Genomic DNA, 72,089 nt, shown 5'->3' with positions numbered 1-72,089 from the left:
AGACACCCTGGCATAAATAAATAGTGAGGTGGGGAAGGAACAGAACAATGGCTAAATTTTATGACATTTCTTGAAGCAACATCCCAAATCAATAATCTGTCCAGCAAGTAAGAACGAATGCCATAATCCTCCTGACAAAAAGAGAACTATTTCAATGGACATTACAAGAGGGGAAGGTAGGTGGTTCTATTAGTCAAGTGTTTTACCCCTCAGCTTTCAGCCACAAAACTATCAAAATACTAGGGAAGAAAGAAACACCTCAAGCAATTGTTTCCATACTAAAATCTCTAGGCCTTCTCTGTTTAATCGCTCAGTCACATCTGAGTCTTTTGCGATCCATAGACTGTAGCCCCCCAAGCTCCTCTATCCATGGAATTTTCCAGGCAAGAATACTGGAATGAGTTGCCATTTCTTTCTCTAGGGGACCTTCCCGACCCAGGGATGGAAACTGCATCTCCTGCACTGGCAGGCAGATTCTTTACCACTGAGCCGCCAGGGAAGCCCCCACATTTCTAGGCTAGATTTAGGGGGAAAAGGAGTAAGAATAAAATCAAGAAATAGTTTTGAAAGATGTGAAGAATTAGTTAGAGAAGGAAGGGCCTTAGAAAAGACAAAGATGACTAAGGAATGAAGTGGCAGTGGTCTCTCCTTGACCCTCTGAGAGGGTTACTTCTGTTCTAGTATTCAACCTGGGTGTGCTCTTAGTGAGCGTAACCTCAACATTGTAATGAAACTTCTCTTGAATCATTTTCTTATTTAGGTTCCGGTCACATGTTTGTAGAATAAAAGCATACACATATATTTTGAGGAATTCTATTGAATGAATATTTTAAGGTGACATCTAGACCCTTGCGTTATTTAGTAAGGGTCCAAATATACATACTGCAACTTTCATGTCCTCCCATCCCCTCTACATGTTTACTTCTTAGGTTTTTATACCAAGTAAAATAGAAGAATATTTTTCATGTAAAAGATTTCAAAACTCATTGCCATGGTGATCTTTTTTAAGTGTAAGCCAGATAATGGCAGTCTTTTTATCCCCGAAAAATGCCTTATGGTGGCCCATCTCATTCAGAATAAAACCCAGGGTCCTCGCGTGACTGCGCAAAAGCTGGCTACTACTTCTCCTAAGCCTTGTTGCCTCTTTCTCTACTCCACGCTCATGGAATTCTAGATGTACATTTTTTCTTGCTGTACCTCAAGGAGACACACATGACCCTATTTTAGAGATGTTACCATGACTGTTCTCTCAGCTTTACATCTTTCCCCCTCAGATACTCCCCTGTCTTACTCTCTCACCTCGTTTCTCTGTTCACATGTCGCCTTACCAGTGAACATGGTCCTGACCACCCTAATTGAATTAACATTCCTCATAACTCTCTATTTTTCCTTACGAGATACAGTAGAGTAGCTATTTTTCAATTATATTCGCTCCTCATTTTCCCATCCTCAGGGGTAAACTGAATTCTCCATTTCTGGCCTTTTTACTTATTTAGGCTGATTCAAGTAGAACTTTCAATGCTCTGCATGGTTGGGTTGAGTTCTTGTATGTCTGGCATTACCATGTGAAGGACACGCCCATAGCCTCTTGTTCCCAACAGGCGAGTGAGAGAATGCAGATAGAGGCATCCAAGCTCAACTGGCTTAGTTAAGCCCTCCCAGTTTGATCAGCCTCTAAACAGGAGATCTATGAGTGAGCCCAGTGAAGTTTTGGCAGCACTCAGATCAAACTTCAGCTGATGTCCAGATGACTCCAGACCTTTGGGTCAAATAAATGCTTATGGCTGCAGTGATGAGATTCTAGTGATTGATACACATCATTTTTTTGTGTGTGACAATGCCTGACTGATGCATTCTGACTTTTATAGTTCATTCATCAGCACACACATTTATTTATTTACTTGCTTATCAATATGTTCCTCTTCTCTAATATGCTCCATTGATAAAAGGAACTTTGTCATTGCTATTCTCTAACAACCTAGAATAGGGCTTGAATCTCAGTTGTCTCAATACATATTTGTGAAATAAATGGCTACTGTGATAGTTAACATATGTAGAAACTTAGATAACTGGACCAAACAAATGTTTCCTATGTCATAATTATATTATAGTGGAAATTATAAGTATTTTCATAAATGTTTTATGTTTTACTAGTATAAATATTTTTATATTTTACTAGTATAAAATATTATATCATTTAATCAGGATTAATTCAGGACCCCATAGGAATAGTTGATAACTTTCTTTCCAACAAAACTAAACTGCTGTTACAAGAAAGATATTTTCACTTACAGTATTTCTTATAAAATGACATGAAACTAATTCTCTTTATTTCCATCATTCTATTAAAATAATCTATAAAAAATAAAAATAAAGTAAAGTGAAGTCGCTCAGTTGTGTCCGACTCTGTGACCCCATGGCTCCTCCATTCATGGAATTTTCTAGGCAAGTGTACTGGAGTGGGATCCCTGGGGAAGGAAATGGCATCCCACTCCAGTACACTTGAACCCAGGTCTCCCGCATTGCGGGCAGACGCTTTACCCTCTGAGCCACCAGGGAATCCCATAAAATAACCAATACTTACACATAATTGGCCTTAATATAATACTATTTATAATTCAATCATCTCTTTGTTTATCCTTTCCAGAACTCTGCAGATCAACTAACTCAATAACCTTCTCCCTCTCTCCTCTCCTAGTCTTTCTTGTTCAACTCTATTTAATATTTAATATCTGCAAAGCACTACATATGAGGTGCTTAAAGTTAGTGAAAGATGTGAAAGAAGAACATGATAAAACTCCTTATGGTATAGAAAAATGATAATTCTCCTAGGAAGATGAGTTATCTGTTCCCCCAAACAGGCCTGGCATGTTAGCAAGTACATAAACCATCTTGTTCCAACATGTATCTGCAACCTACGTTCACACCACCCTCTTGCCTAATGAAAAATCTTAATGTTTCCTTGATGTCCCATTCTTTTTCACACTTCTTCTTCTTTTCACTTCTTCCTTTTGCCTGTGCTTTCTGTTATATTCCCCTAGATAACTCTTCAATACTTCCTCAGGTGGAAAAGAGTTTATTACTTTTACAAAACAGAATTAAAAATGTTACCTGGGGAGCATCCTTTGACTCTCCTTTCATGATCATAATGATTGCATCCTACAAATTTCTGTGCTAAATTTTATGTGAGTAAATTTTTCTGGGGAAAGTTGCAATTGTTCCAGTTATGCTCTCAAAGGGAATGCTGACTCCAAAACTTCTAAATCACTTGCTAGATGTAAATCTTCAGAAGGCAGGAATTCTCTCTTATTTGTTTATTACTGAGTCTAAAAGGTAGGCATTCAAAGAGTATTTATGGAAAGCTAAAAAATTAGATGAGCATTTAAGAGTGAAATGTAAATTAGATCACATTAAATAAGCATTTTATTGTGTCAAAAAGTGGTATTCCTATTGAGTAGAACACTAATGTAACACCTCAAAAGAGGCAGAGCTTGAACAAGACCTGGAGGGTGGGCAGAAGCAGGATATGAGGAGCTGACAAGAAGCTACATTACACAGAGAAGAAAATGACAACTTAGAAAGACTTGGGGCCCCGACTGACTTTGGATGCCTGTGGGAGTCAGTCCAAATGGATGTGGGGTGTCAGTGTGCACTCCTTCGTAACAAGATGCATTCATTTTGAAAGTTCTTCAGCTTTGCTCATTGTGAAGCCATAGGAAGCCTTCTTTTACATTTAATCACAGGAAAACTGCATTTTTAGATATGTAAACACCACTGATAGCCTTTGCAATGCTTTCCCTGACCTTTTTGAAATTTTTATTTTCAAGACTCTGACAGCATTGATCACCTGTGTCTGTTCAGCATTTTTTTTCATGAGACTGACATGCTGTCCCAGTGCTCACATCTATCAACATTGCTCTGATTTATCGGCTTAATAACAGGAAATCATTTGGTAGCCCAGTTCTATTTTGCTTGAACACTGACCTGTGACCTTAATCTGATGCCTTTCAAGGATTTTTGTTTTTCCATATAAGATCAATTAAATTGAAGCATTTTGAAGAGATCATATGATAAAAAGTTATAACTGAACATTTAAAGTTAATTTTTCCCTCAATTGAGAAAAATATTAAAAAATAATTTTATTCAAAATTTACTTTAATAATAGTTATTAAAGCAATTGACTCATGCTATTATTAAAATCAATCTAGTGGCTGCAGAAATGTCAAAGTCCATTTTTTATTTATTAATATGACATACAAATAGGATGAGATATATATCAGTTATTTTTTCTTATAATAAAGTTTATTTTAAAAATCTGCATATCTGTTTCTCAGATTATGATTATGTTTAAATCCACTATCTCATTCTGGAAGTGAAATTATACAAGAAACTTAAAATCTATTGAAAATAGAAAAATATAAATTGATGAAAATATTTATATCAATAGAGGATATTTTACCAATTGTCCTATTATAATAAAAATTAAATAGAAAGCAATCATTATCAAATCTGCTGAATATGTGACACATATATATATTCCCATAACTTAATTGACGGTGGGAAATGTGGCAGGGTTATGGAAGATGTAATACACACACACACACACACACACAATCATGGAAACCCAGACACACATACAAACACTGCATCAAATCACCAAAAAGCATTACACTTTCAGACATCTGATACTGTTAATTTTATGAGAGCTGTCATATGTAAATTAAAAAGAGATTTGTTTTAAGAATTTTTAAAATTACACAAAACTTCCATTTTTTATGTAAAAGCATAAAGTTCATAAAGTCATGAGAAGAACCAGTCTTTAGTTATGAGCACATTTATTGGAATCACATGGAATAATCTTCATGTTAGGCAACTAATGCAGTATATTACTGATAGTTATAAGGTTTCCTTTGCATTTTATGTACAATTCAAAGCCTATTATTGAGACACTTGAAAGAGAAATATTCTCACAGAATAAAGTGATGCATATACTGGGAAAGACTGAAAATTAAATTTAACATAAGTAGCCTAAGAAATGTGCACAGCCTAGGAGCAAAATAAATGCTTCTATTTATCCATTTTGCAAGAATTTATTGGTTGGCCGACTACCTGACATGACCTCTTCCTATAAAATCAGCTAATAGGTGATTTATGCCTGTAAGTAACTTTAACTGATTACAGTATATGAGGTACAAGAACTCAAGAGTTGCAATGAAAATATAAAACATCTGGAGGAGTGTTAGAGAGGCTTCTCATAAAGGGAAAGAACTTCTTTATTTGTATTCTAAAGAAGAACTTAGATAAAACTGGCAAATAAAAAACAAACATAAAGCATCTTGGAAAAGAGCATATAAGAAGGTTTGGTGGCATAAAATTCATGTTTACTGTATTCAGGGAACTAAATTCACTTTGTGAAGAGTAAGTATCAGCAAATGGGGGTGGAGTAAGGATAAGGCGAAGACTAGAGATGTAGGCAGGGTTGAGAGATTATGAAGTGCCATTGATGCTTGTTATGTGAAGCTGTGGAGATTGTAGCAGTCTCCAAACTTGGTCCTCAAAAGAACCATCTCTCCCAGTATTCATATTCCTTAACCAGCCTTCCTCTTTAATATGAACTGATGTGGTGACTCTCTCTTTTTTAATTGTTTGTGTGTGTTTTAATGTATAACAGTCAAAAGCCCAAGCTGAGCTCCCTGCCACAGAAGCAAGTCATAGAGTGAGGCACCTTGGGTTATTGAGCCCAGTGAAGACTTCAGATGACTAATCCTTACCAATATCTAAATGCAACCCCATAAGGAACCCCAAGAAGGAAATTTAATGAGAGATAATAATAAATATTAAGTTATTATGTTTGAGGGAGCTTTGTTATATAGCATTGTAAGATAACTGAAATAGGATCCACTTAGAGATTTTAAATTTGGACCAGGTTTTGGGAAAATCACAATTATGATAAGAACTGTAAAACAGAGGAAAACTTGAGAAGTGGTAATACCAGTTATCATAGAAATTCAGATGAATATGATGAAGGCTTGAAATTAAGACAATGGAATGGACTGGACATTACACCATGACATCTCACTGGATTTGGGTATGAAGAGAACGATAAGCAAAAGTGAAGAGCCCAATTTTACTAGCAAGAATATACATTTTTCTTCCTTCCTTTTTTATTCATTCATCCAGCAGATGTACACTGAATTCTGATAACTATGAAAAAGATGAACAGAAAAAGTCAAACTTCCTGGTTTCACGAATCTTACAGTCTAGTGGGGGAAGATTAAATTAATCACATATTTTCATTAAACCATTAGGTAACTAGTATAGAAGAAAGGAAACAAGTACATATATATGGGACCAGATCTAGTCACAAACAGTAGGAGCTGACAGAGGACTAATTAGACCTCAAATATGATTAGTAGTTAATTGAGTCAGTGGGAACAGCCATTCTATATTCGTGAAATGAACAATAAATTAAAGGATGAATTACACAGTCAAGGAATTAAAAGAATATAAGAGATGGAGCTTAATGGAAAGGGATGAGAAGGGGTGACATGAGTCAAGACTCAAGAAAAGTCAGTAAAGGTGAGATTGTATAAGCCTTGCCAGCCGTATAATAGACTTTGCATTTATTCAAATAGCATCTGGAACTCATTAGGTGGGTCTGAAAAGCAGCGTGATATCTCTATTTTCTCTTAATAATATTATTATTACACTAATGTGGAGAGTGAACTGAAGAATGGCTATACATCATGTGAGGATACCTGCTAGTAGGTTATCATAGGACATACCTCAAAATACCTGATATATATTTAGTACTCAATAAGTCAATAAATGTTAGCAGCCATTATTATCATTATCAGCTTCATCCTTGCCATTGCTGTTATCTTCAACGAAGTTGATGGAGACTAAGAGTAGACATATTAAGAAACATTTTGAGGTAATAGTTTTTTAAAAATTGATGGTTTGCTTGTGGGATATAGGGATAAGTGAAAAGTGAGTAAAAAATGAATCCTGGGTTTCCCATATGTGCAACAGAAGGAAAGGTGATAAGCCATTTGTGGAGGAATATAATGATGAGTGCAATTGTGTGGTAGTTTGAGCATTCTTTGCAATTGTCTTTCTTTGGGATTAGAATGAAAACTGACCTTTTCCAGTCTTGTGGCCACTGCTGAGTTTTTCAAATTTGCATGAACCATGAACTTCCAGATGTTCAAGCTGCTTATAGAAAAGGCAGAGGAACCAGAGATCAAATTGCCAACATCTGTTGGATCATCAAAAAATAAAAAGAGTTCCAGTAAAACACCTACTTCTGCTTTATTGACTATGCCAAAGCCTTTGACTGTGTGGATCACCGCAAACTGTGGAAAATTCTTAAAGAGGTGGGAATACCAGACGACCTGACCTGCCTTCTGAGAAACCTGTATGCAGGTCAAGAAGCAACAGTGAGTACTGGATATGGAACAGCAGACTGGTTCCAAATTGGGAAAGGAGTATATCAAGGCTGTATATTGTCACCCTGCTTATTTAACTTGGCTTCCCTGGTGGCTCAGACGGTAAAGCGTCTGCCTGCAATGCGGGAGACCTGGGTTTGATTCTTGGGTCGGGAAGATCCCCTGGAGAAGGAAATGGCAATCCACTCCAACATTCTTGCCTGGAAAATCCCATGGACGGAGGAGCCTGATAGGCTACAGTCCATGGGGTTGCAAAGAGTCAGACACAACTGAGCGACTTCACTTTCTTTCACTTCACTTTCTTTATTTAACTTATAAAGAGTTAAATCATAAGGGTACATCATAAGAAATGCTGGGCTGGATGAAGCACAAGCTGGAATCAAGATTGCTGGGAGAAATATCAATAACCTTAGATATGCAGATGACACCACCCTTATGGCAGAAAGTGAAGAAGAACTAAAGAGCCTCTTGATGAAAGTGAAAGAGGAGAGTAAAAAAGTTGGCTTAAAAACTCAACATTCAGAAAACTAAGATCACGGCATCTGGTTCCATCACTTCATGGCAAATAGATGAGGAAACAGTGGGTGACTTTATTTTTTGGGGCTCACAAATCAATGCAGATGGTGACTCCAGCCATGAAATTAAAAGACACTTACTCCTTGGAAGAAGAATTATGACCAACCTAGACAGCATATTAAAATGTAGAGACATTACTTTGCCAATGAAGGTCCAACTAGTTAAAGCTATGGTTTTTCCAGTAGTCATGTATGGATGTGAGAGTTGGACTATAAAGAAAGTTGAGAACTAAAGAACTCATGCTTTTGGACTGTGGTGTTGGAGAATACTCTTGAGAGTCTCTTGGACTGCAAGGAGATCCAACCAGTCCATCCTAAAGGAAATCAATCCTGAATATTCATTGGAAGGACTGATGCTGAAGCTGAGACTCCAATACTTTGGCCACCTGATACAAAGAGCTGACTCACTGGAAAAGTTCCTGATGCTGGGCAAGATTGAAGGCGAGAGGAGAAGGGGACGACAGAGGATGAGATGGTTGGATGGCATCACTGACTCAATGGACATGAATTTGAGTAAACTCTGGGAGTTGGTGATGGACAGGGAGGCCTGGCGTGCTGCAGTCCATGGGGTCACAAAGAGTCTGACATGACTGAGCAACTGAACTGAACTAAACTGATAACAATGAGTTCTCTTTGGGACAAGATGTGTCCAGATTTCCTTTAGATAGAAAGAGGAAATATTAAATAGAAATTTGAATAGTACAGAGAAGAGAATGTGGCTAAGACAGAAAGCTTTATGTGGTGACTGAAGCTGTAGGTATTGTAAGGAAGCTCAACTAGAGAGTGTACAGTGAGAAAAAAAGTCCCAGGAGAGAGTCTTAAGGAAATCCAGCACTTAGTGGCTAAATAGAATTCTGGTAAGTCACTTCAGTCATGTCCAACTCTGTGCGACCCCATAGATGGCAGCCTATTAGGCTCCTCTGTCCCTGGGATTCTCCAGGCAAGAATACTGGAGTGGGTTGCCATTTCCTTCTCCAGGGCTAAATAGAATAGCTTTAATCTATATAGTTGAAACAGAATAAAGGACAGGAAAACCCTGCACCTCAAGTGAAGGGCAGAGAAGCTTGGTATGCTGCAGTCCATGGGGTCGAAAGAGTGGGACATCACTAAGCGACTGAACAACAAGTGAAGGAAAGCCCTCACCACAAGGGAGAAGTGGGAGTATCAAGAGACATCTAGAATACTGGTGAAACCAACTGTCTCTGCCACATTTATTAATGTGTATTTCATTGCTTGGCATATTTATAAATGGTCAAGAAGAAACAGAAAAAATATTGATTTAATTTTTGGATAGGGCTTTCCTGTTAGTTCAGTTGGTAAAGAATCCAGCTGCAATGCAGGAGATCCTGGTTCAATTCCTGAGTTGGGAATATCCACTGGAAGAAGGATAGGCTACCTGCTCCAGTATTCTTGGGCTTCTTTTGTGGCTCCGCTGGTAAAGAATCTGCCTGCAGTGTGGGAGACCTGGATTCTATCCCTGGGTTGGGAAGATCCCCTGGAGAAGGGAAAGGCTACCCAAGTCCAGTATTCTGGCCTGGAGAATTCCATCTCTCAATCTTTGTATATTTTACTTCTAAAACTTTACTGGGCAGAGCACATTTTATACAAGCAGCATAAGGTAATTTCTTCTTAAATCATAATCACATATAGTTGTCAAATATAATTGGAAACCAATCAATAATGGCTGCTTGATTAAGTTACAAGTAAACAAGTCAATGGAGAAGGCAATGGCACCCCACTCCAGTACTCTTGCCTGGAAAATCCCATGGACGAAGGAGCCTGGTGGGCTGCAGTCCATGGGGTCGCACAGAGTCGGACACAACTGAGCGACTTAGAAGCAGCAGCAGCAAACACATCAAGTGCCTCTTCATTTCTGTCTACCACCCAATGGCCTAGTTAAGCAAATGGTTATGTAGGTTTTATACCTACTTTATAGGTATAAACTATATACCTAACAAAGTTCTCTCATGATTTTTATACATTGCTGAAGATAATAAAGAATATATTTCCCCATTTTGGTTCTTTTTATTATACATAGCTGTAGAGGATTTTATGTTATTTTTCTCCTAGCCTGAAATTTGCTCATAACTATTTTTCCTTTTATCTTTTAAAATGTTATCATGACATCTCAGCATAGTGGTTATTTGTTTTTTTAACAGAAACAAATTCATATCTCCACATATATAATGCCTAATATTAAAGCAAACTTTATTTCATGATAGTGAATGATGATAGGAGTGCAGTGCTGTGAATTGAATGACTGGTAGAGCAATGAAAAAGGTCCTTATGTATCTAAAGATCAGTTATGAGAGAGGGTCCCCAAAGCTCTGTGTACAAATTTCACTGTTGGTAAACAACCTGCATATCTAAGACACACATTTCAGAAATGGTGTATGTTGAAAGCCAACCTGAACTTTTCAATAGTAAACGGTGGGAGATCAAAAAGTAGTCTGTAGCAGCATATATTAAAAAAACACCATAAAGCGACAAAGGAGGCAAGAATATACAATGAATTAAAGACAATCTCTTTAACAAGTGGTGCTGGGAAAACTGGTCAGCCACTTGTAAAAGAATGAAACTAGACCACTTTCTAACACCATACACAAAAATAAACTCAAAATGGATTAAAGATCTAAACGTAAGACCAGAAACTATAAAACTCCTAGAGGAGAACATAGGCAAAACACTCTCTGACATACATCACAGCAGGATCCTTTATGACCCACCTCCCAGAATATTGGAAATAAAAGCAAAAATAAACAGATGGGACCTAATTAAACTTAAAAGCTTCTGCACAACAGAGGAAACTATAAGCAAGGTGAAAAGACAGCCTTCAGAATGGGAGAAAATAATAGCAAATGAAGCAACTGACAAACAACTAATCTCAAAAATATACACGCAACTCCTACAGCTCAATTCCAGAAAAATAAACGACCCAATCAAAAATGGGCCAAAGAACTAAATAGATATTTCTCCAAAGAAGACATACAGATGGCTAACAAACACATGAAAAGATGCTCAACATCACTCATTATCAGAGAAATGCAAATCAAAACCACTATGAGGTACCATTTCACGCCAGTCAGAATGGCTGCGATCCAAAAGTCTACAAGCAATAAATGTTGGAGAGGGTGTGGAGAAAAGGGAACCCTCTTACACTGTTGGTGGGAATGCAAACTAGTACAGCCACTATGGAGAACAGTGTGGAGATTCCTTAAAAAACTGGAAATAGAACTGCCTTATGATCCAGCAATCCCACTGCTGGGCATACACACTGAGGAAACCAGAAGGGAAAGAGACATGTGTACCCCAATGTTCATCGCAGCACTGTTTATAATAGCCAGGACATGGAAGCAACCTAGATGTCCATCAGCAGATGAATGGATAAGCAAGCTGTGGTACATATACACAGTGGAGTATTACTCAGCCATTAAAAAGAATACGTTTGAATCAGTTCTAACGAGGTGGATGAAACTGGAGCCTATTATACAGAGTGAAGTAAGCCAGAAAGGAAAACACCAATACAGTATACTAACACATATATATGGAATTTAGAAAGATGGTAACAATAACCCTGTATACGAGACAGCAAAAGAGACATTGATGTATAGAACAGTCTTTTGGACTCTGTGGGAGAGGGAGAGGGTGAGATGATTTGGGAGAATGGCATTGAAACATGTATAATATCATATATGAAACGAGTTGCCAGTCCAGGTTCGATGCACGATACTGGATGCTTGGGGCTGGTGCACTGGGACGACCCAGAGGGACAGTATGGGGAGGGAGGAGGGAGGAGGGTTCAGGATGGGGAACACGTGTATGCCTGTGGTGGATTCATTTTGATATATGGCAGAACCAATACAATATTGTAAAGTTTAAAAATAAAATAAAAAATAAAATAAAGTAAAAATAAAAATAATAAAAATACTACCAGAAGAAATCATTTAAGAGCAGTAAATGATATGTGCTCTATTTATGTGCATTATTTTTTCCTCTTTGAAAACAATTGCTGTGCAGCATTAAAAAATTCAGCATTGCATACAATTCTTCTACTGAATGAAATAATGAATAATATATCAGATCATAATGAAAATGTGTACTTTCTGATTGATAAGATATTTTATTCTGGAAGTGACATGTACCCTATGTGATAGAGTTAATACAGGTATTGTTTGCTGTTGTTACTGTTTAATCACTCAGTCATGTCCAACTCCTTTGCGACCCATGGACTGTAACCCACCAGGCTCCTCTGTTCGTGGAATTTTCCAGGCATGGATACTGAAGTGGGTTGCAATTTCCTTCTCTAGGGGATCTTCCCAACACAGGGATTGAACCTGTGTCTCCTGCATTGGCAGGCAGATTATTTACTGCTGAGCCACCAAGGAAGCCCTTAGCTATTGTTAGGGCTTAAATTAATAATTAATTTAGTATATAAAATGATGTGATCGATATGCCCTATCCTAGGCATTAGTACTTCATCCTGACAACAAATGTGAATTAATATTATAAATGCTAGGTGGGAATATAATTTGTTACCAGTCTAAGTATGATAAAGATGTCAGATGCCCTATGTAGTAATATAGCTTCATATTGTAAGAGCTATTCAATGGTTTATCAGTATTGTGCATATAAATTTTTTCCAAGAATTTTTTAGGGACTATTTTCTATAATTTAAAAAATCTAAGATATTTTAGCAATATAGAGGTGAGAAGAAAATTAAACAGGAAAAGGAGAAAATCTGTTCAGAAAAAAAGGCAAGTGGATTTTTTATTCTCTTTTCTTGTCAAACTAAAATCACCTCCCCTAACTCATACACCAAAAATAACAAAAATAATTAAATGTTTTGATTTCAATCTCCCTTAGTCTGGCAACAGTATTCATAATACTTGAAGATTAATCATGTGACAGTGATGTAGCAAGCCATGCAAACAATATATCTTTATAACAATGGATACTTTTCCTGTGAAATGGATTGGGATAATATGGTAGCATACAGGAATTGTATTAAAATGAAGGTCCTTCAACCTGATGAATATTATAAGTGCTACTTCCTCAAAGACATCATCAAAATTAGAAGCATTTATCTTCAGCCAACTCTCAATTATCTACATGTAGAATATTCCATTTGTGAATGATTTGCTGTAATTTAAAAATTTCTGCAATTTAAAATAATTCCTTCCTATCACCTAGCACTTTTATGAAATAATCATCCAATATCTCAGTGATAAATTAAGACCTTGATAAAGTAAAATACAGTGGTGTGTGAGGTAAGTTGGTATAAATATCTCACACCAGATCTTGTAATTGACTTCAAATTCCAATGTAAACTATTTTTATTTCTGGATATTTGATAATATTCATAGTATTTCTTCTATAGTTGGTCAACTAACCAAATGTGAAAATGTACTTTTTAATATAACTCTTGATATTTACATATGCATTGACATGTATCTTGAGTAACAAATTCTCCTATTAAGAATATATTTTAAGATATCTAGCTAGCAACTGATAAAAACAGGTACCAACCCTTTTAGGTGCCCTATATTTTCAATATCTTTTACTCTCATGTTCCAATAAAGACTATAAGAATAATGTCCCATGTATTAAATATTTAATGAGTTCTCCTGCATGCCAAAACAAGTCTAGGCACTAGAGATTCATGCACTGCATACCAACCTGATAAAACACATTTCTCTGATGAATTTATACTTTTTTGAGGAAGACTATAAACATATAATAAGTTTCCCAGTTGGTGTTAGTGGTAAAGAGCCTGCCTGCCAATGCAGGAGACATAAGAGATGCAGGTTCGATCCCTGGATTGGGAAGATCTCCTGGAGGAGAAAATGGCAACCCACTCCAGTATTCTTATCTGGGAAATCACATGGACAGAGGAGTCTGGAGGGCTATAGTCCATAGGATCATAAAGAGTCAACATGACAAAAGTGACTTTTAGCACATAAACATATAAACAAATGAGTAAATGAAGGGTTAGATACCTGTAAGGATTATAAAGTGGATAATACTTGAGAGAAGACTCGAGAGTCCCTTGGACTGCAAGGAGATCAAACCAGTCCATTCTGAAGGAGATCAGCCCTGGGATTTCTTTGGAGGGAATGATGCTGAAGCTGAAACTCCAGTACTTTGGCCACCTCATGCGAAGAGTTGACTCATTGGAAAAGACTCTGATGCTGGGAGGGATTGGGGGCAGGAGGAGAAGGGGATGACAGAGGATGAGATGGCTGGTTGGCATCAGTGACTCAATGGATGTGAGTCTGAGTGAACCCCGGGAGTTGGTGATGGACAGGGAGGCCTGGCATGCTGCGAGTCATGGGGTCGCAAAGAGTCAGACACGACTGAGCAACTGAACTGACTGAACTGAATACTTGAGATTGTATACAGATTGATGGAAGACATGATTTATTTAAGGTAGTCAAAGAATAATATCCTGAAGAGCAATGTTTGGAAAATCTAAAAAATTTAATGAACACAGTCATGAAAATGTCCTGTTGAGAATATTCCAAACAGAGAAATAGCAAGTGCAAATGCTCTGAAGCTGACTATAGAAAAATGTTGCAATATATACTGTATACATTTGTGTCTATTTGTGGTTCTATACTAATTTCCCTGCTTATACTAGGATACCTATTTAATTTATTCTCGGAAAATAAGTTTTTTCTCATTTCCAGGAGGTAATATCAGGCAATTGTGTTTTTAATGGTTATTTCATTTCCACCAGGGGAATGATTGCTGTCCTTTAGTCACTAAATCATATCTGACTCCTTGCAACCACATGGACCACAGCTTGCCAGGCTCCTCTGTCCATGGTGTTTCCCAGGTAAGAATATTGGAGTTGGTTGCCATTTCTTTCTCCAGGCGATATTCTGGACCCAGGGATCAAACCCACATCTCCTGCATTGGCAGCTGGATACTTTACCACTGAACCACCAGGGAGGCCCAAGGGGAAGGGTAAAGGAGTTCATTTTATTGTTATTTAGGATTCTTAAGTCCAAAATTCTTTTTTCTTTTTTTTAGTTTATTCTAATTAACCACTGATCCTCTACTGAGGTGGAGAAAAAGCTGAATGGGGGCATTTTTGAGGGTGTGTTGGGGACAGTTCTTAGAGTGGTTGTGATGCTTAGAGTAGAATTAAGAACAAGAAAATATTAAAAAAAAAGATAAATCTATTGATTTGGCAGTGTTGGCCTAGTTTTTGGAGTGTTGTTGTTTTGTTTTTTTAGAAATGCTGAAGATGGAAGATGGGAAATGTTTTCAGGTCAGCCACATTGCTTTGAGAGTAGACATATTCTTTTCTGATGTTTCTCAGGCTTCATGTATTATTGATCTAATATGTATATGAATGACATCAACAACCTCTAGATGCCAAAGAAATTTCAAATGTCAGAACCTTTCAGCCTTCCTTTAAGGAAGTATTCCTATTAGAATTCCTGTTAAAACTTGGGACAATCACAAATCTGAATCTGTACCTTGTAATTAGATAGGGACATGTGATAGGCCCAGACTATGAAATGCATTTAAAATATGAACAAGGCTCATTTGTGCTTATTCTGTCAATGCCAATTTCTCTTTCCAGCTCCTGTTTTTCTCTCTTCCTCTTCCTTTCTCTCTCCTTCAACTCCAGTCAAACATGTTTGCCCCACTTAACCGCTGTGAACATACTTAAAACAGCTATGATTTTTGGTGACTTAACCAACAGACGTAAGTTGGACAGACACTGGAGTGTTGCTTCCACTAAAGGTCATAGTAAAGTTCTGTGTGTGTGTGTGTGTGTGTGTGTGTGTGTGTATGAGTCACTCAGTTGTGTCTGACTCTTTGCAACCCTATGAACTGTAGCCTGCCAGGCTCCTCTGTCCATGGGATTCACTAGGCAAGAATATTGGAGTCAGTTGCCATGCCCTCCTCCAGGGGATCTTCCTGACCCAGGTATTGAAGCTGCATGTCTTACATCTGCATTGGCAGGCAGATTCTGTACTCACTAAGCCACCTGGAAAGTCCCAATGGAAATAATTGCAACTGCTACCTAGCACTTTGGGCTCTCATGTCAGTAGATCCACAGAGAAAGAAAATAGTAATTTATTTGAAAGTTCCTAAGAGAGTAGATTCTAAAGTTCTCATGATAAGAAAAAAAATTAACTATATGAAATGATGTATGTTAACTACACTTATTGTGGTAATCATTTTGCAATATATGGGGCTTCCTACGTGGTGCTAGTGGTAAAGAACCTGCCTGCCAATGCAGAAGATGTAAAGAAACATGAGCTTGATCCCTGGGTTGGAAACATCTCCTGGAGGAAGGCATGGCAACCCACTTATGTCATAATGATGACAGTGTTTTATGTTAAATATTTATGAAGAAAACTGAGAGAAAAAAAGAAAAGAGTTGCTATATTGAATGAGGATCATTGGTTGTGGTTTCACAATGTGGGTTTCGAGGAATGTGTCCCTGGTAACGCATCGGGGTATAAACCTTTGTGCTTTTGTGCCCAGCGGTCATTGTACATGAGCAAATGGAAGAACAAGAAAAGGTGACTAAGGACTCAGACTGCTCAGTAATAAGGTCTAGATCATGGGTATCCCTCCTTCCCGAGGCATGGGACCCAGATCACAAGAACTTCTAGCAAAAGATTTGGTGAATCTGGAATGGACTATGGAAGTAAGAGATGATGAATGTTAACTACAAACCTAGGATTAGCTTCAGAATGAAAAGAGTAGCTTGTTTTGCAAACCCTTTTTAAGTCTTTTTAAGAGATTACAAATGACCATTTCCTTTAGAGGCTGACACTGCCCTCTCCTTTCAGGGAAGAAGTGAAGATAACCTGCTCTCATAAAAAGTTTCCAATGTCGTGTAAGGATGCAAATAGTTCTGGGTGGACAGTAGTGAACCGTGTCCTAGTCAAATCAGGTATCACGCCCTGCCACTCAACCCTACCTATTCCCGTGGGCCTCATTTACTTTCTTTGATTTCCCAGCTGGAGCAGCCTTGATCATGCCTTTCCCATGGTAGTAAATCACTGGCTACTGCCTCAGCTTTCCTGCCATCATACATGGAGGTGACCTATTTGTAGCTCTGACTGGCAGGCTATTGTACATACACATGGGTGATATTGACATGCAGATGGTGAGCTTGAATAACAAACCTGTTGTTATTGTTCAGTTGTCAAGTGGTGTCTGACTCTTCACCCCATGGACTGCAGTGCACCAGGGTTCCCTGTCCTTCACTATCTCCTGGAGTTTGCCCAAGTTTGTGTCTACTGAATCTGTGACACCATCCAACCATCTCATCCTTTGTTGCCCTCTTCTCCAGTCTTCAGTCTTTACCAGCATCAGGGTATTTTCCAGTGAGTCAGCTCTTCACATCAGGTGGCCAAAGTATTAGAACTTCAGCTTCAGCATCAGTCCTTCCAATGCATATTCAGGGTTGATTTCCTTTAGGATTGACTGGTTGGATCACCTTGCTGTCCAAGGGACTCTCAAGAGTCTTCTCCAACACAACAGTTAAGCATCAATTCTTTGGTGTTCTGCCTTCTTTATTGTCCAGCTCTCATATCTGTACATGACTACTGGGAAGACCATAGACTTGACTACATGGTAATTAGCCTATTTATTGGGCTAAGTAATGCCAACTGTCCAAAGAGAGAAGAGGGGCAAATAATGGGACTATAGATAAACATTGTAGAAAAAAAAAAGAAGATATTTCTTTAGAGAGAATTGTATTAGTAGCTTTCAAACTTTTCTGACTATAACAGTCAATAGTCAATAGCTCAGTTGGTAAAGACTCTGCCTGCAGTGCAGGAGACCCTGGTTTGCATCCTGGGTTGGGAAGATCCCCTGGAGAAGAAAATGACAACCCACTCCAGTACTCCTGCCTGGAAAATCCCATGGACAGAGGAGCCTGGTGGGCTACAGTCCATGGGGTTGCAAGGGTCGGACATGACTTAGCGACTAAACCAGTATAAATATAGAACATTTCAGACACACATAGAAAATACAGCTGAAAAGAAAAAAACAAAAAATGTTTATTCTTACCACCTGTGATGCACTGTGGTACTTTCTTTTGTATTATATCTTATTCTATTTCATTTAAAATAAATTTGCTGATCTCTGTGATCCAAAATTGGATCATGAGAAATAAATATAGTAGATTTTGATATGCATTAAAAAATCTAAATGTGTTACTCATAATGGCCCAATATTATTTTGGAATTTTTTTTTAGTAGTACATACACATACATGTATATTTACGTGTATATATACATATCTTTATGTGTAAGTGTGTGTCCTGAGTTTTGATGTAGGGTAAAGATATCAGAAACTATATTGAGTGTCCCTGCTGTACACTGTTTCACATCAAATTATGAATTGAAAGGAAAAGACCTAGGTCAGTGTCTGAGGCCAGGACTACACAGGAGCCTAATATTTATCATGTTAGAAAGCAAAATAGATATTTTTCAAATATTTATTATTATGCTTTGGCAATGTACTTATTTATCTAGTCTTGATTTCCCCTAATATTGATTAAATATTGATAAATCACTTTAGGACATTCCAAGTGGCTTCAGCTAAACTAAGAAAACAAAGAGAGAGCTATTTGGGTCACATCTAGATGAATAAAAAAGGACAGATAAGATGTCTGTACTCAGGAGTCTAGATTTGATTGAAGTTGCTGGTGGCAGGGGAAGTGGAAGAGGATTAGATAAAGAAGTGAAAAATCTGAAGGGATTGAGTCTGGCTCTTTTCAATGCTTACTTAAGAGTTTTTGCTCTTATTCTCTTTGTTATTTTTAAACATGAAGGCTCTTGAGCAACTAGCAGTGGCATAAATACACCATAGGGCACAAGAAGAATCATTACACACAAAAACAAAAAGACTCGGGATATGGGAGAACAATTATACATTTATTCACTTTACAAATTCCACTTTATCTAGGCAAACCTTTTTTCTCTAAGAATAGCTGGTAAATTTTCATTATCTGGTTATAATACTCTATTAACTTTGTTTTACATAATTTGAAAATATATTCTTCTAAAACATTTTCAGATAATTTTAAAGCTCAAATAAACACTTTCAGAAATAGCATCTTGTTTAAGAATTTCTTCCTTATCCCCAGTAAGAAATTTTCTTACTTTTCCCTAAAATTTTAAAGCCTCATCTTTTTGACCTTTTAACCTTTAACCTACCAGATATTTTTATGTATGATGTAATGAAGAAACCCTGTATTTTTTCCACCAGATTTTCTGAATTCTTTCCTTACTTTTCTACAGTAGTGACGATTCTGCTGTATATCAAGTTTATATTGATATGTGAGTTTGTTTCTGGATTGTCTATTCTATTTCATAGTTCATTTTATTTATCAATATTCAGCTGTCAAAGATTAATCACTAGAGCCTAGTATGCTTTTATTTTTCTGTTGTTTTTATTTATCTATGGCTGCATTACAGATTACTCTAGAATTTAGTGGTTTAAAATAACAATAAGCATTTATTATCTCTCACATTTTGTGCAGATCAGGACCCTGGGAGTGACTTTGTTGTGTGTTTCTGGCTTTGGTCCTCGTTGAGCTCAAGCTGTTGGCTGAAGTTGTAGTCATCCACAGACTGGAGGATGTGCTTCCAAAGCACTTACATGCCTCACAAGTTCATACTCATTTCTGCTGGAAGGGCTCAGTTCTATTCATGGGTCACTCCTCATGAATTCTTCAATATCCTTGTTCTCATTTAGTAGCTCAGTCATGTCTGACTCTTTGCGACCCCATGGACTGCAGCACTCCGGGCTTCCCTGTCTTCACCATCTAACAGAATTTGCTCAAACTCATGTCCACTGAGTCAATGATGTCTGTTATCCCCGTCTCCTGCTGCCCTCAATCTTCCCCATCATCAGTGTCTCTTCCAATGAGTCAGCTCTTCGCATCAGGTGGCCAAAGTATTGCAGCTTCAGCTTCAGCATCAGTCCTTCCAATGAATATTCAGAGTTGATTTCCTTTAGGATGGACACTTGGATCTCTGTGCTGTCCAATGGACTCTCAAGAGAATTCTCTAGCACCACAGTTTGAAAGCATCAATTCTTTAGTGCTTAGCCTTCTTTATGATCCAGCTCTCAACATGCATACATGACTATTAGAAAAATCATAGGTTTGACTATAAGATCTTTGTCACCAAAGTGATGTTCTTGTAACAATAGCTTAGTTGTTCTACTATGAGCAATTTAATGGAGAAACAGGACCAGGAGGAAGTCATCCTTTTTAGCTTACCACTGGGAGTCACAAAGCATCACTTCTCCATATTCTATCCATCAGAAGAGATGGATAAGTCCAGCTTACATCCACAAGAATTTTTACTGAAAAACTTAACTACAAATTCATAGATTTGTATATGTTTTGACATGATAATATATTTAGTTTTCCTTTGGCAATATAAATACTTGACCTAAATTAATAGTTTTTTCAGATGTTTTACTATTTACAGATTTATTTGGGTTTCCTACTATATTTCCAATAGGTCTTGGTAAGTTAAATCTTAGGGAAAATGACCCCCTACATCACTGGCAAAAGGTCTTAATATTTTTCATAAATGTAAATGTTTTACTGCTTACAAAGTATTTTCACTCACCAAAAATAAGTTTGAACATTGGCCAACACATAACCTTTCTAAACTTTCTCTTTTTTAATGCAAAGTAGTATTTTAATATTTTTAATATTCTTGCATTTACAAAGCTCTTTGTAGGTGACAAAATAGTTTGATGCAACTTGTAGTATTTTGTTTGCTCACTAGCTAAACAAAACTATATATTGAAGCAGTTGTTAATGCTAAGTTATAGATAAGAAAACTGAATTTTTAATCCTTTGATAGGATTTTCAGTGATTTGCTGAAAGGCTTTCATAATAAAACTAGTAAGTGGCCATATGGTGGTGTTTTTCCTTATACTTTATTTAAAGTATCCTTCACTTATTAACCATAAGATGAATTCCGGTAATGTTGGCTGTTTGTAGATTCCCAAATTTGATCAATAGAGTATATGAAATTTTATTACCTTAGTGATCTTTTATATAAAATTTAGTACAAATTTGATTTTTTTGGTATAAATGACATTTATTTATTTATTTTTTTAAATTTTATTTTATTTTAAACTTTACATAATTGTATTAGTTTTGCCAAATATCAAAATAAATGACATTTAATACCAATGCATGCAGTACTAATTTGCTACTCAGTGCAATATAATGTGACTGTTAGGACTGATAAAGTCTATATAAGTTATTATAACTTGTATGGAAAAAAGATGCAAGTCACCATACCACAGCCTTCAAAAGGGTTGCATAAAAATCAGATACTTTTAAACAACACAACAATGGATGAATTGAATGACACATAAATAGAAAGATGTTTTTTAATATTTTTCTTTGTCCTAAATCTTCCTGCTTTCTGATAATGATTACACTGTTGAAATTTAAAATATATACACATCATAGGTAGCAGTGAGATAGACAGACTAGGTAAAATTGTGTTTCCATTATATTGAGTGATATACATATTTACAACATTTGTCTTCATATTGCATCATAACCTTGTATATCTGAAAAGTGAGAGTGTTAGTCACTCAGTTGTGTCCAACTCTTTGCCACCACATGGACTGTAGCCCACCAGGCTCCTCTGTCCATGGAATTCTCCAGACAAGCATACTGAAGTGGATAGCCATTCCCTTCTCCAAAAACATCTGAAAAGTGACCCAGACCACACAAACAAACAATGAAAACAAACTAGAACAACAAACATAAGAAATTGTTGATGCATGAATAATAATAACAGAGTTAGATAGAAATTTAGAAATATTTAGAAATGTTGAACTCTAATAGAAGATAAACTCATTTATTTCCAGTAAAAATGGTGTAGAGTCCCAATCCCATTTTAAGGTTATTCAGTTTGTTCAAAACTCAACAAAATTACAACCTTTTTTAAAGCCGTATGAAAATGTACTCAACTTGAAATACACTTAATGTGCCTTCATAATGTGATTCATAGGCCACTTGGTAACTGAAAACTGACTATTTTCATTAAAGACATTGTTTCAAGACATCTGGGGCTTCCCTTGTGGCTCCAAGAGAAAAGCATCTTCCTGCAATGCAGGAGACCTGGGTTTGATCCCTGGGTTAGGAAGATCCCCTGGAGAAGGAAATGGCAACCCACTCCAGTATTCTTGCCTGGAGAATTCCATGGATAGAGGAGATGGGTAGGCTGCAGTCCATGGTGTTGCAAAGAGTTGGACATGACTGAATGACTAATATAGTTCAAGACAGCTGGTCTATGGAACCGAGTCATTGAAGTCATGCACCTTCTGATACTTAAATCTCATCTTTAATGGACTGTTCCCTCCATTTGTTGATTAGCTGCTTCATGCAGTTTGCAGTATCTGATTTTTAAACCAGGGTTATAATTCAATACTGTATACAACTGGAACAGACCATGATTGGTGTAATTAGAACAATAAGAAACATGAACTGAGCAACAGAGTCTTAATAAATTTCTACCTTAGTTTACTAGAAGTAACCTGAACAACCACAAAACTCTAGTGTTTCTTTTATCTTTTTATCTTCTTTGCAGATGTAACATTGTTCCATCACTAGACTAATAGTGAAATAATTTTAACATTGCAATTTGCAAAGTTGGAATGCCTATTCCTAGGTACAAGGCTATTTTTCAAATCATACATTTTCTCACAGTTAAACTTCAAAAGAAAACATCACTAACTATCAGTATACTATGAATGCTTATAACTTGTATGTAGTTTAAACATGGTAATGCGACATTTATTGTCTGATTACTACCACAAAGAAATTCCAACCTTTTTGTATATTCATGGAGTCAAACTGAAAAAAAAATTATTTCTCTGGGACTTCATTTCTCACATGCATAATGAATGATGCTGCTGTCAGCAATCAATCCAAAATAGCATTGGCATAATGTACACCACAGCCAGACATGACATGCAGACAAATAGAAACCAATATTCACTCCTCTAATAAATTTATGTCGACATGGACAATAGCATATTAGAATCAGATCACTCCTGTCTATGTGTTTGCCATATGTGTATTTCTGGATTTTTTTCCTCCCTCTGAAAGTAATGTGAATGACAAGGAGAACTAGTCAGTAAAAGTACAAGCATTTAAAATCTTCTTTTAGGATTAGAGTAATGCATATTTACCAGGATTCCTGTAAGAGAAAGGTAACAAACTTTGTATAATTTGACCAATAGACAAATATATAGTGATAATTGTGTTTTAAATTACAAACTATATGTCAGGTCTCAAGAATTGGAATGAGGACTAAATAAAAATACACATTATTCTGCTTATTTGAGATGTAAGATAAAAAAATATAAAAATTATAAATTAAAATGAGTGTATGAAACTGACAACAAATGAAAAACAAATGAAAAGATTAAGAACCAAATATTTCTCTGGCCTAGAATGGTTGAATTTTTGCCCTCCCTACTGTTATATATGTGTTCGGATAAAATAAGATATGTAAAGTACCTGGCTCAGAAGTAGGCAAATTCTAGCTCCAATTTTGGAAAGGGACAAGCCTGGATAGAAATAAATGTCTAAAGCAAAAATTTTCAAAATATTAAGAAACAATAAGGATATGAGATATTCCATAATAAATATCTTCCGTGGTGAAATAAATTAGTGAAATATTATGTACTTTATCTCTTTCTTAAAGGCTGTAATAAATCATTCAGTCAAGAAAACTTTTAAATTTAGCTTACTCAGGTCAAAATCTGAGTAAATTAAATTTAAATTAATTGGACCATAAACTTTTTTTCACATGCAAATTATTAACATTCTACTATATATATATATTCTTTTAGGTATATTTTGTCTAAGATATATGGTAGACAGACTCTAAGACAATTTGTTTTTCAAGTTGGTGTTTGGAAGGAAGGCTATATTAAGATGGCTTATGGAATGTTGAATAATTTTTCCCTGTTAAATTATTTCAACAAATAAATATGTACTATTGGCATATGTATTTATATTCATAAAGCATATAGCCATGGTATCTATATATTCTGTGTAAATTGGTGATCATCTCAACATATCAACATAGTGGTTAAAAGGCTTTGGAAACCTTTAAAAACATTAGATGTTTATTTTTTATGTGTCACTGTGCTAAATGTTTTATATTTTATCTAAGTAAATATTAACAATGAATGATATCTATTGGGAAGGGAAGAATGATCCCATTCTACAAGGAATACATTGAAAGTCAGAGAAGTTAAGTAGTTGCTTAAATTCAGCAGTCAGTAAAGGATGAAACTAGTATTCCAATATTATTTCAACCAGAAGGTTTAACCACCTTTAAAGTCCCAGAGTTTACATTCAGTTCAAGTCCTATAGATGCCTCAGTCTCCCACATGTTCTGATCACAACACCTTCCACCTACCCTAATGATGCTTTTCTGGCAAGAGACAACTTTCCCTTCTTTCCAATTTGACAAACTATTTTTTTTTTTTTTGCTTAAAGCAAATCTTGGCCAAATAACTTTGTAAAAGTTACAAGTTATCCATATCATTTTCCACTTTGCAATTAGCACAACATAAATGTTGTTGTTTTCACCTCCTGTTAGTATGTGAGTTTTAAAAGCAATGACAATGAACTGAAAACATCTGAATCCCCAGAAATTGTTCCCTGAAAAATAATAAATGTTTTTTGAATGAATGGTTAGATGAAAAAATAAATTAATAATTGGAAAATGATAATCCAGTGTACTGAAAGACCTCTCTTCTGCACCACTTTTTAGCTTTGGAGAAACACACTTGTATATAAAATGAAGAGAAATGGGTGTGCGTTTTATAGGTGGAAAAGTAGTCAATGAGTTCTGAGACTTCACATGAAAGTCTTTATTTCTTTGCACCTCACTTTTCTTATTTGAAAATTAATAGAATCAATTCATATACTGAAATTTATTCATAATATATCCATTCTGTTCAGGCATCAAGTGTCAATGGATGAGTTACTGCCAACTAGCTACCACATTGAACGTGTGTGCGTGCATGCTCAGTCCCTCAGTTGTGCCCAACTATTTCTGACCTCAGGGACTGCAGCCCTCCAGGCTTCTCTGTCCATGGGATTTTCTAGGCAAGAAAACTGGGGTGGGTTGCCATTTTCCTCCTCTAGGGGATCCTCCTGATCCAGGGATCGAATCCTGTCTCCCCAATCTTTTACACTGGCAGGTGGATTCTTTACCACCACACCACTGGGGAATACTGACTACTAAAGCAAGTGTTAGAAAATACAAGTTTATTTTGTAGGGGACAATGATATGAACTTCTTTTGTACTTAATTGAATACCTACAAGTTGTTGACAGGTGGTTTACCAACTAAAAATATGTATTTAAATGTATGATATTTTTAAAAGAAGCAGGAAGAGAGAAACAGTAAAAAATAAAGGTTCCTTTAGTTTAATAGTATAATAGCAAAATATTTTTCTAACAGAGACTGGGAAATTGAGGTGACTGTCTAGCTGGATCGATTTTGTGATGTTTTGATTTATATTCTCAGTTGCATCAGAATTCAGTCACAAAATAAAAAGCAACAACTTCTTTTTTAAGTACCTTTGATCTTTAACATTTATAGATTAACTGTATCAACAGTTACAGTTAATCTATCAGAAAGAAGGAGGAATAATTTGAAGATGTGAGTTCACAAAGGAAACACTGAAATGGACTTCCTCTTTCTTACTGATCACATTACAAGCTTTTCTTGCAGCTGAAAGAGTTCTTTCTACCTTGTTCACCATCCTCTGGTCTTCTCTCTACTCACTCTCACACCTTATCGACTACAAGAAAGCATTTGCTGAGTCATAAATGGTTTTTCCTCTCTGCACTTATTATTTTGACTTTTAAGCAATGCAGATTGAGTCTAATGATTCAGACAGGTCAAAGGCTTATGGCATTATAGTAACTTATTGATTTATAAAGTGTCTTTTCCTGGCCTCTAAGTGCTTAAAAGAATCAGAAAACTCTTTACAGAGTGAGAGATTGCCCCGAGTATTCCCATTTACCTGGAGCCACTGCTGGCAGAGAAATAGCTCCTGGTTATGCCCAGAAAATTTCAAATTCATTCTAAGGATAATACCTTAGGTCACAGTTTGATGAAATCTTTCACTGTTATAAATTTCACACATGGCAAGTGTGGGATATTCTTGCAAAGCAATGAACAGCTATATAAGATTTTTCTAAGAAAGGGGCAAATGATGTCTTCCTTAGGTCATAGTATTTTATTCATGATTTTCTAATAAATAAATATTGCTAAGTTGATATAATTTACGAGAAATACATTATCCAGTTGTTGGACGAGTGGCATTTGGTGGGCGAGATGCTCAATATAGGTTTCTTTTTTTATAGACTATATTAAAATAAGTAGTATATTCCAGAAGTTAGAACATGTTTGCACGCATGTGAACAGACATTGCTAGTATTCATCAAAATTGTTTCCCTCTCCTTATGGGCAAAGAAAGACCTCATTTCTCCTCCCCTTGGCAACTCTATGAGGCCATATGATTAGTCCATGTGACCAATCCAATGGGTTGTATGAGAAGGTGACACATGAAAGTCTCTGGCTAAGGCACTGAAAAGCTTTGCTTTATTTTCCCATGCTTCCACCCTGTTTATAAGACCCACTGAAGCAGCCTGGAACCCTGAGTGACAATGTGGAGAATGATCTCACTGGAAAGGCATCTTTGGGGCCAGTGAGGACCTTGCATGACAGGTAAATTATCCTTTGCAGTTTTAAGCCACTCAAATTGTACATACAATTATGACACAATAATCTGGCACATTATGATATAACAGATATTTTAAAAATTCATAAAACTATTATTTCTAATGAAAATGTTGTGATATGTAATATTTTGTGATATGTCTTTATTTTTCAAACACTGAAAAATAAATACATTTCAAATACAAATATTTTTGAATGATTTAATTTTTCAGTGTTTAATGCTGGTTACACACGGCTCAGCTGGTAAAGAATCTGCCCACGATGCAGGAGACCTGGGTTCAGTCCCTGGGTTGGGAAGATCCCCTGGAGAAGGGAAAGGCTACCCACTCCAGTATTCTGGCCTGGAGAATTCCATGGACTGTATAGTCCATGGGGTCGCAAAGAGTCAGACACGACTGAGCGACTTTCACTTCCCTTCACTTCACACACATTAACTAATGGTGTAACTCAACAAAGAATGCATGAAGAATGACAGTCAAATTTTAGAAGCTTAAACTGTGTCATCATATAGCCATTTGCTCAAATTTTCATTATTTCTTTCTGTCAGGTTTAAAATTGCTCGCTGAAAAATTCAGGTAAGATAATAAGAATAAAAAAAATTCCAGTTAAAAGACTAGGCTAATTTTATTACCAGAAGTTAATTATAAGGCCTAAAATGCAAATACCACTTTTAAACATGTTACTAAACTATATTAAAACTGTGAATTGTTTGAAACATCAGTTTCCTGAAGTTTTTCAGTGTTTGAATCATTCATTTGAACTTCAGTTTGAATATCTAATTCAAAATGGAGACAAATTTTTAATTCTAAAACCTACTTCTGCTTGGTTGTCCAGTCTCTCACCTCTAGCAGCATTGAAAAACAAAAGCACAGAACTCTGAATATGTGAAAAGGGACTTATCTTTTCCCAAACAGTCTGCCACGTTGGTTGTCTTTGTTATCTGGCCATTATAATAGAAGCAATGTTTGTGATATCAAGGATTATTTCAATAAATGGCTCTTCCAATTACCAGACTTTTAACTTCCCTTTGGGATCTAATGCAGTGTAAAACTGTTTATAGCTTCTTTATTCCAGGATCAGAAACATTTTCCCATCTCTATGCCTGCAGCAAGTGCGAGCAGGTGGAACATTTACCATGTTGTGAATATCCAGCATATGCACTAAACTCAACCTTTCTAAAATGTTTAGTAGTGGCTCCTTTATGAACAATCGAATGATGCTGAACAGGTATTCAAAGACTCTCTTCATTATGAATAAGTACTATATCTGGTGCTCTCTATTTTAGTTTTGCTGATCCAGAGGTAAAATCTGAAGATTAAATCGCATGGTAATGCACAACAGTTAAACTCTATTTTCAGGAGAAAAAAAAAACAGAATTGACTTTTGTTATGTATACTATTCAACCTGCAGAGATTGTATATAGAGAGTTTCCAACTATCCAAGAACATTCAGAAGTTCTAGAAATACAGCAAATCAATTTAATTAAGTCTGGTTAAGAGAATTTATAAGATATACACATGTATAACCACCACCCTCCCCAGAGATTACTCTCTAGATTTACAAACACGGTGTAGCAAATTTCAAGAGTGAACTGTTTCTTTACATTTACCCACAATAAGTTTGTCTTTCTGTTTGGAAGGATTTTTGTGAATACATCCTAGAAGTTTGCAAAGTGGAGCATGAAAAATGATTTTTAGGAGAGAGGAAAATAAGCACTTCAAAATGATTCATACCTTTGATCCCTTTAATTTTGAATTTTTAGTTGTAATTTATAAAAACATAATTCAGTATAGCATGTATATAATTTTTTACAAATTTCTATATATATTTGGCAAGTTCAAAGCATTTTTACTGATAAGGGAACATGTTCAGTAAGTTTTGAGATCATTGTTCTATTATATGAATGGAAAAGTCAAATTATTCTTCTGTTTATGAAAAAAAAGCATTCAATGATGTACTTCAATGAAAAATTTTATCTCCATTGTTCTTTGCAAATTATAAAATGCTATTTTAAGAATAGATCCCTTTTATGCTATCTATTCTATCAAAGCTGCTGTTTGCTCTGGGAACTAGGTTGATAATAATGAATAGGAACACGGTGTAATTCATTTGTGATCCAATCACTTACTACCTGAAAATTTGGGGTATTTTAATTATGATGGTTAGAGGAATTTCTCATCTGCAAAATGAGATAATTAAGTTTACATTTTTAGGTTATTTTGAGGAATACATAAATGAACTGAACTCTAGCTCAGAGTAAGTGTTGAATAAGCTTCAGCTGCAAGACAGTTTTGGTTGGTTCCAATAATTCTAAGTATCTTGCCTTTAAAATATTTGGAGGGATTCTTTAAACTAGAATTTTATAAAGGTTATGAAGGGATTAACCATGGAATCATACTTTGTAAAAGTGATGTAAGTCATAAATAGACGAAGCAACTGGTAACATTTTGGTAAGCCAAAACCATGTATTTCTTTTCTTGGAGGGTTGCAGAGACTCTGAAGTCTTAGCTAGAGCAGTAATCATGCCCTTGGCAGACTGTTGCTCATTTCCTCAGACGTACAATCTTTTCACAAGAGACTGAGAACACACTGGTGGTGCTCTAGTGATTCCCTTGTATGAAAACTTACTGTCAGTTGCAAGATCTCAGGGTTCCACATTTGAAGAACAGAGATCTGCTCTCTCAACACAAACTCAGTGAGCATATTCACATCAGATGTTCCTATTAGCTTTAATTTGCTAGCACACTGTTCACACAGAAGAGAATTTTCTGGAAAATGTTTCACCTTGAAGGTTCCTTTCAAAATCCTTTAAGCTTGGGAAATCATTTTTAAAAAATAGCGGAAATGTTTGAAGATTGCTTTGACTTCAAACAAAATAAAAAATACATAATCTATCAGAGTAGTACTAAGTGCTTCATCTTCCTTTCCTTTCCTACTTTCACTAAAGGTAACTTTTTCTATGCTGTTTTTTCCTTCTCAGTTTCAAATGGCTACATCTGAAGTGAAAAATATTTTTTTTCCATTAAATTTTGACAACTGGAGTCTTTCATTTAGTTTTCATGTTCACTGCAATGAACAATTACACTTTCATAAAGTTAATTTTAAAATATATGCAATGTATTTGGACTATGAAATAAATTTATTCATTATAGTCATCAACTACTTAGAGAAAATTTTCACCTTATTTTGCTAGCAATCTGAAGTCTGCTATAATAATTGCAAATGGTGAAGAATATATTATCAGAATTATGAAGATTGTATCATGATATTTTCACAGTTGTAAAGTAAATGGATATGATCAGAGTGTTAATTCAGCATTTTAATATATCTAAAAAATCTCTATATAACTAAAATCTCCAACAGTATAATTGAGTTTAATCAATTAAAATTTTAATTATATGCCTGCATATAATTTTGATGAAATGACATAAAATTTTTAGAAATGACATAATTCTGGAAATATCTTTAATGACATTGAAAATATTCAATTAGAAAATATTTAATTTTAAGTAAAAAGGGAGGTTAAAACTTATAGGATAATTATGATTGTATGTCTGCATAAAAAGTGTGGATAAATCTTTAGGAAACTATAATGTCAAATTACCTTTGTGTCTTCACTTTAGCGATTTAGATTTTTCTAATTATTTATCAATACTAAAATATACATGTAATAACTGCGTAATAAAAATAATAATAAACAGAATAAAATATGTTTTGGAGAAATGTTTGGCCATATCTAGTGCTTCCCTGGTGGCTCAGCTGGTAAAGAACTTGCCTGCCAACGCAGAAGATGCAAGAGATGCGAAGTTGATCCCTGAGTCAGGAAGATCCCCTGGAGACGGAAATGGCAACCCATTTCAGTATTCTTGCTTGGAAAATTCCAAGGAGAGAGGAGCCTGGTGGACTACAGTCATGGTCTACAGTCCATGGGGTTGCAAAGAGTCGGATGCAACCATATCTAGTGTGTATGAATACTCCACCAAAAGTCTCATCAAGGAAGGTCAGAGTCATGTACCTGGCCCTTAATAAAAAGACCAGCAGAAGTCTTTAAATTTTCCAGTGAATAGGAGATACCTGGATAATTTATCTAAAATGAATATTTCTGAATCCCACACCACAGAGATTCTCATAAGGTGAATCTGGTGTGGCTCCTGTGTGTGTGTTAGTTGCTCAGTCATGTCAGACTCTTTGTGACCTCATGGACTGTAGCCCGCCAGGCTCCTCTGTCCTTGGGATTCTCCAGGCAAGAAAACTGGAATGGATTGTCATTCCCTTCTCCAGAGGATCTCCCCAACCCAGGTATCTCACCTGGGTCTCCTGCATTGCAAGCGGATTCTTTAGCATCTGAGCCACCAGGCAAGTCCGTGTAAATCCTTATGTGAGTCCAATACTGGAGTGGGTAGCCTATCCCTTCTCCAGCAGATCTTCCTGATCCAGGAATCAATCTGGTGTCTCCTGCATTGCAGGTGGATTCTTTACCAACTGAGCTATCAGGGAAGCCCATGTAAATCCTTATGTGAGTCCAAATTATTGGTCACTCCTAGTAAGCAGCATTTTAAAGAGGCGCATGCTAAGTCGCCTCAGTCGTGTCTGACTCTTTTCATCCCATGGACAGTAGCCCACCAAGCTCCTCAGTCCTTGAGATTCTCCAGGCAAGAATACTGGAGTGGGTTGCTGTGCCCACCTCCAGGGGATCTTCTCCACCCAGGGATCGAATCTGCATCTCCTATTCTTCTGTATTGGCAGGCGGGTTCTTTATCAATGAGCCAATGGGGAAGCCCCTTTTAAAGGATACTTCACCTGATTCTGATGCAGGTTGCCAGGAAGAAAAACTGCATTTAAGTTGACCTTTAAAATGTGCTTTCCCTTTTTCAACTGATTATCTTTTATATGGTAGACCAAGCACTGTTTATAGAAAAGGACATTTTTATAGGGGGGAAGCATGTTGACCTAAGGAGTTTTTATCAAGTTCTAAAACACACCCAAATGACTTTCAATACTAGAAGTAGTAGCAGCAGTAATGACCACAGCTAACAGTTCTATAACACTTACTCCATAAATAGCACTGCCAAGCCACAAAATAAAGAGCTAACACAATAAAATAACAGAAAATAACAATGTCCGATGGACAGTTCTCAACTCTGCTCTCTTTCCAGTACAGAAAGGAAAAACTAGTAAAAGCTGAAGAGGCATCAGGAGAGATTTATAGGCTACATCCAAGAGAGCATCCTGACTAAATTATGAGAGGCAAGGATAAGTTACTAGGGGAGTTTTGACACAGGGATGAACACGATGTATCCCTAGATCATTTTGCCACATAATTCTTCAAAATTTACAGTTCATCTATAAAAAGTGAATTGAGTTCTAAGGTATTCTCTGTTCTTGCTAAACATATGCATGGTTCATTTCCTCGGTTTATGAATTATGCAGACCCCTTCCCTGCTGTTCTTCTGTCCTGTGAGACAAGGTCTTTGGCCGTTTCATTCACTGCATTTCTCCTGAAAGGCAAATAGGGAGTGAAAGTGAAAGTGTTAGTCCCTCAGTCATGTCCCACTCTTTGTGACCCTATGGACTGTAGCCTACTAGGCTCCTCTGTCCATGGGATTTCTCAGCAAGAATACTGGATGGGTTGCCACTTTGTCCTCAAGGATATCTTCCCAACCCAGGGATTGAACCTGCATCTCCTGTGTCTCCTGAATTGCAGGAAGATTCTTTACCTGTGGACACTGCCAAGGCACATCCATTTTCCCTAATGTCTTTTTCCCTCTTTTCTCTCTCTTCCTCTAACCTCTTAAATATACCACATTTACTAAACTGAACTTAGATCCTGACGCAATTCAAGTTTTCCATTTAGAAGTGAAAGTTAGGCTATAGGGACCAAACAGCCTAGCAGCTGTGAGTAGACATTAGGCAATCCAGCCTAGGACAAGAAGTTTGGAGCTATTCCTCTTATTATTAACATGAAAATGAGCTTGATATTTAATTTGCTGCATTTTTTTTTCATCTAATTCCAACAGCTAAGAGGAGAATTGCATCCAAACTGGCTCCATTGATTTCTCACTCAGGGTGCACATACTTTTTTCCTCTTAAATATGTGATGAGATAAATATGAACACTCCAGATATGATGACAAAGGATCTTAATAGCTGTCTGCTGAAATGAGCCTTGTTTGGCAGGTGTTTCGTTCTTGGACTATCTGCTTCTTCTTAAAACTACATTTCTGACCTCTAGTTTTGATACACAACTTTTCAAGAATGAAGAGATTTTTTCTTCTTTCAAATATTTAAGATTTTTTTGAGCAACAGTTCCTTTGTAAAAGCTCTGAATGAGACTAGGAAACATTTTCTCTTAAATGTCTGCCATTTCCATTTAAGTTGCTCAGGTACTGACATATAGCATTCATAGAGGTTTCCTCAGAGGACTTCTACTAAGGGAGCAGAACACCCAATACCCTAGATTTCTTAGAAAGTCTCCTCTATCCTTTCTCCACCCAAGTAATTCAAAATATAGCTGGACACTGGTTTTGCAAAAATGAATGGCATAATTTTTAGTTCTGTCAGGGCATCCTGACTGGTATTCTTAGGATAGAATAAACATGCTTATTTCCATCACACCATGTTTCACTACCCACTATTCACTGAGTCTGCTGAATACTACACAAAGCCTTTCACAAGTATCAGATTCAAAATGTAACAACCATATATACAGTATGCTGTACATACTAGGTGTTAGGCTAAAGATGAAATAATAGGCTAAGACAATGTTGCTAAATATCTGAGAAATTTAAATTTTGTAGCAGAGGCTGATTACCTGGAGCTCTGCTATATTCAGTCAGTGCTTACCTATAGATCTCAAAGGCTGTTTACTTTAAAACCCTGTGACTCTCTGCCTGCGGGTGTTGTTCTGATGCAGGAGCATACTTGACCCTCAGAAGTGCCAGAAAATTAGAGCTTCTGGGAGCAGCCTTCCACCAATGATGGATGGGGATTTGGTGGATACAGGACCCAGTTTTGCATTTGGAGCTGGTAACTCTGAGATGTTTTCTACCCCACCTCCCAGACTTTGCAGAGCAATTGTGCCTCAGTTGCCCTCAGTGTTTGTCTGCTCAATAGAGTAGCCTTAACCTTCTTCTCTTCCTCATTTTGCTTCTTCATTTCCTGCACTTCATCCTGGGGTCCCCTTCCAAAGGAAGTACCCAAACTCACATCTTGGTTTTAGACTTGATGGGGATTATACATCTGGGGTTTCATCTCTTGCTGTATTTCTGTCTCCTTCATGGAATCTCCCATCCCTTCCCTCTCCATGTGGTCTCTCTAGCAGGAGAATCAGGTAACTTATATGACAGTTCAGGGCTTCTAAGAATGTCCTGTAGAAATGTAAATGTAGCAAATGTAGAAACTGCCACTTCTTGTTAAGGTTAAGGCCTGAAACTAGAAAAATATCACTCTTGTCGCATTCTATTAGTTAAAGCAACCTGCCAAAATTTAAGGAGATCAGACAACAACACAGACATGGAAACCAGAAGAAAAGGTATTTTGGAGACACCAGTGCAATGAACTACCCACCATGGGCGTGTGAGATCACACCCCCATAAGTCGACAATATTAAAAAAAAAAAGGGTAGGAGAGAGTTTAATACTTAGTATATTATTTAACTAGCTGTTTCATCATTCAGGACAGGCAGATGTTAAAAATAGACCAAGGGTCTATAGCTTTCTAATTTCTTCCATTTCTTTACTCTATAGGAAACCTTGGAGCATCTCATATGTGCCCTAAATTTTTCTAGACACTGTAGGAGTACTAGTCCTCAATGAACACAAGCAATTCCATTGTTTTGGTCACCTTTCTCTACTTGGTATGAAATCCCTATGACTAGGACACGTTTCTCCATGCCATTCTCCCTACCTGGATATCACTGAGCTCTCTGATTCATTGCTATTGCTAAACTTTCTATGTATCTTTCTAGTCCATATCAGTGTCATTTCATTAGGGATTCAGAGCTCTTTGTATGTCTTCTCTGTAATTGTTGGCAGAATAAAATTTATTTTTCACATTTGTTTCAGACTCCCCACTAGTTTTAAATTCCATGGGAATAGGGACCCTTGTTTCTTTTGAATCACCATAGAACCTGAGACATAGTCTACACTCTAAATATGAACTGAGCCAGTTAGTGAATGAATGAATAAATAAACCTTAATGGTGTGCCCTGCTAGTTACATGCTCTATTTATTTAAGGTTATTTTCTAGAAATACAACTTAAAAAAGAAACTCATCCTTTCTCTGTTGACATATATATATTTTTTTTTTCTTTTTTTTTTGCAGCAACATATAACCATAGTTCTATGGTCAAGGAATGTTAGAAGCAACCAAAATCTTGAAGTGGTCAACATAATTTTAAAGAAATTCATATAAGCCACCATTTTTAATGGCTCTGAGAGTATCTTTTTGTCTTTTTTTCCCTGTGAGTCGAATGGCTTGATTTTAGGATTTAGGTCATTTGTCTCTATGTCTCATATGTTTTCAGATAGACTCTAAAAATTTGTTGTCCCTGAATGTATACATTTAACTGTCACAGTTGATCACTTAATTAAAATTACAATAAACATGGTTAAAGATGTTTCTGCTTTAAACTAGAAAGTTAGTGATTTAACATTAACTATTCCTAGTGCTTATATCTCTTAAAATGACTCATTTTGGCATTTAAACTTTCCAAAGAAATTCCTACTTCTAAGTTGTTCTCTGATTATAATCACATTTGATTTGTTTAACTTGCCTAGCTTATGACTGCAAAATTAGGTATATTACTGAAAGAAATGGACAGAAATTTCACAGGTTTATAAATCTATATGTTGGTATAGGTAAATCTTATATATATATATATATATATATATATATATATATATATATATCAACTGATAACATTTAAAATTGAAAATTCTAGATGATCCCAAAGTAGGCTGCATATCAATTGATATACATCATAAATATATTCCACATATAATTTTCTAAATATGGTAGAAGTCAGAGTCTATTCACTCTGTAAAGAATGCCCTTCCAGCACTTCATTGCTATAATCCCAGTTCAAGATGGCATATTGCAAAATGAAATGTAAGTAGACAGTATTTACACAATTTTCAATGGATAGGCTCTCCTAACAAACCTCTGTTCTGTGTTTGCCAGAGAATATAAATTCCTTCTCAAGAAAGAATATTGCCTGTCTTATAAATGCTGTGGCTTGCACAAAATATTGCAAATCCAACAAAGTTTTAGGTTCTTAGTAGACATAAAATTTGTCATTTCAATCCCGGGACTGTATAGACTTAACCTTTTGCAGTGGGTCTTACACCCTTGAGATCGCAGCCCGGCAGAGAGACACGTGTGTTAGAGTGCAGCTGTGTCCCATGTCCTCCCCGGGCACTTTGTTTGAAGGCCCAGAAAGAGCTAGACTGCATCATTATCTAGTCTTCAGGCAGGGATGCTGATGGCAATATTAAATAACTGATAATGACGTAAAAAAGGACAAGTACTCAGAGGTAGCAGGCAATATTTTAGAAGCAATTTCATCTTTTTGCCTTTGTTTTCTTTTTCCACTATTCATTTGTGTCTGTTATGGGATGTTAAGCACAAACAAAAGTAGAACAACATTGCAGAAGCTTCCTCTTTGATTACAGGAGGAAATTCCTGAAACTTTAAGGCACAAATACATATAATAATTTTAAAACATACTAATTTTTATTTTATTCAACTGGTTGTCTATTTGTTCAGAATTCAGAATAATAGTAATATTTTTTTTGTGTGTGTGCTTTAACATCCATAAGTGACATGTTAATTAAACGATCCAAAAATATTTCCCAAACCATTGACAAGACTGGGGACAGTATTTGAAACTGTTTAGAAAATGTTATTCCATGCCATCCATTGATTTCCTTCCTGTTAAATATCAATCACCCTGCTTAATACCACTTGAAAGACTAGCACTGTTTTTTGCCAGTTGTTCAAAACCCAGCCAGTGGTAAACAACTCCCATTAGAAAGAGGTATACAAGTGTGTTTTCATTTGTCTTCCTTAACATCAATCACGTGTGTGCATGCCTGCTAAGCTGTTTCGGTAGTGTCCAACTCTTTGTGATCCCATGGACTGCAGCCTGCCAGCCTCCTCTGTCCATGGGATTCTCAAGGCAAGAATACTGGAGTGAGTTGTCATGCCCTCCTCCAGGGGATTTTCCCAACCCAGGGACTGAACCCGCATCTCCTAATGCCATATGTAAAATGTTTTTTTTTTCCCTCAGAATACTAGATCCAGCTCCATTCTCTGCATGGTCTTATGTCAATCATATATATGTATATATATATAGCTTTGAGTGAAGTTTCAAAAACTTCAGTGTATTATCATCTCTTACAAATAAATTTTGATATCCAAACTCCAAAGCCCAGTGATGTATACAGTCTTGTGCAAAGACCAAATCATTACCTTACATAAATTCAGTTTTAAGTTGCACAGTTAGGAAACCAGCTGTAGATTATTTAAATGCTAACTGTGATGGTATTTCACGTATCTATTTGTGGTTCAAGGGTATATTGCTAGATCAGTGTGCAAAGAAAAATAAATTGGTCATGCAACTTACAATCAGTGATTCTACATCTTGCCTATCTTGGTCACAGCACCCCACATATGATTTCAGTGGAAAGGGATGGCTGAATCAAATGTACCTTCCAGATTAGTTTAATGTCCATTACATCAAACGCAATGGACACGGCATTTTCAATGATGATAGTGAATAATTATGTCCCTGAGTTCAGGTTCCTGCGGTCATTCATGATTTCTTCTAAATAATTTTGAAGTGGCATCATGATTTCATCCTAAGATGGACAAATTTGAGGCAGGAAAGAGCATGAAAAAAATCAGCCAATAAATCTTAAGGAAAGGAAATAGAGGCATAGGAATTCTAAAGTAGTCAGAATGTCTTTAAGGTTTAGAGAATTCTACATCCTTTAATAGTCTTGCCAGGTGGTGCTAGTGGTAAAGAATTTGTTTGCCAATGCAGGAGATATAAGAGATGACGGTTTGATCCCTGGGTTGGGAAGATCTCCTGCAGGAGGAAATGGCAACCCACTCCAATATTCTTGCCTGGGAAATCCCATGGACAGAGGAGCCTGGTGGGCTACATTCCATAGGGTCGCAGAGTCAAACATGACTGAAGCAACTTAGCATGCACATATCCTTTAAAGTGGTCAGATTACTGGTTCAAAACAATCTCTAAAATTGACTCTAAAGCTGGAATTAGAATTGGAAGCTTGGCTCTCATGTACCTTCCTAGACATGATTCTCAAGAATCTTACAAGTAAACATGACAACATATACATGTTTGTTCAACTGTCAAGATGTCTTCTGCTCAAATTTTGGGGATACACACATACACACTTAATGGATAACAAATACGAACGTGATGTTAGTTCCTTAATGCACTCTTTTTGTTTTAAATAGAGTGGTATCACAATTTTGCTTTAAATATAAGTTTCTATAGCAAAAATAACGTGTGAAAGGGAAGACTTTATGTCACCTAAAGGTGATTGCAGCCATGAAATTAAAAGACACTCCTTGGAAGGAAAGTTATGACCAACCTAGGTAGTATATTGAAAAGCAGAGACATTACTTTGCCAACAAAGGTCCGTCTAGTCAAGGCTATGGTTTTTCCTGTGGTCATGTGTGGATGTGAGACTTGGACTGTGAAGAAAGCTGAGCGCCGACAAATTGATGCTTTTGAACTGTGGTGTTGGAGAAGACTCTTGAGAGTCCCTTGGACTGCAAGGAGATCCAACCAGTCCATTCTGAAGGAGATCAGCCCTGGGATTACTTTGGAGGGAATGATGCTAAAGCTGAAACTCCAGTACTTTGGCCACCTCGTGTGAAGAGTTGACTCATTGGAAAAGACTCTGATGCTGGGAGGGATTGGGGGCAGGAGGAGAAGGGGACAACAGAGGATGAGATGGCTGGATGGCATCACTGACTCGATGGATGTGAGTCTGAGTGAACTCCGGGAGTTGGTGATGGACAGGGAAGCCTGGTGTGCTGGAATTCATGGAGTCGTGAAGAGTGGGACATGACCTAATGACTGAACTGAACTGAAACTTCATTACTTTTGAACAAAAGGTAGCTTGAGAGTGATTTAAGGTAAAACAAAGAAGAACTAAAGAGCCTCTTGATGAAAGTGAAAGGGGAGAGTCAGAAAGTTGGCTTAAAACTCAACATTCAGAAAACTAAAATCATGGCATCTGGTCCCATCACTTCATGGCAAATAGATGGGGAAACAATGGAAACAGTGACAGACTATATTTTTGGGCTCCAAAATCACTGCAGATGGTGATTGTAGCCATGAAATCAAGACACTTGCTGTTTGGAGGAAAAACTATGACCAACTTAGACATCATATTAAAAAGCAGAGACATTACTTTGCCAGCAAAGATCTGTCTAGTCAAAGCTATGGTTTTTCCAGTAGTCATGTATGGATGTGAGAGTTGGACTATAAAGAAAGCTGAGCACCTAAGAATTAACGCTTTTGAACTGTGGTGTTGTAAAAGACTATTGAGAGTCCCCTGGACTGCAGATCCAACCAGTCAATCCTAAAGGAGATCAACCATGAATATTCATTGGAACAAATGATGCATAAACTGACACTCCAACACTTCGGCCACCTATTGTGAAGAACTGACTCATTGGGAAGACCTTGATGCTGGGAAAGACTGAAGGCAGGAGGAGAAGGGGGCGACAGAGGATGAGATGGTTGGATGGCCTCACCAATTCAAAGGATATGAGTTTAAGCAAGCTCCAGGAGTTGATGATGGACAGGGAAGCCTGGTGTGCTGCAGTCTATGGGGTCACAAAGAGTCAGACATGACTGAGTGACTGAACAGAACTGAATTACCAAGTGAAGGGTTTCCTTGAAGGCTCAGATGGTAAGGAATCTGCCAGATAAAACACTGGACATTCAGTTAAATATAAATTTCAGATAAAGAAATGTGTTTATTATATGGAATGTACTTAAACTAAATAATATATGCTATTTATATGAAATGTATATTTAATTGAACACCCTACATTTTCATTTGCTAAGTTAAAGACTGTCACTTAGTGGTAATTCAAATATATAAATATCATATAAATACCTTGTGATTTAACATTCCTTTTGAAATATATTCAGATTTCAACAAGTACAACTAAAAATAAACCATTCTGATTGATCATTTGCTCAATATAAAAACCATAGTAGATTTGTAGCCATTTTAGTAATTGCTAATGCACTTGGCAAAATTTAAGAAATGAAATTTTATTTTGAGATAATGTCGATGGTTTCTAAATGTTAGTTTCTAAAATGGGAAGAAGTCATTGCCCAAACATGGGAGTATCCTTTCTTCCTTATTTCCTTTCTTCCCTTCCAATTTCTTTCTTTCTTTCTTTTTTCCTCTGGCCTCCAAGATGGCACCTACTGCCCTGTCTTCTGGTGTTTGGGTGGAACCTATACACAAGCGCCAGACAACGGACATAGGGACCATCTTTGAGGTTGGAGAAAAAGGGGGAACAAACAAAAAGAAAGGGAAGGAAAGAAAGGAAATAAGAAAGAAAGGACACGCCAGAATTTGGGCAATTACTTCTTCCACATTTTATATGCAGGTTAGTTGATCTGACCAGTAGACTTATCATCAGTGGTGACAGGTTGCTTCTGAGGTGTAGTTTTATAAGACACTATGGCTTCTGCTTCATTCTCTTGGATTACTGTTCTGGGGGAAGCCAGCTGCCTTGTACAGAGAGGATCACATGGCAGAGTACTAAAGTCTCCTTCCAGCAGCCAGTTAGCAACTGAAGTCTCCTATCCATAGCCATGTGAGTGAGATACCTTAGAAACAGATGGTACAGCCCTAGCCAAGTCTTCTGATGACTGCACTTATGCATGGCTCCAACCTCTTAAGAGACCTTGATCACACACTTCAGTGGTTCTAAAGTGACTAACTCTCAGAAATTGTGTGAGATAATAAACATTTATTGTTTCAAGCCACAGAGTTTTGGAGTAATTTCCTATGCAGCAAAATATAACTAATATATTCAGGAAATGTGCTTTGAAAATAGATTAAAAAAAATCAGAATAGTCCATACTAAGGTCTTCAATTCATCTAAATGTCTTTGAGACCATGAATGTCTAGAGCAAAGAGAACATCCTTAAATACAATTTCATCTACTTTTTAAAAATTGTAATTTTACTACAGGTCTAAATCTTATTATTCTAATCAGTTTCCTGATGTTTTTATTTCTATTTGAAAATCATGCTGGATTTGCACTACTTACTCAAAATCTAGGCTATTCCTCTAGTCTTTCTTTTTTTTTTTTAAACAGGTTTTAAACTTTATTTTATTTTTAAACTTTACAATATTGTATTAGTTTTGCCAAATATTGAAATGAATCCGACACAGGTATACCCGCCTTCCCCATCCTGAACCCTCCTCCCTCCTCCCTCCCCTACCCTCCTTCTGGGTCTTCCCAGAGCACCAGCCCCAAGCATCCAGTACCATGCATCGAACCTAGACTGGTGACTCGTTTCATACATGATATTATACATGTTTCAATGCTATTCTCCCAAATCTCCCCACCCTCTCCTTCTCCCACAGAGTACATAAGACTGATCTATACATTGGTGTCTCTTTTGCAGTCTCATACACAGGGTTATTGTTACCATCTTTCTAAATTCCATATATATGCGTTAGTATACTGTATTGGTGTTTTTCTTTCTGGCTTACTTCACTCTGTATAATAGGTTCCAGTTTCATCCATCTCATTAGAACTGATTCAAATGTATTCTTTTTAATGGCTGAGTAATACTCCACTGTGTATATGTACCACAGCTTGCTTATCCATTCATCTGCTGATGGACATCTAGGTTGCTTCCATGTCCTGGCTATTATAAACAGTGCTGCGATGAACATTGGGGTACACGTGTTTCTTTCCCTTCTGGTTTCCTCAGTGTGTATGCCCAGCAGTGGGATTGCTGGATCATAAGGCAGTTCTATTTCCAGTTTTTAAGGAATCTCCACACTGTTCTCCATAGTGGCTGTACTAGTTTGCATTCCCACCAACAGTGTAAGAGAGTTCCCTTTTCTCCACACCCTCTCCAGCATTTATTGCTTGTAGACTTTTGGATCGCAGCCATTCTGACTGGCGTGAAATGGTACCTCATAGTGGTTTTGATTTGCATTTCTCTGATAATGAGTGATGTTGAGCATCTTTTCATGTGTTTGTTAGCCATCTGTATGTCTTCTTTGGAGAAATGTCTATTTAGTTCTTTGGCCCATTTTTTGATTGGGTCATTTATTTTTCTGGAGTTGAGCTGTAGGAGTTGCTTGTATATTTTGAGATTAGTTGTTTGTCAGTTGCTTCATTTGCTATTATTTTCTCCCATTCTGAAGGCTGCCTTTTCACCTTGCTAATAGTTTCCTTTGTTGTGCAGAAGCTTTTAAGTTTAATTAGGTCCCATTTGTTTATTTTTGCTTTTATTTCCAATATTCTGGGAGGTGGGTCATAGAGGATCCTGCTGTGATGTATGTCGGAGAGTGTTTTGCCTATGTTCTCCTCTAGGAGTTTTATAGTTTCTGGTCTTATGTTTAGATCTTTAATCCCTTTTGAGTTTATTTTTGTGTAAGGTGTTAGAAAGTGTTCTAGTTTCATTCTTTTACAAGTGGTTGACCAGTTTTCCCAGCACCACTTGTTAAAGAGATTGTCTTTAATCCATTGTATATTCTTGCCTCCTTTGTCAAAGATAAGGTGTCCATAGGTGCGTGGGTTTATCTCTGGGCTTTCTATTTTGTTCCATTGATCAATATTTCTGTCTTTGTGCCAGTACCATACTATCTTGATAACTGTGGCTTTGTAATAGAGCCTGAAGTCAGGTAGGTTGATTCCTCCAGTTCCATTCTTCTTTCTCAAGATAGCTTTGGCTATTCGAGGTTTTTTGTATTTCCATACAAATTGTGAAATTATTTGTTCTAGCTCTGTGAAGAATACCGTTGGTAGCTTGATAGGGATTGCATTGAATCTATAAATTGCTTTGGGTAGTATACTCATTTTCACTATATTGATTCTTCCAATCCATGAACATGGTATATTTCTCCATCTAGTCTTGTCTCAACAAAAAGCCCTGTAGCTCTATACATGCTGACATCCAACCATGACGTCTAAACTTCACATAGCATGAATAACACATTCAACTTTGATGATTACCATTTTGACACACAACATATTCCCTTTGCTTGTTAGTGGAATTCTATTGATTCTAACTAACAACTTCTTCTAACATCTGTGTTGAAACTCATTGCTATATTTCTTATACTGATGGGTTTCTGCTCCTTCACATTTCAGTGCCCTAAAATAGCAAAACCTAACTTTTTTATATAAAATGAAATGCACTTATAGTCTTCTTTCTTTAATATACCAATTAATTGATGAGCACATTCACATGGTTTTGCTATTTAAAACAAAAACAACCAACAGATCAAAATTTCTTTTACTTAACAGCAGGGCAGTGGTCCTCCATCTTTTTTGGCACCAGGGACCCGTTTCATGGAAGACAAATTTTCCAAGGACCAGGGGTAGGGGATGGTTTCAGGATGATTCAAGCCTATTGCATTTATTGTGCTCTTTATTTCTAATCTAATGTGACTACTGACCTGACAGGAGGTACTGCTCTGCAGCCTGGAACTTGGGGACCCCTGCTAGTGCATCTTCCTGATTTGTTGCTTTGGTATCACATGAGACTTATTTGGCAATGAAAACATTCTTTTCCCTTTGCTGGTATTTTTGTCTTGCAAAAGATTTCTTTGTCAGGTTAATGTTTCTCCTTGTTTATACTTAAGACTATCTTGGGGATACTTAATCACTTTATTTTGCCCTACTAAGCTTAATCCACTGGCATTAATGCTTACAAAGTGTCATCGTAAATATGGGATTCTTAGATTTACTATTTCACCTATGTTTTATACAGCCACACCACATGGTGTAATGTTTTTCTTATAAGCTTAAAACCTCACTGAATTGTGATTCATCTGGTGTTAAACACATAAAAGTCTTTCTTCATATTATAAGACCACCTTTTAGTCACTATAAAATACTTTAAGCCTGCTATGCATGTTAATTTCTAAAAATATTGCAGAAGTATCTCATTACTAAGGTTTGGGTAACTTTTTAAAAATTCCTTTGGAATTTATTTGTTGTTTGGCTTAAAAATAGAAGGCCATCATGTTATGCTTTTATAAAGAAGCAGGTATATTTAAACAATATACTTCTTGGAATAATGGTTCACCTTTTCATCAACTTTTTCTGCACAGTTGGTGATGTTCAAAGGATTTTGACATTTTTAAGTTTCTCAGAAATAAGGCAACTTGCTTCTATCTCTTCAGCTACTCAAGAAACAAACACTTGATATGATAATTATAAGTAGCATCATTTAATGAAACTTAGATGACTATTGTTCTATTATTTTGAGAAAATTAGCTCACAGATAAGAGTTTTATCATTCTATTAGTTAAAAAAAAAAAACAAAGAATTCTGTAAAACAATAACTTTAAATGCACATATATAAGCTTTTAAGCTTCCTAAGCATTATTTTTTTAACAAAACACATATACATTCCAGCTGGACCAATTTATTTATTTGCCAAACAAGCATTGAGCACTTATTCTCTGTGTTTTAGGCACTGTGCTAAGTGCCTAGAATTGAAAAGGCTAATAACTATATTCCCTATTTTTAGACAGATTTTGATCATTGAACTTCTATGGAATGTGAAAATAGAACATGTATTCTAACAGGGATAAAATGGACCAATTAAAAGTCACATTATCAATTTAATATTAGAAAAACAATGAGGAGGCTAGTGGACTTTCCTATAAAATGAATCTGAGAATATAAAATCTGTGAAACTTCAAGTACCAATGCTATGAACTTTCAGGTATATCAGGTAATGTGAGTGAAAAGCTGAGGACACATGGTTAAGCCTAGAAAGAGGTGAAAATTACTACTGAATTCTAAGAAAATCGAGGACCCGTTTCAATGAGCAGGTAGTTTCAGAAGTTTCTAGTATCTTTGGAATTTTATTCTTGCCTGAGTAACTACCCCATGCCTCTTCTTCTTTATATTCAATCAATATCAGTTATTGCTGTTATCAGTTATAATATCAGTCCGTTTCACATAATTCCGTTAGAACCAACAAACCCAAATGTGATGCACAAGTAATCATCTAATTATTCGTCTAGGTGTAGGGTGCCTACTCTATAGTAGGTCTGCAACAGATGAAAGAATACACAGAATGAATATCCAGATGCAGTTCACAAAAGAAATTTTAATCTGATAATATGAGAATTTTGTTGCCCACTAAAATGATCAATTATAATGCATCTTGCAGCAGGCCTTCAGCATGGCCCAGAGATGTAAGAAGGACAAAGTTTGCTGTGTAGGTGTGAACCAGTGAACCAGTGAAGTTGCTCAGTCATGTCTGACTCTTTGTAATCTCATGGACTATAGTTTACTAGGCTCCTTCATCTATGGAATTTTCCAGGCAAGAGTACTGGAGTGGGTTGCCATTTCCTTCTCCAGGGGATCTTCCTGACCCAGGGATCGAACCCAGGTCTCCCTCATTGCAGGCAGAGGCTTTACCATCTGAGCCACCAGGGAAACCCATAGGTGTGAAAGTGAATGTCTTTTTGATCAGTTAAACTACCCAAATACAAGAAAGAATGGTGATCATTAAGTAGAAAATTATGCTGTCACAGAATATAATACAATATTAATAACTACAGTCATCATGCTGTTCATTAGATCTCTAAAACTTATTCATCCATTGTAACTGCAACTATGTATTCTTTGACCAACATCTCCCATTTCCCCCACCTCCCTGACTCTTTTAACTACTGTTCTACTCTCTGTTTTCTGTTTTATAGATTTCACATCTAAGTGAGATAATTTAGCATTTTTCTTTCTGTATCTGGCTTATTTCATTTAACATAATGTCCTACAAGTTCACCAATTATTTCACCATGTATATGTATGTCAAAACATTATGCTGTATATCTTAAATATGTAGTTTTTATTTTAAAGAATTAAAAAAGAACCAAGGACAATTAAAAATCACAATGATGTGGTTGAAACTATTGAAGAGTAAGTAAAATCATAGTATTTTGTTTCAACACAATTTTTGTGGTAATTCCTAGTGCTAATTTAGTTGAGGGTGAATAGTATATTGAAAAGAGGCCAAACAATGTATTTAGAACAGTAAAATAAATATATGAATTATATATGGGGATAAAGTCAGCAAAATATGCTAGTCATGTATTTTCCTTAAGCTTAACTCATAAGGGTATCCACTTTTCCTCCCAATGTCCTTAGAAATTAAATGAATTAGTACATATTGATATGGAATAAAATACAATGCTACAATACATCTAAACATGGGTTTGAACTAAATAGAAGAAAAGAAAAATAGGTTTCTGATCAAAAACAGAAATATGATGGAAAGCATTACATCAATTTAAAATCAGGTGGAATCTGTGAGATACTAGAAAAGAGAGCATTCAGCTCTTACATAATTTTGAACACCAAGGACTTTGTGTTTTTCACAGTGTATATTGCCCAGAAGACCACTCTTTATTTCACATTGATGTGATACAGTAACAAATAAAGGTAAAAGGCCATTATGGCTTTGGGGAAGCAGCATTACCTACCTGTCAGAACGTGGGAATTTGGGTGGCTCCTCAGAAAAAATGCAGAGGGTTTTTGAGACAAACTGAACATTTTTATGTCTCCTGAAATCAAGCATCCACTTTGCCTCATTTTTGTCGCTAATTAGATGCTTTTCGTGCCTGAAGAAAGGCTCACTGTCAGTGCCTTGGGCAGATCAGCCAGGAACCTGATCAACCAGGAAACAGTATAAGCTGTCATTGTGATCACTCTCCTTATCTAAGGTACATGCTGCATGCTAAGTTGCTTCATTCGTGTGTTCTACTCTTTGTAGCCCCATGGACTGTAGGCCACCAGTCTCCTCTGTCTGTGAGATTGTCCAGGCAAGAATATTGGAGTGGATTGACATGTCTTCCTCCAGGAGATCTTCCTGACCCAGATGTGGAACCTGCATCTCTTACGTCTCCTGCATTGGCAGGCAGGTTCTTTACCACTAGCACCACCTGGGAAGGCCTTCCTCATGTTAACCCTCTCCCAAAGTACTAGCCTCATTCTTGAGTCAGGAGCACAGCAGAGAGGCAACACCTCTATCATACACAATCTGACATTGTTCCAAATGGGCAAGATGCCACATGAACAGATGGCATAAAACCAGAGCCCTGGAAGAAAATAAATGTACCCCTTGATTTATAGTCATATTTACTGTCAAAGAATGTTGAGGTTGCAGTTTCTGTAAACCTTGTGCCTCTGAGTTTATGGAGATGAGACACTTAGTTCAGCTAAGAGTTCATTAAATTTAAATTGGACCAAGAGAGTTTGTGATGTGTTCTACTTCATTCGATTGTAATATTACTGCTTTTGTGGAAAAGTGAATTGTTCTTCTGGAAAGCTTTCTGTAACAATCTGACAAATTGTTACAGATTATTTGCATCATACCAAACTGGAAAATCAAGAAGAAGAAATTTAGAAAGCATTCTGAAAGCCATAAAATTTATATTTATTGAACAAGTTGTTATATAGTATCAGAATTGTTCTAAGTGATTTATAATATAATTTCCATCCTTATATCAACCCTAATAATGTTTTCCATAAATGTCAATTCTCTGTCTCTTTTTCCCTCCACCAGGCAAGAACAGACACTCTCTTTTCTCTACTCCTATAATCTACCCCTATAAGCTTAAATCTGTAGTTTGGATGTAGCAAATATCACATTGCATTGTTGTTAAGACCAGATGTAAACATATTCATTTAATTGTGAACTCTGGGAGGGTAAATCTTCATCTTATTTATTTTTGAATCCACGAGAACTAACATTTGCTAGGGCTTCCCAGGTGGCACTAATGGTAAAGAACCCACCTGCCAGTGCAGGAGACTAAAGAGATGCAGATTCAATCCCTGGGTTGGAAAGGTCCCCTGGAGAAGGAAATGGCAACCCACTGAAGTATTCTTGCTTGGAGAATCCCATGGAAGAGGAGCTTGCTGTGCTATGGTCCATAGGGTCACAGGGATTTGGACTCACCTGAAGTGAAAAAGCAAGAAAGTTCCAGAAAAACATCTATTTCTGCTTTATTGACTATGCCAAAGCCTTTGACTGTGTGGATCACAATAAACTGTGGAAAATTCTGAAAGAGATGGGAATACCAGAACACCTGATCTGCCTCTTGAGAAATCTGTATGCAGGTCAGGAAGCAACAGTTAGAACTGGACGTGGAACAACAGACTGGTTCCAAATAGGAAAAGGAGTACGTCAAGGCTGTATATTGTCACCCTGTTTATTTAACTTACATGCAGAGTAGCAGAGTACATCATGAGAAACGCTGGACTGGAAGAAACACAAGCTGGAATCAAGATTGCAGGGAGAAATATCGATAACCTCAGATATGCAGATGACACCACCCTTATGGCAGAAAGTGAAGAGGAACTAAAAGCCTCTTGATGAAAGTGAAAGTGGAGAGTGAAAAAGTTGGCTTAAAGCTCAACATTCAGAAAACGAAGATCATGGCATCCGGTCCCATCACTTCATGGGAAATAGATGGAGAAACAGTGGAAACAGTGTCAGACTTTATTTTTCTGGGCTCCAAAATCACTGCAGATGGTGACTGCAGCCATGAAATTAAAAGACACTTACTCCTTGGAAGGAAATTTATGACCACCCTAGATAGCATATTCAAAAGCAGAGACCTTACTTTGCCAACAAAGGTTCGTCTAGTCAAGGCTATGGTTTTTCTTGTGGTTGTGTGTGGATGTGAGAGTTGGACTGTGAAGAAGGCTGAGCACCGAAGAACTGATGCTTTTGAACTGTGGTGTTGGGGAAGACTCTTGAGAGTCCCTTGGACTGCAAGGAGATCGAACCAGTCCATTCTGAAGGAGATCGGCCCTGGGATTTCTTTGGAAGGAATGATGCTAAAGCTGAAACTCCAGTACTTTGGCCACCTCACGCGAAGAGTTGACTCATTGGAAAAGACTCTGATGCTGGGAGGGATTGGGGGCAAGAGGAGAAGGGGACGACAGAGGATGAGATGGCTGGATGGCATCACTGACTCGATGGATGTGAGTCTGAGTGAACTCCGGGAGTTGGTGATGGACAGGGAGGCCTGGTGTGCTGCGATTCATGGTGTCGCATAGAGTCGGACACGACTAAGCGACTGAACTGAACTGAACTGAACTGAATGTCCTCAAGGTTCATCCAAGTTGTTGCATGTTGCAGAATTTCTTTCTAAGTCTGAATAGTATTCTACTGTGTATACATAGCACATTTTCTTTACCCATTTATCTGTTGATGGATACCTGGGTTGTTTGCCACACCTTGGTTATTATGAATTGTAATTTACATGGGCATGCTAATACCTCTTTGAGAACTTGATTTCAGTTCTTTTGTATGTGTACCCAAAAGCGGGACTGCTGAATCATAAAGTTCTATGTGAGTTTTTGAGGAAACTACATACTATTTCCTTTTTCTTAATCTCAGTTAACTTGGGGTCCCTTGTCCCTTTTTCCTGAGATGGTATCTAAATTCTGTGGTTATGTAGTCTGTGCTCTGTAGTATCTATGGAGAAGGAACTGGCAACCCATTCCAGTACTCTTGCCTGGAAAATTCCATGAATGGAGGAGCCTGGTAGGCTACAGTCCATGGGGTCACAGAGTTGGACACAACTGAGTGACTTCACTTTCTTTCTTTCTATAGTTCCTTTTGGACAAGGAACTGGCAACCCACTCCAGTGGGGATTCTTGCCTGGAGAATCCCATTATGGTGGGGCCTAGTGGGCTACAGTCTATGGGGCTGCAAAGAGTTGGACATGACTAAGCAACTAACACACACACACTGTAGTATCTAAGCATCATACAAAGATCATCTGATCTTGTGTGTCATCGGAGCTTGGTGACATTTACGTGTGTCCGTTGCTTCCTTCTGGCCATTTGTGCAGGTGGTATATACTAAGACATGCTCCATCCCTGTTTGCTGGTCCTTTTAGGTCCAACACAATCTCTGCTACATCTGGTAGACTCCTGAGACTTAAGACATTTCTCCATCAATACTATGCTGGTGTATAAGACATCTGTGTGATATGTTTCACTTTTTCTTTATACATTCATTTCATGATAGACACTTAGGTTGTTTTCATTACTTGGCTGTTGTGAATAATGCTCCAATGGGGTTGCAGATAATGATTTTGTTTCTTTGGGTATATTCCCAGAAGTAAGACTGCTGGATCATATGGCAATCTTTTTTTTTTTTTTTTTTTAAATTATTGTAGGAGCCCTTATGCTGTTTTCCATTATGGCTGCACCAATTTGCTTTCCTACCAATAGTGTGCAAGGGTTCTAATTTCTCCACATCTTCAAAAATGCTTTCCTGTACTTTTTGATAATATAATAACTATCCTGGTAAGTATGAGGTCATGGTCATTTTGGTTTTCACTGCCCTGTTGATTCATGATGCTGAGCATCTTTTCAAATCTCCATTGACCATTTGCATGTCTTTGTAGAAATATTTATTCAGGTCCTCTGTCCCTTTTTCTTTTTTCATTTAGGTTATTTGTTTTTTGCCAGGCTGTAGAAGTTTCTTATATATTTTGAAGTCTAACCCCTTCTCAAATATATAATTTGCAAACATTTTCTCCCATTCTATAGGTTGCCTTTTCACTCTGTTGATTCTTTCTTTTGTTGGGCAGAAGCTCTCTAATTTGATCATAATCCCACTTGTTTATTTTTGATTTTGTTGCCTGTGCTTTTGGTGTCATATAAATGATCTGATGTCAAGACTAGTGTCATGAAGCTTTATTCTTATGTTTTATTCTAAGAGTTTTGGTTTCAGGTGTTACTTGTAAATATTTCATCCATTTTGAGTGCATAGTGTGAGATAAGAGTCCAATTTTATCCATTTGTATGTGGACATTCAGTTTTCCCAATACAATTTGTTGAAAAGACTATCTTTTCTCCATTGGATACTGTTGGCAACTAAGGTTCATATGATTTTAAAGCTAGAGAGCACTTTTTATCTCTTCTACTCTAGGATGGATGGTGTCAAAGTGGTACCATTCAAGTATTGACAGAATATCTAGAAAACTATGCAAAAATATGCAAAAACTAGATGACTCTGCCAACTTGCATTTAAGAGAGCTTTTCAGACTTTTTCAGAAGCCTGATTTCCCCTCATTTCTTTTCATTCACAAGCACTCAGACCCTTCCCACCTTTGTGATAACAGTGTAAACATTCATTCACATGCATAAATACTACCATCTGGAAATTTTTATGTTTTCCATCTTCATCTTTTTTTGTCTAAAAGAATTAAAGAAAGGTTAACCTAATGTTTTAATTTCACCCAAATTACTGATGTTTCTAGGGAAATGGCCTAAAATGGGTATTTGATTAACTTCTCTCTCCCTTGTTTCCACCTTCTGAGTCTCAAAAAAAACCTTCACATACACTGATGGCTTTTGAGGGAAGAACAAGGCAGCATTTTTGAATATGTACTCTGCTACAGACACTGGGTTTTGATTTTGGTTGCAAAGAAGGTCTTTGTCCTTGAGGAACTAGGAAAGTCAGAACCATAAACAGATATTTTAAACACAGACTATAGCTCATTTGTCCATTCATCCTAAATTTATGTGTAAAATGCTTAACATCTTTATTCCAGGCAGTGGGGTACCTTGATAAACAACACACACACACACACACACACACCTGTACTCTGGCTCATGGAGCTTCAGATTAGCAAGAAGACAGATAATTTTAAGTGAGAAATTGATTTAAAATGGCATAATAAGTACTGTTGGTAGAGTTGCCAGATTTAACAAGTGAAAATGCAAAGGGTTCCAATTAACTTTGAGTTCAGGTAAACAAGAATCTTTTTAGTATACATATGTCTTATGTAGTCTTGTACTTTGTAAGGGGGGCATCTAACTCAGTTTGAAAGAGTCAAAAACTAAATACACATTGACTAGGTAAAGGGTGGTGACAAGATAAAAGGATTATATTCCATTTTAGGCAAATTAAACAGCAAGCAGAAATATCCAAAGACAGAATAAAAAAATATGGTTCAGTTAAGTATTATAAAGGACCCCCATATTGTTGGATTATAGAGTGCAAGAAAGATGATAATAAATTTGTTGAGGTAGGAGAGGCCAAGATTATGCAGGATCTAGGTTGTGTTATTGATTTAGAACTACAAAAAAATCAAATCAGTGATACGCCTGATTGTGATGGGAAACCAGAACATTTCCAGAAAGGATTCTGGGTGGCTAGAACGTTGGGATTATCAAGCTCCAGTGCAGTTGTCTGTACTGTGCATACGTTTGGGCCACTTCACAAAGCATATTTACTTTATTGAAATGCAACATTCATATTTATAAATTAATGTAATAATGTATGTTCTTTGTAAATAATATGTTAAATATTGAGACTTATTAGCAAGCATAGTAACCATTACAATTTCAAAATCTTGATGAACATGAATGAAAATTGTGCATATTATATGACTCATACATACTATACGTATTAACATTACTTGTGTGTATCATTAAGACAATATAAAAGTATCACGATTTCTATTGGTGATAAATACAGAGATATTGCTAACTATTGTGGTTTTTTGCATGTTTATAATGGCACCCCACTCCAGTACTGTTGCCCGGAAAATCTCATGGAAGGAGGAGCCTGGAAAGCTACAGGCCATGGGGTCCCTGAGGGTCGGACACAACTGAGCGACTTCACTTTCACTTTTCATTTTCATGCATTGGAGAAGGAAATGGCAACTCACTCCAGTGTTCTTGCCTGGAGAATCCCATGGACGGAGAAGCCTGGTAGGCTGCAGTCCATGGGGTCGCACAGAGTCGGACATGACTGAAGCGACTTAGCAGCAGCAGCAGCATAAATGAAGATGAGGCTAAGTATTAGGATAATGAAAATAAAAGTAATATTTTTTCATCCAAGATCACAATCACATGAATTCTATTCATGGCCTCCTGAGAGACCTTTGGATATAGTCAAGGTCCCCTGCTCTGGTTGTCTCCATCATGCCAAACTGGATTGATTAGTCTCTTTCATCCTACAGTGTCAGATGAGGCTGCATTTTTCTTCATCTGGCAAAAAGCACTTTTTAAGTACCTACCATTCACAAAGCACTTGAAAATAATCATTAAAGATCATTTGATAGAGATTTTTGTTTGCTCATTTTTTTGTATTATTTTGAAATAATATTTGTCACTTTATGCATTCAAAATAATAAATTAGGTGATCCCTCTCTTAATTTGAGAATGCTGCTTACAAACCACTGCACTTCTATCACTGAATAAAACTCAGGTCCTTTGAGGCTAATGGCATATACTTGATCTATCTTTATGACCTGGCTTATTGTCAACCACTGAACTCCTGGACACAAGCTCTTGTCAACTGGACACTTTAATATATGGCTCACAGTGACCAAAATCTCCATGCACAGGCAACCATGAACCCTACCCTATCAACAACTTGACATCACAACCAGTTTATTTACTACCACACACTTCACTGTCCTCCCTTACTCCTCCCCCCCCCACCTTAAAACTATAACATCACTGAGAAGTTCTCTGTAAAATTTTAAATACAAAACATTTAATCAGATGGTTTGTCAACTTTTGTCCCTTAATTTCCCATTTGGTTCTCCCTTCCTTTACTTCTCAAATTCATCACATCTACTTACTCCTCTTTTCACTATTAGCCTACTTTTATCTATTTCTTCTCTATTCATCTTAAATCCAGCCCCTCTCACACAAATAGCATCAACTTTCTTTTCCCATGATTTCTGTCTATCTGATTCATCAGGCAGTCAGCTACCTGCCTTTGCCAAATGCCATCCTAGCTAATGAGTTCTCCAGGGAAACACCGAACTGAGACCTAGTGGATCTACAACTTAAGGGTCTCACCCAAGCTAGGCTTGATGTGATTCTTGGCAGTTCTGTTTTTCTTATCTGCCCTCCCTTTGGCTCTCTTATGGGACCTTTATCATCCTCCTCTTGTTTCTTTCAACTTGCAAAGTACCATCTAAACTTTTAACAAAGAACAGAAGCAATTAGATGGTAACTCCCACACTCTGTGGTCAAACTTACAAACTTACCTGCATTTATCACTATTGGTTTCACTTTCCCTCCTGTGATAAAAGGAGACATGGACCACTGCATAAGGACAAATTCCTTCTCCTAGGGGAGAGATTTTATCTCCTATCACACCTCCAGATATCCTACTATGCCTCTCTCCTTTCTATCATGAATCTTCAGGGAAAAAAAAAAAAAAAAAAAATATATATATATATATATATATATATATATATATATATATAGTTGTCTTTGGTTTGCAAAGAAACCACAGCTTTTTCTGACCTTAACCTCTTATCCTGACCATCCACATCTCCTCCCCTTCAAAACCAGATTTCATGAATGGGTTAGCTAAAATTATCTTTTCTACTTCATCTTCCATCTGCTGCTGTTTTATTTTTTAAAAACTTTTCACAGTGTCAAAGCATTTGAAAAAGCATCAGTTCTGTATCAACTGCATCATCACTTTGCTATTAAGGATTTTAAGCATGTTTCTGATTCCTAGACTAATGCACATTAGTAACTTTATTTCCTAAGTTAGATGAAACAACTCTTTTATAGCCTGATCTCATTTACAAAGAGATAATGCAATTTACTAAATGGTGCCCCTGTGACCTGAAAGGTTAATTCAGATCTAACATGCAAGTAGTTTTTAATCTTTGTTGAGAAGTTGATTCACTGTCTAATATGGGACTCTAGTGACCTGCATTAGACCTGGGTCTACCTATTCACATAGAAATAGTTAACTTTATTCATATTTTCTTTCAGGCATGATCTCAAGATAAATTTTAGTCTAAATTTAGTTCTAAACTTTATTAAACAAGGGGCTGAAGCCAAGGTGTCAACCCTTTGACAGGAAGCTATCACAAAATTGAATATTTAGGAAAGGCAGGGACCTTTGAAGAAAATGAAGAGTAAGTATCTATAAAGCTTCTGTTCCTCAATATATATTTCTTTCATTCCTAGTCCATTGTTAGACATATCAGTCTATTATGTCAACAAATAATTAAACAAATGACCTTGGACTTTTAGGTGTCAATATGTACATGTCAAGAAGCAAGAACAGGATATAGGAAGATGAAGAGCTGGTGGAAAAGGAAGACAAAAGGAAACTTCAGAAGGATCACAGTAGTCATATGCAGAGACAATGTAAAAATTGAGGACTAAATAGGATCCTCATGGTAAAATCATGCACACATTGATATTCATGGCTATTAATATCTGCTCTAATCCCTCATCAATTTTTGAGAATAATGCTCCATAGACAGACTTCATGTGTGTGCATGTGCTCAGGTGTGTCCAACTCTTTTGTGGCCCAATGGACTGTAGCCTGACAGGCTCCTCTGTCCATGAAAATTTCCAGGCAAGAATACTGGAGTGAATTACAATTTCCTACTCCAGTGGATCTTACCACCCCAGGGATAGAACCCATGTCTCTTGTGTCTTCTGCATTTGCAGGTGGAGTCTTTACCACTGGACCACCAGAGAAGCCCCATAAACAGATTATCAGTCTTAAAATGTTGACTGTTTTGAAGAACATCTCTTTTTCTATTACTAGTGAAGCCTAAACCCCCTCAGGCCATGTCCTCTCAAACTCTCATACTCAATAACAGGAATATTGTATTGACTACAGGCATCTCCATGGTGAGCATCAAAATTACTGGTGAAGTTTTTAAGTAACAAAAATGTTCACATCACCCACACTCCAACCAACTTAGATCTGAATCTTCTGGGGATGGAACATTGGTATCTAAATTGTAAAAAGCATCTATTTAGGTAATTCTAAGATGTATTGTGCCTGGAGAATCCCAGGCACGGGGGAGCCTGGTGGGCTGCCATCTATGGGGTCGCACAGAGTCGGACACGACTGAAGCAAATCAGCAGCAGCAGCAGCAGCAAGATGTATCCAGTATTGAAAAGCATTGCTACTTAAAAAATATACATCATATTAATATTAAATTTCGATGATAATCTTGTCCCAGATCTGATGATAACGTGCAAAACTACTTCATCAGCACTCTTCATCAGCACTTTAAATAGTTCCTTCACGCCATATCTACTCTCCTGCTTCACATTATACACAAACTTAATAGAATAGTCAAAAACTGATATCACAGAGGATGCGATGGTTGGATGACATCACTGACTCGATGGTCATGAGTTTGAGAAAACTCAGGGAGTTGGTGGTGGACAGGGAAGCCTGGTGTGCTATAGTCCATGGGGTCGCAAAGAGTTGGACACGACTGAGTGACTGAACTGACTGACTGATATCACTGGAAATAAATAGTCTGTTTGAAATCTAGAAAGAAAAAAAATTACCTATTCAGTAGACAGTTGAATCTTCTTTTTGGCTGTCCTCAGCAACTCCAATTATATGACCACACCATTCACCACAGAATAGAGACTGCTATCCACTCAAACATTGCTGGCTGTTGGATCCACAAAAGGAAATTATCATTTATTTCTAAAATCAAGGTATAAATAAAAACCCAGATATGGGTAGGGTTAAAGAAAATAAATGCTGAATTTGTTGGTTACAATATTTTCTTTAATTTGAAATTTATCCCTTCAGTTGGAAGAGATTCAACAATTTAATAGATGTTTTACACTCAGCTTTGAGGTGAAACTAGTTATGGCCCAAATAATCTCATTGCTTTCCTGCTGATAAAAGCTATTAAATATCAGCATGGATTTCTTGACTGGCTCCAGGGGTCAAGTACAATTTATTTCTTTCCAGTTCCTTATTCTATATATATATATATGAAACATTCTTACTCACTGGTGATAGCTTTTATATATTTAAGCATATAGAGTAGAATGACAGCTTTCTATAGAGATAAAAGTAATTCTGAGTCATCTCTTTAAAAAATGAAACACTTTCTATCAATTAGAATTAATAATGCTCTGTTGGAGAATAATGCTCTGTTGGAGAAAAATTTTTTCTACTATAGAAAAATTACTAAATGGGAAAGTAATTGGAATTTCTTAGAGAAAAATACAACTGGTAGAAGTATTATTTAGAACAAATTAATAATTATTATTTACTTGGAAATATTACAATTAATATTTTAACATGTATATAAAATGCCAGAAAAATTATTCTATATGTATTATGTATATATACATATGTCCATGTTTATCTGTTAGAGAATATAGTCATCTTTAGCACTACCAGTCCATTTTAAAGGAGATCGGTCCTGGGTGTTCTTTGGAAGGAATGATGTTAAAGGTGAAACTCCAGTACTTTGACCACCTCATGTGAAGAGTTGACTCATTGGAAAAGACTCTGATGCTGGGCGGGATTGGGAGCAGGAGGAGAAGGGGACAGAGGATGAGATGGCTGGATGGCATCACCAACTCGATGGACGTGAGTCTCAGTGAACTCTGGGAGTTGGTGATGGACAGGGAGGCCTGGCGTGCTGTAATTCATGGGGTCGCAAAGAGTCAGACACGACTGAGTGACTGAATTGAACTGAGCACTAATTATTGTCATAAATGTGTTAGACCAGTCTATTTAATAAAAAGTAGGTTTTGTTTTCAATATTTTAGGCTAACATCACATGAAAAGTATATTTATGTTGGCATTATTTAAACACACCATATTTAAGTATATCAAATTAGAACTTTACTTCTCTATGTAGTTGGTCCTTTTCTAACGAGTTCAAATTCAATGGATAAAAATTGCATTCTTAGTAACAGAAGAATCTTACTATTCAAAAGATTTCTCAATAAGGCCAAGTAATGAATGACTGATATCACATAGTCATATATGATAATTTCTCACAAGTAAAATAATGAAATCTTCAAAGAGACAGTATTTTAAGTATTTATCTTACCTGTCAACGGTTGGTTTTTTAGTAGTATACTAAAACAGGGCCCTTTTTTGATCTAGAGTATTACTGGTAAGATAATAGAGGAATGGTTAACTTAACCACTGAGTATGATCTTTTCATGATTCCAAATGCAAAGGCCTATCTACCTGCTGATATATGACTGTTACTAAACAAAAACCCATTAGAATTAGTTGGTCTACATTGAATATCAAATGAACTATAATCATATGATATTCAGTTCAGTTCAGTCACTCAGTCGTGTCCGACTCTTCGTGACCCCATGAATCGCACCATGTCAGGCCTCCCTGTCCATCACCAACTCTCAGAGTTCACTCAGACTTATGTGCATTGAGTCGGTGATACCATCCAGCCATCTCACCCTCTATCATCTCCTTCTCCTCCTGCCCCCAATCCCTCCCAGCATCAGAGTTTTTTCCAATGAGTCAACTCTTTGCATGAGGTGGCCAAAGTATTAGAGTTTCAGAACAACCAGGACTCATCTCCTTCAGAATGGACTGGTTGGATCTCCTTGCAGGCCAAGGGACTCTCAAGAGTCTTCTCCAACACCACAGTTCAAAAGCATCAATTTTTTGGTGCTCAGCTTTCTTCACAGTCCAACTCTCACATCCATACATGACCACTGGAAAAATCATAGCCTTGACCAGATGGACCTTTGTTGGCAAAGCAATGTCTCTGCTTTTTAATATGCTATCTAGGTTGGTCATAGAAGTAGCTATTCAGTACAATTTTCCAGGATTTAGTTAAATGATTCACATCACTGTAATAAAACATGAGGCTAACTCTCCTTGATGCATTTGACCTTAAGAACATTATGTATTCTACTTTTCCTCAATAGAGAAAATAAATCCTTATCATTATAACACAGTGTGATCTACTTTTATAGTCTCCTTGCGGTGCAAAGTAGTGATACACAGAACAGTTCATTTAGAAGATTTGATTGCCCTGAATAGAAAAGTAGTTCAGGTAAGAAGGCAAATCACAAATCACTTTCACCTGTTTTCTTTCCAGGTCAAGTTAAATTTTTAAAAAATTGTTGGCAACCCAATTTCATTGGTATTTGATTATTTTTCATTTGAACATTCAAAAAATCATTTCTACAATTCAGGGTTTGGTTTGAGGATCATTTTGGTATGGTATGTGCTATAAAACATTCTTGTAATAAATTTGTTTTTTTGTAATTTATCTGCATGCAGGTAGGGAAGCAACAGTTAGAACTGAACATGGGACAATAGACTGGTTCCAAATAGAAAAAGGAAGGCTGTATATTGCCACCCTGCTTATTTAAATTCTATGCAGAGTACATCATGAGAAATGCTGGGCTGGAGGAAGCACAAGCTGAAATCAAGATTGCTGGGAGAAATATCAATAACCTCAGATATGCAGATGACAGCACCCTTTTGGCAGAAAGTGAAGAACTAAACAGCCTCTTGATGAAAGTGAAAGAAGAGAGTGAAAAAGTTGGCTTAAAGCTCAACATTCAGAAAACTAAGGTCATGGCATCCAGTCCCATCAGTTCATGGCAAATAGATGGGGAAACAGGGGAAACAGTGTCAGACTTTATTTTTTGGGGCTCCAAAATCACAGAAGATGGTGACTGCAGCCATGAAATTTAAAAAATGCTTACTCCCTGGAAAGTTGTGACCAACCTAAACAGCATATTAAAAAGCAGAGGCATTATTTTGCCAGCAAAGGTCAGTATAGTCAAATCTATGGTTTTTCCAGTAGTCATGTATGGATGTGAGAGTTGGACTATAAAGAAAGCTGCGCTCAGAAGAATTGATGCTTTTGAACTGTGGTGTTGGAGAAGACTCTTGAGAGTCCCTTGGCCTGCAAAGAAATCCAACCAGTCCATCCTAAAGGAGATCAGTCCTGGGTGTTCATTGGAAGGGCTGATGTTGAAGCTGAAACTCCAATACTTTGGCCACCTGATGCAAAGAGCTGACTCCTTTGAAAAGACCCTGATGCTGGGAAAGATTGAGCGCAGGAGGAGAAGAGGACGATAGAGGATGAGATGGTTGGATGGTATCACCGACTCAATGGACGTGAGTTTGGGTGGACTTCAGGAGTTGGTGATGGACATGGAGACCTGGTGTGGTTCAGTTCATGGGGTCACAAATAGTCAGACACAACTGAGCAATTGAACTGAACTGAATGGGACTTATAGGAAAATACCACCTTTATGGTCCAGAAAAAAATAACCTATAAAATCTAAAACTCAAACATTATAATTTGGGCATACAGAGAGACAGTCCATGATATGCTAATGTTCTCTTCTTCTTGGAACTTCTATTGTCTATGACCCATCTTTTCAATGTGATGACTTTTACTGTAGTACAAGTACATTCTGATCACTTAGGACTTGCATCTACAACAACTATCCTTTTCACAGTGATTTGAATACATTCTTCTTTGTATTATCAACTCTTTTAGGCAAATTTTTTTACTTAATTTCTTAGCTAGTTAAATTCCTTTAGAAGAGGAGTGAATAATAAAATTGGAATATGAGATGTTTGTTTCACTTCTAACTCTATAACTAGTAGAGTAAACCCTGGTCAAACTTAGCTTTTATCTGTTTGCTTTTTTTATTCTCCCTTATTCTAAACTTTCTCATACACTGGGTGAAAGGAGTCACCAAGTCTCTATTCTTTGCCTGCCTCTCAGCTAACAGTATGGCCTGGGGCACCTAAACTCTTTTAAGTAGGAGTTGCCTTGTTTGCTCAATGAGTTGATTGAGTTAGTTTACTTTTAAGGCACTTTTCTAATGATGATACTTTATAACATTTAGTGGTGATGCTACATCCATTCTAAGTAGAAAGGGCTTTTATCCACTAGTCATGTTTGGACCTGCCATCTATAATGATAATGTAAAAAGAACACATATATCTAAATAGCATTTAGGATTTATGATGATCTAATCATGTTTCATTATGTTTGCCATTGCCAAGATAGTACTGTATAAATAAAAACAAATATGAAAGAAGAAATATTACAAGTGATACCATACAAAATACAAAGGAACCTAAGGGACTATTACAAACAATTATATGCCAGCAAACTGGATCGCCTGGGAAAAAATGGATAAATTTCAAGAAACATATAACTTACCAAAACTGAATTATGAAGAAATGAAAAATTGAATAGGTTTATACCTAGTAAGGACAGTGATCAGTAATCAAAATTTTCCAACAAAAGTTCAGGTTGATGGCTGCACTAGTAAATTCTATCGAATATTTAAAGATTTAATGCCAATTCTTCTCAAAATCTTCCAAAAAAATGAAGATGAGGGAATACTTTAAAACTCATTCTATGAGGCCAAAATTACCCATACAAAATTACCCAGATAAGAACACTACAAGAAAATTATACCACAGACCAATGTCCCTGATGAATATCAACGCAAATCTCCTCATCAAAATACCAGCAAACCAAATTCAATAGTACATTAATAGGATCACACACCATGCTCAAACTGGATTTATCCCTGAGCTAAAAGTATTTTTTCAACATATGCAAGTCAATAAATATGATATACTATATTAACAGGATGTATAAAAATCATATGATCATCTCAATAGGTGCAGGAAAATATTAACACAATTCAACATTCTTTCATGATAATGCTGCTGCTGCTGCTCACTTCATTCGTGTCTGACTCTGTAGGACCCCATAGACAGCAGCCCACCAGGCTCCTCTGTCCCTGGGATTCTCCAGGCAAGAATACTAGAGTAGGTTGCCATTTCCTTCTCCAATGCATGAAAGTGAAAAGTGAAAGTGAAGTCATTCAGTCGTGTCTGACTCTTAGGGACCCCATGGACTGTAGCCTACCATCCTCCTCCATCCAAGGGATTTCCAGGCACGAGTACTGGAGTGGGGTGCCATTGCCCTCTCCTTCATGATAATAACTTTCACCAATTAAGTAAAGAACAAACTTAGCTCAAAACAATAAGACCATATACAACTTGCCCACAACTAACATCACAGTCAATGGTGAAAAGCTAAAAGTTTTTCTTGTAAGATCAGGTAAAAGAAAGTGATACGACTGTCACTACTTCCATTCAACATAACAGTGGAAGTCCTAGCTAAGTAAATGAGGCAAGAAAAAGAAATAAAGTCTTCCAAATCAGACAGGAAGAATAAAATTGTTTCTGACTATAGATGATAGGATATTATATATAAAAAGAAAATTCTAAAGCCTCCCCACGAAAAACTGTTAGACCTAATAAATTGACTTTTAAAGTTGTAGGATACAGAGTTAATACATGAAAGTTAATTATATCTCTACACATTAACAATAAACAATTTGAAAGAGAAATTAAGAAGTCAATTCCATTTGTAATAGGATCTAAGACCATAAAGTACTTAGGCATAAATTTAAACAAGGAGGTAAAAGAAATATATGTTGAAAACAATAAGACACTGATGAAGGAAATTGCAGAAGATGCAAATAAATGGAAAAATATCTGTTCTTGTACTGGAATAACTAGTATTGTCAAAATGTCCACACTATCTAAAGTAATCTACAAATTCAATGCAATCCCTATCAAATTCTAATGGAATTTATCGCAGAAAAAAAAAGTCCTAAAATTTGTATTGAAATCACAAAAGATCCTAAATAGCCAAAGTAACCTTAAGAAAGACGAACAAGGCTGGATGCTAACACTTCAGATTTGAAACACTATAACAAAGCTACAGTAGTCAAAACAGTATAGTACTGGGATAAAAACAGACACATTTAACCAATGGAACAGAACAGGAAGCATAGAAATCAATCTATGCATATACAATAATCTACTTTGCCCATATTATCAAACAATCTTTGACAAGTGTGCCAAGAATATACAATGGGGAATGGATAGTCTCTTTAATAAACAGTGTTGGGAAAACTGGATATCCATATACAAAATAATGAAATGGGATTGCTGTATTACATGTGCCTGTGCTTACTCGCTCAGTCATGTCTGACTCTTTGTGACCCATGGACTGTAGCCTGCCACGCTCCTCTGTCCATGGGATTCTCCAGGCAAGAACACTGGAGTGGGTAGCCATTCCCTTTTTCGGGGATCTTCCCAACCCAGGGATCAAACCCTGATCTCCTGCATTTCAGGTGGACTCTTTACCATCTGAGCTACCAAGGAAGCCACACCACTCACCAAAATAAACCGGAAGTGAATTAGTGACTTAAATGTAATACCTGAAATCATAAAACTCCTAGAAGAAAAGGTAAGGAACATACTCCTTGCCAAAGTCAAAGAAATCATTTTTTTAATATGATCCCAAATGTTCAGACAACAGAAGCAAAAATAAACAAGTGAAACTATAGCTCTTGTAGAGCAAAGAAAATAATCAACAAAATAATGGCAAGCTAGAGAATGGGCAAAAATATTTGCACACTGTATATCTGAAGTAGTGTTAATTACTGAAATATACAAGGACCTCATAAATCTCAATAACAAAGGAATTTATCTTACTTAATAATGGACAAAGAAGCTGATAGACATTTTTTTTTCCCAAGAAGATATACAAATGACTAACAGGTACATGAAAAGGTGCTTGATACCAGGAATCATCAGGGAAATGTAAATCAAAACCACAATTATATATCACTTCATACATGTTAGAATAGCCATTATCAAAATGACAAGAGGTAAGAATTGTCGGTGAGGCTGTGAAGAAGAGTGTTCCTTGGACATCATCCATGCGAATGTAAAATGTGCAGCCAGTATGGAAAACAGTATGGAATTTCCTCAAAACGAACAACTATCCATAATATTTAGTAATCCTATATCTGAGTGTATATATATATCAGTTCAGTTCAGTCAGTTCAGTCACTCAGTCATGTCTGACTCTTTGCAACCCCATAAATCGCAGCACGCCAGGCCTTCCTGTCCATCACCAACTCCCGGAGTTCACTCAGAGTCACATCCATCGAGTCAGTGATGCCATCCAGCCATCTCATCCTCTGTCATCCCCTTCTCCTCCTGCCCCCAATCCCCCCCAGCATCAGAGTTTTTCCAGTGAGTCAACTCTTCGCATGAGGTGGCCAAAGTACTAGAGTTTCAGCTTTAGCATCATTCCTTCCAAAGAACACCCAGGGCTGATCTCCTTCAGAATGGACTGGTTGGATCTCCTTGCAGGCCAAGGGACTCTCAAAAGTCTTCTCCAACACCACAGTACCACAATTCAAAAGCATCAATTCTTTGGCGCTCAGCCTTCTTCACAGTCCAACTCTCACATCCATACATGACCACTGGAAAAACCATAGCCTTGACTAGACAGACCTTTGTTGGCAAAGTAATGTCTGCTTTTGAATATGCTATCTAGGTTGGTCATAACTTTGCTTCCAAGGAGTAAGCGTCTTTTAATTTCATGGCTGCAGTCACCATCTGCAGTGATTTTGGAGCCCAAAAAAATAAAGTCTGACACTGTTTCCACTGTTTCTCCATCTATTTCACATGAAGTGATGGGACCAGTACTTGGAATCAAAAAAGGGAAAGAGAGACAATGTTGAACTTGTAGAAACAGAGGATAGAATGGTGGTTGGCAGAGGCTGTGGGGTGGGGGAAATGGGAAGATATTCATCAAAGGGTACAAACTTTCAGTTATAAGATGAATATGTTTTCAGAATGTAATGTATTAGATCACAGCATATTGATCTCATAAATAATACTGTATGTATACTTGAAATTTGTTAAGAGAGTAAAGATATTAATGTTTGCACTACACACAGAGAGAGAAAAAGGTAATTATGTGAGCTGATGAATGTGTTAATTACATTGATTTTAGTAATCATTTTACAATGTATACATTAATGAAATCATCATGTTGTACACTTTAAATATATGCAATTTTATCTGTCAATTATGTAAGAAAGCTAGAAATATAAGCTTTACATAATGCAAGGTTCATATTATCACTCACAATTTTTGTAGAAATTGATCATTCAAACACATTATCACAATATAGTGACTCTCATGAAAGCAAACTAAAGAGAGGCAAAAGAGAAGGCTGACAGAATAGAAAATAAGGTGGATTATAATGAGATATTAACAGTATATTCAGATGCCTTAGTCTAGTGTGTATGTGTGCTCAGTCACTCAGTTGTGTCCAACTATTTGTGACTCCATGGATTATGTAGCTCATCAGCCTCCTCTATCCATGGGATTTTCCAGGCAAGAATACTGGAGTGGGATGCCATTTCCTCCTCCAGGGGATATTCCTGACCCAGGGATCAAACTCAAGTCTAAATGCTTGCCTAGAGGAGAGATCAATAGTCTAGTGCTTCTTTGATTCTGGAAACAACGGTGAAAGTGAGCAGTGCAAAGTTGTCACCCAGAAAGAATCTACTAATTTGTTATCTTAACCACTTAAACTTTTTAAAGTAAATGTTAATTACAAAGAATATAATGCTCAAAATGTGAATAGCATACCGTTTATTTTTTAATGCCACAAAACACATGTAATGCAAACCAATCTTAAAGCATAGAATTACCTAGTAATGTCAAAAATGCTTAAAATTAAAAACTTAAACTTCTATTAAAGTGAAAGATGAGACTAATAATTGTGGAAATGTAATTCAAAAGGCATGAGGTAATATATCTATTATGTTTATTAAATTACACATTCTCCTGTTATGTACATTCACATTGAGAATTTTTTAAATTTTATAAAAGTTGTTTAGTATTATATTTTTATTAACCACAGTGCATGTCCTGATTTTGTTTCCTGGAGAGCAAATGTTTTCAGAGTAGAAAAAATTAACATACTGCTTTAGTATGATAGAAAAATAGGCCATTTATCATCTTGTTTTAAGAGAAAGTTCACGGATCATCTCCTGTATGCTGTTTGTGTGTGAGTTGCCTACACTTTGCATTGCTAAATAATTGAGAACATTAGCTCCCAAACCATGAAAAATTCATTTTAACATGATGTATTATTAATCAATTTAATTTAAAGTGATCTGGAAAGTTCCAATTTCAGTTGTGAAGCTTGAAGATAAATTCAGACCATGGTTGGTACTTATTAAAATTGTGTAACTCTTTATTGCCTGATTTGTATTTTTTTCAAAAGTGGGTCAGACTCTAATGAAAATGGCATAAAAATAACAGGTTAACGATTTCAGTCTACAAATTCATTCAGATATATGTAAAAGGAAAATCTAAAACAGTCAGCTCTTCATCAGTGAGCAATGTTGTGCTGCCATTTAAAATTTCTACCCTGATGTACACACATATATAAACGTGTAAAATTTGAAAGCCACTTTTGTGCAATTCTTTCCTTTCTCCTCAGTAGAACATTTTGGCTCAAGCTTTGTCTCCCCAAATTGATAGACCCTATAAAGACTAAAATAAATAAATAAATAAAAACATCCAGTGCTTTTGAGGTAAAGTTACAAGACTAGTGATTTCTTATCTAATTCCTATGTCACTAAGAAATATCCATCTGATATTAAAGTGGGGTACCATTAACATAAACATCTTAAGTCAGTGTGATCTCTTCTTTTTTAAAAAGTATTTTGGGGATTTCTGAGAGTTGTACATGTCTCCTGCATATCTCTTACCCTTCATTCACCCTCAAGATGCCATTTTTGTTCAAAATCCCAGTCACTGCCTAAGAACTACTAATAGGAGGAGATTTAAAGTGTCAAAAGTACCCTGGAGCCCTCGCTGTGTTCCTGCAACCATGATGCATTCCACATATGAGGAAGGTGGGAGAGTCTGGTTACTTTTTTCTTAAGACCAAAGCATACTATCTTGTTTTATTTTTTCCCTAAAGACTTACAGAAGAGCAAGACAGAGAGACAGACAGACAGACAGATGGAGGGGCAGAGAGAAATATATATTTCAGGCCTCACTTTTATGAAGCCCTTCTTCCACCTTCAGCATCCTCTCACCCCATAACAGCCATGATACCATGAAGTCCTATCCCAGAAATATATCCAGGTAAGAGGCAGGATTCTCTCCTCAGTATCAACCACAGTGAGTATTCTCTCACAGTGAGACAGTGAAATTTGCTAAGCTTTTAGGTTTAACCCCTTAAATTCTTCCATGACAGTCTTAAAATTTTTATGTCTGGATACTTCTAGAAGAAGACTCTTGAGAGTCCCTTGGACTGCAAGGAGATCCAACCAGTCCATTCTAAAGGAGATCAGCCCTGGGATTTCTTTGGAAGGAATGATGCTAAAGCTGAAACTCCAGTACTTTGGCCACCTCATGCAAAGAGTTGACTCATTGGAAAAGACTGTGATGCTGGGAAGGATTGGGGGCAGGAGGAGAAGGGGACGATAGAGGATGAGATGGCTGGATGGCATCACTGACTCGATGGACGTGAGTCTGAGTGAACTCTGGGAGCTGGTGATGGACAGGGAGGCCTGGCGTGCTGGGATTCATGGGGTCTCAAAGAGTCAGACACGACTGAGTGACTGAACTGAACTGAACTTCTAGAAGATTCAGTCCAGTGGGTATATTTCAATGATCTTAACTTTAGTGGTAAACAAAAGTCTGCTATATACAGTTTAGAAAATGGGGACCATGAGTACTGATTTTGCAGTAATTTTTATGATAGAAATAAAATATTCATTTATTATCAATAGAGACAGAAAGACCAAGATAGATGATTTCAGGCACATATTCTTATGGGATGAATATACCTTTGGGGAAGGGAAAAGAGAATGATCCCTTATCATTGGATTTGAAGAACACAACTATTATGGCCCCAAGAGAACCTGTAACAAATCCACGTCTCTTGCCCAGAACAAATACACATTCTATACAATAGTATTTACCAATATTGTGGCTGCAGGATAATTCTGCAGTAAAACACTTTGGACTTATGCAGTCTTCCTTTCCTATAAGTCACTTGCCCAAATACATTTATGTTGCCTGAAGTTAGATCAAAAATACTCCTTATAATTGGGATTATTTAAGAGATTTTTAAATATGGGAGGAAGTTTAAAATGTGTAAACCAGTGCAGTGAGAAACACTGCCCTCCCTATTAAAGTTATTTTGCCTGGAGTAAATAACAGAAAAATAAAAGAACTGGCATCAATAAGGTGTAACTGAGATAAAGTTAGAAAAGATTTAACATTTACTCACAAAGGATAATATGGAAAGGAAAACCTGGGAAATCTTTTTTGTAACCCATATAATGGAAAAATATTTTGTTACTAGAATTTTATTATTTAGGCTATTTCTATTTATTTCATATGTTATTACTGCACATATCACATTTATTTTCTTCATACATATGTGTCTGTATTGCTAGGTTGTTTGCTTCTAGAGATCAAGAATAAAATTTTAACCGTCTTGATACACTGCCTGGCCAAGACAGAAACCTTGATATGTCTTTTGAATTAAACTGAACTTCCAAGTTCTTTATGGTTACTTGAATGCCTATAATTTAGTGTATTAGTTATTTATAATTTTGGCTCATCTTGGGTTTAAAGTCTGCCAAATTTTGCTCATGGCCAGTGGACTTGCCATGCAAAAGAATGACTCACAAGAAATATCATGCACCCAAGTACTGTTCATTCATGATGATCTTATCATTATTTGTTAAAACACCATATTCCCTGCACTGAAAGGATAGCTTTACAATTTGTCTTCTTTTAAATAGAGGATTTACCATACTCACTCTGAGTTACTGAACAATGAGCATAAATTTTCCCCCCAAAAAATATTAAAATTCTGTACCTTTTGCAAATTCATATTTTTGTTCTGAAATATCACATTTCACACATTTCATCCAATAACAAAAATTACAAATGGTTTTAGACTAAAAGTGTTTAGACTATAAACTTCTGACAATAACATACTGGTATCATTAATGCTGCTGTTGCTAAGCCGCTTTAGTCATGTCCAACTCTCTGTGACCCCATAGATGGCAGCCCACCAGGCTCCTGTCCCTGGGATTCTCCAGGCAAAAATACTGGAGTGGGTTGCCATTTCCTTCTCCAATGCATGAAAGTGAAAAGTGAAAGTGAAGTCGCTCAGTCGAGTCTGACTCTTTGAGACCCATGGACTGTAGCCTACCAGGCTCCTCCGTCCATGGGATTTTCCAGGAAAGAGTACTGGAGTGAGGCGCCATTGCCTTCCCCATTGGTATCATTAGAGACATGTGGATTTCCCAGGTGGCGCCAGGAAGAACATGTTTGCCAGTGCAGGAGACAAAGACATAAGGGTTCGACCCCTGGGTTAGGGGATCTCCTGGAGGAGGGCACGGCAACCCACTCCAATATTCTTGCCTGGAGAATCTCATGGACAGAGGAGCCTGGTGGGGTACAGTCCATAGGGTCATAAAGAGTTAGCCACGACTGAAATGACTTAGCATGCATGCATATTCTCATATACCCCAGAGTTACAATTTTTTTACAGAATAAATCTGCAAATTCATTCATGAAAATAAATTCAGATCCACCTTAAACAGACATAATACCGTAATGTTACAGTACTTATATTTGTTTAGGTAAAAAGAAAAAATCTTTCCATGAGATCTGGTTTTGTCTTGGATAAGTATAATTTTTGTTTTGAGGGTGTAAGAATGATTTAACCTGGGGAAGTCTCGGTAATTGCTATATTAAAATTATTTTAAATATAAAGGAAGTTTATAAAATGGCAAGGGTGTTGTATATTTCAAAAATAAAAGAGAACAGAAGACAAAATAATTTAGTTATATAAATAGCAAAATTTAAATTCAAAGTTAAATGAAAGATGCAAATCAAAGAAGAAGGTTTCAGGGAAGGTCAGTCTTCTCAGTGGCATGAGGATAATTTGTTTTCAGCTACTTTAGCAGATATAAGTGAAGATCAAGATATGAAGAAAAAAATGTCCAAACATTAGCCACTTGCCAAGATGGTTATGGACATGTATGGACAAATCATGTCAGTGCAGTAAATGTTACAATTTCTACAATTAAAAATATTAGCTTAATTTAAAATGTGTGTTGTTGTTCAGTTACTAAGCCATATCTGACTCTTTCAGACCCCATGGACTGCAGCACACCTGGCTCCTATATCTATCCCTATTTCCCAGAGTTTGCTCAAATTCATGTGAACTGAGTTAGTACTGTTATCTAATCATCTTATCCTCTGTTTTCCCCTTCTCACTTTGCCTTCAATCTTTCCCAGCATCAGAGTCTTTTTCAATAACTCAGCTTTTTGCTTCAGTTCAGTGCAGTTCAGTTCAGCCGCTCAGTCCTGTCTGACTCCTTGTGACCCCATGAATCGCAGCACGCCAGGCCTCCCTGTTCATCACCAACTCCCAGAGTTCACTCAGACTCACGTCCATCGAGTCAGTGATGCCATCCAGCCATCTCATCCTCTGTCCTCCGCTTCTCCTCCTGCCCCCAATCCCTCCCAGCATCAGAGTCTTTTCCAATGAGTCAACTCTTCACGTGAGGTGGCCAAAGTACTGGAGTTTCAGCTTTAGCATCAGTCCTTCCAATGAACACCCAGGACTGATCTCCTTTAGAATGGACTGGTTGGATCTCCTTTCAGTCCAAGGGACTCTCAAGAGTCTTCTCCAACACCACAAAAAAAGCATCAATTCTTCGGTGCTCAGCCTTCTTCACAGTCCAACTCTCACATCCATACATGACCACTGGAAAAAACATAGCCTTGACTAGATGGACCTTTGTTGGCAAAGTAATGTCTCTGCTTTTGAGTATGCTGTCTAGGTTGGTCATAATTTTCCTTCCAAGGAGTAAGCGTCTTTTAATTTCATGGCTGCAATCACCATCTGCAGTGATTTTGGAGCCCCCCAAAATTAAGTCTGATACTGTTTCCAGTGTTTCCCCATCTATTTCCCATGAAGTGATGGGACCAGGTGCCATGATCTTAGTATTCTGAATGTTGAGCTTTAAGCCAACTTTTCCACTCCCCTCTTTCACTTTAATCAAGAGACTTTTTAGTTCCTCTTCATTTTGCTTCAGGTGGCCAAAATATTGGAGCTTCAGCTTCAGCATCAGACCTTCCAAAGAATAGTCAGTGTTGATTTCCTTGAATAACTAATAGATTTTAATTGAGATCAGCATGCAAACTGCATTGTATTCCATTTGATTTTCATCATTTGTCTTGATTTCCATTTAAAAATAGATTTCTCTATATGGGTCAACCCAAGTCATTTCATTCACTATGTATAGTATTTCCATAGATCAACAGCTTAAACCATGAACTGACTTCATTCAACACAATTATATTCCCCCCACACATCATAAAACCAAATGGCTTAACAGAAAAAAAAAGTAAAATTATGTATGGTTAAAATAAAATACCATGTCTAAGAATCATATCATAGGTTAAGTCAAATATGATATGATAAGTAGATGCTTGGTAAAATCAATACAATTAGGATAATTAGAGTTTATTCCTGACTCTTTCATTCTCTACTGAACTAGGTAGTAGGGAACTAAAAACTCACTTTTTAAAAGACTGCAGATAAAAGAGTCTATGTTTGCTATAGCTTCTATGTTGGCTTAAAATAAACTTTGATATAATAAAACTTCCTCTTCAAAAATCAAAACCACCTTTTTTTTGTATAATTCGACACAAATAAATTAGGCTAGGAATGAACTAGGAGTACTTGGATGGACATATAAAAAACAGAAAAATTGAAAAGTAAGAAAGTAGTATCCGTGGCCTCCAGTTGTTGTAATTCTGCTGAAGGCCTGCATAACATGGCCTAAGATTTGATGGATCGATTTTTCAGATGATCAAGATCAGTTAAAGAAATATGATGACTGGAAATACTACCTTCCTTCCCCTCAACTTTCTTTTTTTTTTTTTTTTTTACAAATAAGACAAAACACTGTTTTTTTAGACTTTCATAACAATATCCTTTGAAAGTCAAATGACTATTTCCAGAATGGAAAAGTGTTCATAATTTATGGTGGAGGCTATGGAGCCATCTATGCAGTTGGGTCGTTAGGAGGGCAGGTGCTACACTGTTATTACTTCCTATTTAGGACTCAACCCTACAAGGCAGATGAGCTATGTGTAACTGCCTTCTATACATAAATACAAACACACACATTTTTATGCCACTAAGAAATAGATTCACTTCAATATTCTAAATATTTAAGTTTTGTCCATTTCATTGATGAAGTCATAAAAGTTTCATAGTCACTGTCTTCATTATTTAAT

Source organism: Bos mutus, chromosome 1 (genome assembly GCF_027580195.1).
Source record: "Bos mutus isolate GX-2022 chromosome 1, NWIPB_WYAK_1.1, whole genome shotgun sequence".
NCBI lineage: Eukaryota > Metazoa > Chordata > Mammalia > Artiodactyla > Bovidae > Bos > Bos mutus.
This window is presented reverse-complemented; position numbering follows the sequence as displayed.